Below are 67,610 nucleotides of genomic sequence, written 5' to 3' on the forward strand. Positions count from 1 at the left end.
TGCCAAGAGGAAATTGGACTATCCACAATGGAGGTAAGGAAGAATATGTGTGGAATACAGGAGATCCCTTAGACATCTCTTAGTATTACTGTGTCCTATGATTAAGGTCAATAGAAAAGTACAATCCAACCCAGGCATGACTACTAATGGTGCAGACCCTTCAGAAATGAAGGTTTGGTCATCCTACAAGTAAAGAATGATGATGACCACCTCAGGTGCTTGTTGAAGGCAAAGGGAATACAGAATGGGTAGCGGGAGAAAGTAGTTATAAATACCAGCCACATGGCCAGTTAGAAAAATGAGGATTGTAACTGTCATGGAGGATTTCCTCCTTATTTTGTTATGATTGTGTGGGAGTATCTTTGTCTTCTTTCCTCTCTTATTTCCTTATCATGCAACATAAGATGTATTGACTTTAAATCATAATATTTAAGTATTGTTAATTCTACATCATACTGTTTAAGTTAGAGGGTTAACAAGGAGAGGAAACATCACTCAAGGACTTTACCTCCCTTCTGAGGAAGGGGCTAGTGCATTTTCAGTTGTATGGACAGTTGTGTTGTGTCAGGTGGAATTAAGCCTTTGTGGTTTTTTTGGTTTTTTTGCGGTACGCGGGCCTCTCACTGCTGTGGCCTCTCCCGTTGCGGAGCACGGGCTCCGGACGCGCAGGCTCAGCGGCCATGGCTCACGGGCCCAGCCTCTCCGCGGCATGTGGGATCTTCCCGGACCGGGGCACGAACCCGCGTCCCCTGCAGCGGCAGGCGGACTCTCAACCACTGCGCCACCAGGGAAGCCCAACCTTTGTTATTCTTTACTTGGAGATTAGTATGGTTTAAGGAGATTTGTATGAGTGTCAACTTGACAGGGGGTGGACTTGTGATGGTTAATTTTATGTGTCAACTTGACTGGGCAACAGGGGTGCCCAGATAACTGGCTAAAAATTATCTCTGGGTGTGCCTGTAGGTGTTCCAAGAAGAGATTAGCATTTGAATTAGTGGACTGAGTAAAGAAGACAGCCCTCCCCAGCGTGGGTGGACCTATCAAATCCATTGAGAGCTGAATAGAACAAAAAGGTGGAGGAAGGCTGAGTCCACTCTCTACCTGACAACTTGAGTTTGGACATCAATCTTTTACTCTCAGCACTCCTGGTTCTCAGGCCTCAGACTCAGCCTAGAATCTACACCATCAGCTTCCGGGTCCCCTTGGCTCTGTTTCTCTGGAAGACACTGACTAATACACCCTCTTTAACAGCTCTCATGGAGAGTCTATGTGAAAGTAAAACCAACACAAAATACAAATTAAGAGATGGAAATAGATTTCTCGTGATGATCCATGAGTGCCTGGACCCAACTTGCCTGAGGTATTACACGCCCTGACTTTCTAGTACTATGAATCAGTACAATCCTTTTCTTTCTCTTCAGCCACTTTTAGTTCAGTTTTCATCACTTGCACAGACAAATTGCAATACAATGAGAACATACCATTCTGAACCTATGTATTTCACTTAATGTATCGTTATCATATTTTCATATTATTAAAACTATTTTCCAACATTATTTTGTTTGGTATTATAGTTTATTTTTATCAAGCCCATAGTGGTGAACAGATACATTGTTATTCATTTTTCAATATTATAGATAACATTGATATTAATATCCTCATAGCTAAATGTTTGTGCCTATCATGATTGTTTCCTGAAAATAAATTTTTAAAATTTATTTTGGCCCTGGAACTTCTGGGCCAAAAGTTATGGAGGATATTAAGACTTTGTTACATATAGTAAAAGTGACCCCTTGAAAGGTGATGCCAATTTATTCTCACACCAGAAACATATGGGAATGCCTATTTCCTCCATCCACTGCCTACAGTGGGTAGGATCTTTCTTAAAATCTCTGCTAAGTTAATCACATACACACAAAAGTGATATCTCATTTTACTCTGCATTTCTTTACTGAGTTGCCTGCCTTGTATAGACTTTTCAATATTGTGCTAGATTCAGTTTGTTAACATTTAGGAATCCTGCATCTATATTCTGAAATTGGTTCTTCTGGTATTCTATTTTCTCAGGCTTATCAGGCTTTTTTCTAGCTTTATAAAATAAGAAATACAGAGGTTTGAAGACGGACAAACCTGAGATGGAGTCTAAATTCCATGATTAGATGTATAACTTTGGGCAATTTAATCTTCCTAACCCTGAATAGGGGTGCCCACTGGGAAAGGAGCCAATTAAACCTCACAGAACTGGAAAGGCTCAGCCCTTGGAGATTCTAGGTACCACAAAAAGAGCAGGTGAGACATGAGGCTAAAATGAGGAGGTGCTTGGACATGTGTTACTGAGGGATCAGACCACTACCTTCCCTCATGTTCCATATTTGCAGGCTGGCACCTTCTGTACAAGAGAGGGGAAGTTTACCTTATGAAGAAATGAGATGCTCCAGATTTGGGGAGACCAGGTAGAGTAGAGGAAGTGGGGTGAGGGATGGGACTGAACATAGGGAGATTAAGTGAAACTTAACACTGAACGGTGGGGACCCCAGTCCTTCCCCAACCAGCTCCTCGAATTGTGAGCAGCTCATAACAAAGCAGGAGACGGGGCAGTTCTTTTCTGCAGAAGGAAACTGCTCCAGGGGAAAGCCCTCCCTGCTCTAACACTTAAGGGTATTCCCAATAACAGAGCCCTTTCACTTACCAGTTTCCCTGTGTGAGGTCCGTGCGTCCACAACCCTGCCCACGTACTCAGAGCTTCCAGTCAGAGTTATAATGCTGCACACCTGTGTGAAGAGATAGCCAAGAAACATAAGACATTTGAAGAGAAAACAAATACGAGAATTTTTACTTTTTATTATAACATTTTTATTATAACATCTTAATTATATATATTGTATATAATTATACAACATAAATGTATTACAACTCATTCTTTTAACTTTACTATAATTTATATTACGACACTATAACAAAAAGAAATAGTCAACTGAAATAATTTAGGGGGAGAGGAGATGCAGAATAAACCCTTTAAAACACCCCTCTTTATTTTTTAAATTAATTAATTAATTTTATTTATTTTTAGCTGCGTTGGGTCTTCGTTGCTGCGCGCGGGCTTTCTCTAGTTGCGGCAAGCGGGGGCCACTCTTCATCGCGGTGCGTGGGCCTCGCACTATCGCGGCCTCTCTTGTTGCAGAGCACAGGCTCCAGACGCGCAGGCTCAGTAGTTGTGGCGCACGGGCTTAGTTGCTCTGCGGCATGTGGGATCTTCCCAGACCAGGGCTCGAACCCGTGTCCCCTGCATTGACAGGCAGATTCTCAACCACTGCGCCACCAGGGAAGCCCCTAAAACACCCTTCTTGACAGAGGTGAACACTTGTCCCCTTCTCCTGATATTTCTTTGATGAGGAAGAAAGTTAATCCATGCAAAAATGACATATCTCATTGGTAATTATGGGAAGATTAAAAGGGAACCCTTGACTCAGCTCCACCATTTTTTTCTTCTTGGGAGCCAGTGGGCCTACAGGGACCATGAGTTCTCCATCACTGCCCTCCAAACTTTTAGTTGTACAGAGAAGGGTGGAAGACTCAGTTTAGGACTGTGTTCTGATTACTATTGCTTTATAACAAGTTAACCCAAGGGAACTATACTCAGTTTTGTTTTGTTTTTTTTTGGCCACACCACGTGGCTTGTGAGATCTTTGACCAGGGATAGAACCTGGGTCCTTGGCAGTGAGAGCACAGGGTCCTAAACACTGGACCGCCAGGGAGTTCCCTATACTCAATATCTTATAATAACTTACAATGAAAAAGAACCTGAAAAAATATATATATATATAACTGAATCACTTTGCTGTATACTTGAAACTAACACAGAATTGTAAATTTACTATACTTCAATAAAAATAAATAAATCGAATAAATATGAATATAAAGATGTGTATATGTATGTATGTATATATATAACAAGTTAACCCAAAACGTAAAGGCTTAAAACAAACATTTTCTTTTGCTCCCAGATTCTGTGGGTCAGAGATCCAGACGGGGCCAGCAGAAAAGGCCCGTTTCCGCTGCATGACCCCTGGGGCCTCAGCTGGGAAGGCTCCAGGGCTGGAAGGCCTGACTGCTGGAGGCTGGATTCACATGGAGGCGCCTTTACTTCCATGTCTGGTGTATAAGGCTGACTGTCTGCTGAGACCTCCGCTTGGAGCTATTGATCGTAGCACCTACACGTAACCTCTCACTATGGCCTGGGCTCAGACTTCTTACCTTACAGCTCAGGGCTCCAAAACCAAGTGTTTGGCAAACAAGGTAGAAGCTGCAAGCATTTATTCTTGGCCTCAGGATTCACACATTCGTCATTTCCATCACACTCTATTGATTACAAGGGAGTTACAAACCCGCCGAGGTTTGGGGCGAGGGAAAGACATAGACCCGCACCTTTCAAAGGATAGTCTCACAGAATTTCTGGGTATCTTCTAAAACTGCCTCAGGGCATAATCTTAAAGACCGTAACATCTGATGCAAGGGACAAAAACATTAAAGAAATAAATGAGGAGGGGCTTCCCTGGTGGCGCAGTGGTTAAGAATCGCCTACCAATACAGGGGACACGGGTTCGAGCCCTGGTCTGGGAAGATCCCACTTGCCGTGGAGCAACTAAGCCCATGCACCACAACTACTGAGCCTGCGCTCTAGAGCCCAAGAGCCACAACTACTGAGCCCGCGTGCCACAACTACTGAAGCCCGTGCGCCTACAGCCCGTGCTCCGCAACAAGAGAAACCACCGCAATGAAAAGCCCGCGCACCGCAACAAAGACCCAATGCAGCCAAAAATAAGTAAATAAATATTTTTAAAAAAGAAAGAGGGCTTCCCTGGTGACGCAGTGGTTGAGAGTCCGCCTGCCGATGCAGGGGACACGGGTTCGTGCCCCGGTCTGGGAAGATCCCACATGCCGTGGAGTGGCTGGGCCCATGAGCCATGGCCACTGAGCCTGCACGTCTGGAGCCTGTGCTCCGCAACGGGAGAGGCCACAGCAGTGAGAGGCCCGTGTACCGCAAAAAAAAAAAAAAAAAAGGACTTACTCCTTTATAAAATAAATCACTGAATATACATATAGTGTTGATGCTGTGGCCTGAGCAGGAGTTGTGACATTTTTGGAACATGAATCAGTGAAACCTTCATGATGTTACTGGCTTTACATGCCACTTTTTGATGTTGGGTGGAGACCACAAAACTGCTCATAGATTAGTGCTTTAGAGTGGATTTGTGTAAGAGAGATTTAGAAAACCGCACTCAAAATACACCTCCCAAAACATACTGGTTAACTATTGTCACTGCCCACAAAAATGTTTCCAGATGCCAGGAACTATGGGAAAGATAACAAATATTACTATGAAATTAACATAAACTAGTTGGCCAGTGGACAGGTGCTCTCTACCTAGTGATGAAAAGATTTGGAATATTATCTGTGAACAAATACAATTGGAATGGGAGAGGCCACATCCCAAAAAAGGAGACCTACTCTTTTTTTTATTGAAGTATGGTTGATTTACAATGTTGTGTTAATTTCTGCTGTACAGCAGTGATTCAGTTAAACATACATATATTCTTTTCCATTACGGTTTAATTACAGGATATTGAATATAGTTCCCTGTGCTATGCAGTAGGGCCTTGTTGTTTATCCATCCTATATATACTAGTTTGCATCTGTTAACCCCAAACTCCTAATCCTTCTCTCCCCCACGCCCCCTCCCCCTTGGCAACCACAAGTCTGTTCTCTATGTCTGTAGTCTATTTCTGTTTCATAGATATGTTCATTTGTAAGAAGACCTACTTTAAAGTAGTTCCTCTAGGACAGCTGGTGGACAGAACTGCCTTGCCACCCCTCCTAAGCTTAGCAGGCAGGCACCAGGGCAAAACCTCACCACCGCCACGCCCCCTCCAAAACCAAAAAACAAACAAACAAAAAACCCACCACAGTTGTCCAGAAAAAAAAAAAAAAAAAAAACAGAAAATTTCTACTTCCAGTTATATATAAGGGGGAAAAAAGAAATATTAAATAGTGAGCCAAAGTGAAAATATAAGGCCAGTCACTGGGCAGTCTTCCCATACCCAAATGCAGTGGCTTTTAAACTAACAGACTCACCCAGAGAGGTTCCAGAAATAGGGAAAAAGCCAGGAGATGCCAGGCTCCCGCCCCTGAGAGGAGAAGGTCCCAGCAATTAAGAAAAGAGTACCATCTGGAAAAGGACCCTAGGAAGATAGTGAGAAATCCACATCCAGACTCACACAGATCCTGGGCTGCCTGGAGAGAACACCGCTCACAGGCTGGCACATTGTTTTAAGTCACTATCTCTTAGACCCAGATCACAGGCGCCCAGGTGCTCCAGCCTACAGACTGTGTCACTGTCTTACCCCTTGCATTTTCCAGGATTCTTTATATTCATGTAACAGAAAGTCAGTTCAAAGTGGTTTTTAAAAAAGAAAAATCTCTTTGTGACTTCCCTGGTGGCACAGTGGTTAAGAATCCGCCTGCCAGTGCAGGGGACACAGGTTCAAGCCCTGGTCCGAGAAGATCCCACATGCCACGGAGCAACTAAGCCCATGCGCCACAACTACTGAAGCCCACGCCCTAGAGCCCATGCACCACAACAAAGAGTAGCCAGCCCCCAGTTGCCACAAGTAGAGAAAGCCCGCGTGCAGCAACAAAGACCCAATGCAGACAAAAAAAAGGAAATGACAGGACTTCCCTGGCGGTCCAGTGTTTAGGACTCCATGCTTCCACTGCAGGGGGCATGGGTTTGATCCATGGTCGGGGAACTAAGATCCCGCATGCTGCGTGGTGCGGCCAAAAAGATAAAAAAGGAAAAGACATTGATGACATTGATTCGTTCCTGTAATTTGAAAAGTCAGGAGCAGTCATGTGGCTGGATCAAGGGGTTCAAACAGTATCATCAGGTCTCAGTCTCTCTCTCTCCCTCCACGACCCAGCTTTGCTTTCCTCTATGTTGGCTTTATTCTCTGTTAGGGTTTCTCTAAGTGGAGCGCACTGCAGTCAACAGGCCTATAGTCTACAAGCTTGGGAGCCACGGTGGAAACACAGAGGCTTCATTCTCTGTATTTCCATCCAAGTCCCAGAAGTAAGCATCTTTGGCTCTGATTGGCCCAGCTTGGGCCATGTGTCCACCTCTTAACCAATCACTGTCCAAGAGGATATGATACTCTCCTTGACTGGTGTTCAATGGGTCACTTATCAGTAGACAAGGATCAAAATCATTAGGCAACCTGAGATTCACCAGCAATCCATAGTTGATTAAGGGCAACAACAGTCAACACACACACACACACACACACACACACACACACACACACAAACACACACCCAGGAATCTCTGGCAGACTGAGCAGACTTTCAGATTTTGCTCTCCTCAAGATAATAATGACAAGTACTAACCCATTACACTTAAAAAGCTTCCCTGAGGAGTCTGGAGTTATTATGAGCTAATATATGTTAAAAAGCACTTAGAAGAATGACTGGCCCAAAGTAAATACTACAGAACTGTTAACTGTCATCGTGGAAGAAGGATCCTGGAGACGGAAAAACATCCTAATAGTCAGGGTGGAGGTAAATAATAGTTTAATCTAAATATTGAAAGGAGGGACTTCCGTGGTGGTCCAGTGGTTGAGACTCCACACTTCCACCACAGGGGGCACAGGTTCGATCCCTGGTCTGGGAATAGGATTCCCTGGTCCGGGAATAGGATCCTGCATGCCATGCAGTGGTGTGGCCAAAAAAAAAAAAAAAAAAAAAATTGAAAAGGGTGTAACCTAATTTTGTAACAAACTGGTAAAACAGGATATATTGGTTAAACTACTTTTTGCTTCTTTGATCAGAGTTTAAGAATCACAAGACTGTTTTAAAATACCTTTTTGGTCATCGCTACTGGGGGATTTGGTAGAGAATAAATACACAATACTGATTACAAGATGATGAACTGATAGATGCTGGAGTCCACCCTCCTACAGCAAACTTAACCCATAATGGAAATGAATCTGAAAAATACACACACACACCCCTGAATCACTTTGCTGTATACCTGAAACTAACACAACATTGTAAATCAACTATAGTCCAATTTTTTTAAATAAAGAATAAATAAAATAATGGATGATTAAGAAAAAATATCAAATGGCTCCAGGGTGTGCATGGGGCAATCAGCACAGATCCCCAGAAAGGCTCAGAAATTAGAGTACCAATGACCCCTGAAGACAGGGGTGTAGGTAAGACTGAACACAGTAAGACTGATTGAAAATCTGTATGAGAAGCAAGCAAACGGCCCCCATTAATCCTGGGTTGGGTATGAGGGTACTGGGGGTCAAGTTAGCCAGAGAGCAATTTCTGGTGGCAGAAACAATTGCAAAAATTTTCAGCAGACTTCCCTGTTGGCGCAATGGTTAAGAGTCCACCTGCCAATGCAGGGGACATGGGTTCGAGCCCTGGTCCGGGAAGATCCCACATGCCATGGAGCAACTAAGCCCGTGTGCCACAACTACTGAGCCTGCGCTCTAGAGCCCGTGAACCGCAACTACTGAAGCCCACGCCTAGAGCCTGTGCTCTGCAACAAGAGAAACCACCGCAATGAGAAGGCTGTGCACCGCAACAAAGAGTAGCCCCCGCTCGCCGCAACTAGAGAAAGCTGGTGCTCAGCAACAAAGACCCATCGCAGCCAAAAATAATAAATAAATTTATTAAAAAAATTTTTTCAGAATATATGTAGATGCCTAATATTAAGTCTTACAACTGATCCTGTCTTTTTTAATATTTTGTTGATTGTGGATTTTTTGCATTAATTTTTATTTTTTCAAATATTTCATTAAAATACTATTTACCTTGATTACCGGGTTTTGGAGTGCACCTTAAATGCTGCACCCAAGGTACGTGCCTCACTCACCTCACCCTAGTCCCTGCCCTGGCTACTGCCTTTTCAAACCCTCAGTACAAATCTGTTACATGGAACAGCTTTGGGTTAGTGATCACTTTATTTATTTGTGTGTTTATGTATTTGGCTGCGCCGTGTCTTAATTGCGGCATGCAGGATCTTTTAGTTAGGGCACGTGGGATCTATTCCCTGACCAGGTATGGTACCCAGGCCCCCTGCACTGGGAGCGCAGAGTCTTAAGCACTGGACCACCGGGGAAGTCCCTAGTGATCGCTTTTTTTTTTTTTTTTTTTTTTTTTGCGGTACGCGGGCCTCTCACTGTTGTGGCCTCTCCCGTTGCGGTGCGGAGCACAGGCTCCGGACGCGTAGGCTCAGCGGCCATGGCTCACGGGCCCAGCTGTTCCGCAGCATGTGGGATCTTCCCGGACCGGGGCACAAACCCGTGTCCCCTGCATCGGCAGGCGGACTCTCAACCACTGCACCACCAGGGAAGCCCGTGATTGCTTTTAAATATGGTTCAACACAGGGTAGAGCAAAGAGCTTCATCAGCAGTAGATAAGACATGAAAATTATCTGGAAATCAGTGTGATTAAGAGATCTGAATACTACAGGATTATAAGGTAAACGTTAGAACAAAGAGTTTAGGCTGGTTTAGGGATGTTGGCAGGGATCCCACAGAAGGAGTAGAATTTGTGTATCCTTGTACCCTCTGATGAACCCCACAACTCATTTGTCCCTTAACCTTTGTTTCTCTAAGATGGAGTGAGAAGTCCGAGACTCCATGGGTCTGGCCTTGCAGTTCAGTCCTGAAAAGAGAGGCCAGGGGTTGGAGATTGGATCCCTGAGAAACAGAGATTAGCAGTGGGGTCTGCAGGAAGGCCCAGGATTAACCTCTCAACCTCTTTACAGAAATGCTGAGAAGAGCCAGCTTCAGAACAAGTAAATCCAAGTAGTTTCAAGATGTCAATCTCATGGAAAGGGAATCTAGGAGGCCTTTCTTAACACCATGTTTACGTAATATGCTAACTGGTAACATACAAGTGTGGGTCCATACCTGTTCTACCACTGATGTTGGGGAGATAAGAACGAGGGAGGGGCTCACGTCAGCCTCTGCCAGACGGAGCCTCAGAATAATGTTCTGGATGATTCCAACCTTTGATTTGTCTTGTATCAGCAACCAAGCAGAGTACTGCTAGGGAAATCACACCCCAAGTCATGTCTCTCTACCTTTTTTTCTATGATTGCCCCTTTACAAAGCCTTTAAGACACCTTTATTTCCTGATTGCTTTCTGCCCCTACTACATGAGATTTTAATACCTTGGTGTATCTGTTTGTGTATGTGGCCCTTCGAAGGGCCACACACCATTGTAATGTCTACAGTGTTGTGGCCCCACCCCCTGTGAGCATCCATGATCTGCAGCCAGTTCCTCCCCACGTTTTCTGGATTTTATTTCTTCCCTCGGGGTCTTCCCCTCAACACTTAACAATCCCATTCTCCGGCATCTCAACTTCTACCTCTCATGGTGCCTACTGGTCACCCATCTCCAGCCATGGCCCCCTCTCTGTTCCCTTCCCAGCCTTATTTCTCGAAGGGCATACCACACTCTGATCTGCATTCTGCCTCTGTCTCTCTACCGAACCTGTTCTCCATAATATCATAAATGAACTCTGCGCCCCTCCCACACACATACTCTTCCACCCAGCAATCCCATGTAAAAGAAATCTTACCAGCACCTGCCTAGGAAATACCAAAACTGAATGCTGTGTTTCACCACAACTCTTTCTAACCAGCCGAAGATTTTAAATGGTTATGAATATTGAGTAACACTGCTATGCCCAATCCTTAGTGAACCTAACTTAAGACTCTCTTGGAATGATGGGACTTGTCTTCACCAACCGTGTACAAACCTGTGGACTCTCTCCGGTCTCTCCAGGGTACAAGCTTGCAACTTTTAATCAGCATAAACATTATCAACAGCCCCTTTCTAGCAGTTAGAAATCCCTGACTTATGCCCCTCCATGAAAGAGTCAGTCAGTGTCTCCCCTGGTGGGTTCTTCTGCCTGACAAGAAAAGACACTCGGCTCTGTGGACTGCTTTTATCTATTCGTTTTATTTTGTTGTTTTTGTTTTTTTTTATTTGGTGGTGTTTTATCCTTTGTACCTTTTCTTGGACTCAAACCCATAGAAATAAAACCACCAAGTACATAAGGATATAAATACAAACATGAGGGCTTCCCTGGTGGCGCAGTTGTTGAGAGTCCACCTGCCGATGCAGGGGACACGGGTTTGTGCCCCGGTCCGGGAAGATCCCACATGCCGCGGAGGGGCTAGGCCCGTGAGCCATGGCCGCTGAGCCTGTGCGTCCAGAGCCTGTGCTCCGCAACAGGAGAGCCACAACAGTGAGAGGCCCGCGTACCGCAAAAAAAAAAAAAAAAAAAAAAAAAAAAAAATACAAACATGCCCTCTGTAGCATGTATCATATGTCAGAAAAAGTGGAAACTGAAAGGTCATCAGCAGAGGAGTGGTTAAAACCACTGTGGAGCACCATGCAGCTGTTAAAAGAACGAGTCCAAGGAATTCCCTCCCTGGGGGTCCAGTAGTTAGGACTCCGAGCTTCCACTGCAGCGTCACAGGTTTGATCCCTGGTCGGGGAACTAAGATCCCACGTGCTGCAGAGCACAGCAAAAAAAAAAAAAAAAGAAAAAAAACAGAATGAGTCCAAGGTATAACTACTGAACTATAGAAATGTCCATGAAACAGATCTCTTAAGTGAGAAATGCAAGCTGCAGGGCAAAGTGTACAGTATGGCACAGATTTTTTAAACAACCAGAGCCAGCCACTCCTAGAAGTGTATTCATGATTGAAGATGATTCCATGAACCCACAGAAACCTGAGAAGACTCTTTGGGCTTGACTTGGGATCGGGGTGGCAGAGGTGGGAGGAAGAGTGGGACAGGCAGCAAGGGGGCAAGGATCTGCCAGTTTTCTTCTCTCTGTAGGTACATAGCTCCCTGGGAGCAAACTTTCTTTGACTCTCCTCTGAGCCTTAAGTGTCCCCTCTCCAGCACCCTTTGAGGTCCCACAAAGGCTCTCTCCTTCCCATCACACCCTCCCCATCTCCCACCCCTACCCCAATACTCCCTTGGTCGGCAGAGCTGGTGGATGAGGAGGACGGGGCAAATGGACCTCAAGGGCCCAAGACACTACCTGGTAGGAAAGAGAGTGAGACTGGAATTCTTTTTCACACTGTTTAATATTAAGTAAGTTATCTCTGAGAGACTGAGAAGGTTCTAACAGAGATCCAACAGGAGGAAAGAACCCTAAAGTTCCCGAAAGGGAAGCCTCTGTGAGCAAAGTCATCTGGTCAAATGGTCAGGCTCAATACCAGTGCCTAAAGGTTTAAGGGGCTGAGGCTGGACATGGCCCTGACCCAGGCCCTTGGCACCATAGTCACACTGGAGGACCCTGCCCAAACCTGTGTGAACTAAGACACGGGTCCCCAACTCCCGGGCCACGGACCGGTACCTGTCCGTGGCCTGTTAGGAACCAGGCCGCACAGCAGGAGGTGAGTGGTGGCTGGGCAAGCGAGTAAAGCTTCATCTCTACTTACAGCCACTCCCCATCGCTCGCATTATCGGCTGAGCTCCGTCTCCTGTCAGATCAGCAGCGGCGTTAGATTCTCATAGGAGAGCAAACCCTACTGTGAACTGTGCATGCGAGGGATCTAGGTTGTGTGCTCCTTATGAGAATGTAATGCCTGATGACTGACGTGGAGCTGAGGCGGTGATGCTGGCGCTGGGGAGCAGCTGCAAATACAGATTACCCTTAGCAGAGAGGTCTGACTGCACAGAGACCATAATAAATCAATTGCTTGCAGACTCACTTCAAAACCCTATCAGTAGGGACTTCCCTGGTGGCGCAGATGGTTAAGAATCCGCCTGCCAATGCAGGGGACACGGGTTCGAGCCCTGGTCTGGGAAGATCCCACATGCCGCAGAGCAACTAAGCCTGTGCGCCACAACTACTGAGCCTGCGCTCTAGAGCCCGTGAGCCACAACTACTGAAGCCCGCCTGCCACAACTACTGAGCCTGCGCTCTGGAGCCTGCAAGCCACAACTACTGAAGCCCACACACTGCAACGAAGGGTAGACCCCGCTCGCCGCAACTAGAGAAAGCCCGTGTGCAGCAACGAAGACCCAACGCAGCCAAAAATAAATAAATTTTAAGAAAACAAAAAAAACCCTATCAGTGAGTAGCAAGTGAAAACAAGCTCAGGGCTCCCACTGATTCTGCATTATGGTGAGTTGTATAATGATTTCATTACATATTACAATGTAATAATAATAGAAATAAAATGCACAATAAACGTAACGTGCTTGAATCATCCCGAAACCATCTCCCCACCCCGCCACCCCGGTCCGTGGAAAAACTGTCTTCCAGGCTTCCCTGGTGGCGCAGTGGTTAAGAGTCCGCCTTCCAATTCAGGGGACACGGGTTCGTGCCCCGGTCCGGGAAGATCCCACGTGCCGCGGAGCGGCTGGGCCCGTGAGCCATGGCCGCTGAGCCTGCGCATCCGGAGCCTGTGCTCCGCAACGGGAGAGGCCACAACAGTGAGAGGCCTGCGTACCACAAAAAAAAATGAAAAAAGAAAAACTGTCTTCCACAAAACCGGTCCCTGGTGCCAAAAAGCTTGGGGACCGCTGAACTAAGAGTTGGGAAGCCCGAGTGTGCATCACTGTTGTGGCCTAGGCAGTGGTCCCCGTGGCACTAGAAAATGACCCATCAGATTGTGTAGGAACAATGTTTCCCTAGTTCAACCAGTGAACAAGAACAGAAGCAAGTTACAGCACTCAGAGCGGGGTCGGGGTGGGGAGTGCTGGGCTTCCTGCACATAGGGGCAGGGGGTACTCAAATTACTAAGTGGAAAAACATGTGATATGTCTACCCTGAAATCAGAGCCTATGTTTAGTTTAAAGTTACACAGTTTATAAAGCCGTGTTTGTATGTCCAATTTGTCCTCAAGGAACAAACACAAATTTCTCTAGCCCCGTGCCAAATATGGGCTCCAAACACTCATATAGCGGGGACAGTGGAGTTATCCTCCAGCCGACCTAAGTCTGAGCCACACTGGCACAGGAGAAAGGAAGGGGGTGAAATCATTCTTGTGTTTAGAACACTTTAACAAGACTTTTCGGCTATGAAATGCAAGGTCCATCCCCCTCACCCACAGACCCTGGGGTATAACCTAGTGAGATAAGCTTTTTTTTTTTTTTTTTTGCGGTACACGGGCCTCTCACTGTTGTGGCCTCTCCCGTTGCGGAGCACAGGCTCCAGACGTGCTCAGCGGCCATGGCTCACAGGCCTAGCCGCTCCACGGCATGTGGGATCTTCCCAGACCGGGGCACGAACCTGTGTCCCCTGTATCGGCAGGCAGACTCTCAACCACTGCACCACCAGGGAAGCCCAACCTAGTGAGAGAAACTTTGATCAAGAAGTTGAATCTGGGGCTTCCCTGGTGGTCCAGTGGTTAAGACTCCATGCTTCCACTGTAGGGGGCACAGGTTCAATCCCTGGTTGGGGAACTAAGATCCTGCATACTGCAGGGCACGGCCAGAAAAAAAAAAAAAAAAAGCTATTAAATTATTCTGCAAAGAGAGGTCATGGGAATGTGGGATGAAAAACAGGGCCCTGGAAGTATAGAAGAAGAGGAGAGTCTAGCTTTGGGGTGTACACGTGGGCTTCCCTACTGCGAAGGGCCCAGCAAAACCCCACCCCTGGTCCTTCCTGTGGTAAACAGAAGAACAAAATGGTAATTGTACAGACCAATAAACATTTTAAAATAAGAGGCTTAATTCTCCCTGTTGAAAATAAGAGACTTCTCCCTCCACCCCTTTCTTAGAGCACTAACTTTGGAAAACTTGTAAGCTCTTTCTCTGCCTCTTTGAAATGTCTGTTAAGTCTTTTTAGAAGCTAAATCAGCCTCGTGCAGCTTTAGGATCCAGGGATGTCTCTCCCAAGGCCCTGGGAGCCATCTCTTCGAAATGGAAATATTAGGAGAGAGAGCACCCCTATCTCCCAGTTCCTATGGGAGTGTAGGATCCTAACTGAGGTGGGCTCCTTGCTCCAAGTTGCAAAACTACCTCCTGTCATAAAGATACTTTGTTTTTCCTGCAATTAAGCCTATTAATAACACAAAGGATCACCAATTACCGTAAAGTTAGGATGAACGTGTGTGACAAATGGTGCTCTCAAGCCTCTTACTTGAGGACTAGTTACTGTTTATCTTGAGAACATGCGTGTAATGGCTGTATCTGTTTGGCTCTATAACAGGGTGGGATACTTTATCTCTACAATCTCTTAGCAGATGGCCTGTGATGCACATCACCTTCTGGTAATGCTTATTCAAATATAAAACTGTTTTCTTTCCTCCACTACCTTTGTGGAGAGGTTTTCCTGGGTTGGGAAATTTTGTTTTTAATTATATTCCCCAACATAATGCATGTGCTTAAAAAGGAAAAATAAAAGTGGGAAGGTCTTGAGATGTAAGACCCCTAAATGGGACGGACATGGAAAACCAGTGGGGAGAGACAGAGGAATTTCTAAGCGTGATGCTGACATTCAACTGAAAATTGTTTCCAAAATGTAAATAATAGCATAATAGCAGCATATACATACAGAGACTACTGTCAGGCATCGTTCTAAGTGTTTTACACATTAACTTAATTAGCTATGTAGTAGTTTGGATTACTGTTCTTAATTATTCACCCCCCACCCTGCCTCTGAGAACTCTCCAGTGGGCAGAAAAGGTATCACAGAACAGCAGAGAAGCAGGCTGAAGTTTGGACTGGTTTTGGAAGTAGGTATGACGCAAACTCTCTTTTCTAGCTAAAAGTGACCCTTGAAGGGCGTGTGTGGAAAGGCCAGATTCAGCTACTCCATAAGATGGGAATGTGAGCCACTCTATTTGGATATTACAGGATATCCCAAAATGGAGGACATTGGGGGCCAGCATATGGCAGACACCAGCCCTGAACACTGAGGATGTAGTAAGCAGGAGTGGGCCCAGAAGATAAGAAGGGGAAGGGCACTCAGTAAGGATCAGACACTTCCGTAAGGTTTGCAGGCTGGGAGGCAGGACTGGAATCCCTCATTCCCACCAATGATCAACATGTCAAGTCATTTTTGAGGGTCTGGCTCAAGAAAGCAGAATTACCTTGCCCTGGCCTAGCCCAGCTGCCAAACACATCCACTGTGAGCCAGATGCTTAGAATGACTTGGGTCAAGAAGACCTGGAGAGGGACCTGCAAGAGGCTTCCTGGGTGGGTGGTAAAGCCTGAGCCCTGAATCATCCTTCTGACATTTACAAAGTCCTTAACCAGCACTGGCCCCACCGCTGCTCCCTGGTTTCCTGCCCTGAGTGCCACAAAGGACCAGGAAATAGTGGGGGGGAGGGGGGGGCAGTGAGCAGTACAAAGACAAGAGGGAAGACGAAAGAAGTAGAACTTCATGACTAATAAAATCTTTACACCTAATTTTTTTAGAAGGAAATTGAATTCTGGTGGGGAAAGCAGGCACCACGGTCAGTGAGGCCGGAATAAAAATTTACCTGGAACCTACAGAAGGGAAAGAGGCTGCATTCATTTGGAAGGGACAAAGTCCATGGTAACTGCCCACAGATGCTGGGTCCCCTAAGTGACTCCATACTGCAGCCTAACACCTGGTCCCTAACATTCTCAGCAGCCACTATGAAGGCTGGACAAAAGGAGGCTTTCACTGCCCTGCCTCAGTTGGGCCTCCCTCAGTATCTGGTGTGCCCAGGGTCCTAATCCAGCCATGTTTGATATGAGGTTGGGGGTGGAGGTGAGGGGGCAAGTCTTTCAGCTGTTACTTTTCCAGGTTTTAGGCAGCCTGGGGCACCTCTGGTCATTTAATGAAGGACTGGGCTCAAATGAGGTATAAATCAGGAACTGAAGACTTACTGGGCTGCACTGGGTCCAGAGCAGGACATTCCGCATGGGCCCAGCACAGCCTAGCAGGCCAGCCTTCCAGGGCTCAGCCCATGGTCTTTCCCGGGTCCCAGCCCAGAAAAGCGGAGGCTTTCTCCTGCGTTTGGAAGACTGACTCACCCCCTCTTCCTCCTAGCTCTCCTAAAGGCCGGGAGACCTCAGGAAGTGTCCTCATCCTGCTGCCTTCAACCCCGAGGCGCCTGGCCCCAGGCCTCCCCCGGAGGTCCAGAGAAACCCCGAGCGCCTCCATGCTCTCGGCCTCACCCAGGCGGAGGCCCCTTCATCGCCCCACAGCTCCACTCGGCCCGGGAGGGACGGCCCTTCCCCGCAACCGGCTCAGCGGCTCGCAGGTTCGGGCTAGTCTGGGGCGGGGACTGGGAGCGTCTGAAAGTGGTGAGGAGGGCGGGGACACGGGCCCCTCTTTAAAGGCCCGGGACCTGAGGCGCCTCGATACCGGCCGGCGACCCCGAGAAGCGCGCTCCATCCGGCTCCCTTCGCCTAAGCCGCCGGGGCTGCCATGGGCCGCTACCGCATCCGCGTGGCCACCGGGGCCGCACTCTTAGCCGGGTCGCACAACCGCGTGCAGCTGTGGCTGGTCGGGGCGCGCGGGGAGACGGAGCTGGAGCTGCAGCTGTTGCCGGCGCGGGGCCAGGTCAGCGGGCGGAGCGGGGACAGACCCCGGCCGGGACGCGGGAGGCCGGCGAGGGGCGGGATCCGAGGGCGAAACGACTGCGGAACCGTGCCTGCTGGGACTTCCAGGTGTTGGGACGCCCGGGCGGCTGGGCCAGGAGAGGATCGGGAACCAGGACCCGGGCTGAGCGCATACCCCTTCTCCCTTCCCGCCGGCCCTGATCCTCGCAGCCTCCAACTCCTCCAAATCACCCCAGGCCAGTGTCAATATAGGATCAGAAGTCAAGTGGGACGCTCCTAGGAATGAGGGGGCGGGGAGAGCTCAGTTAAAGGACCGATGAAGGTGCTGATACTCAGACATCAATTCAAGACACTGCGGGCCACGCGCCACGCTCCCTCTTCCTACGGGTGCGATGGGGCGTCGGACACACCGCGCAGATGTCCGGAGGAGGGAACGAGGGAGGCTGTCTTTGGAGGCCTTGTCAACGGAGGCTCCACAAAGGTCCCTCCAATCCTGTCCCCACCGCACCTCTGACCCCCAACCCCACCCCCGGCAGGCAAAACGGCCTCTCCTGGGACCCTGCTACTAAGTCTCCAGGTTCTGGTCCCACAGGAGGAGGAGTTTGAGCATGACATTCCCGAGGACTTGGGACCACTGCAGTTCGTGAAGCTGCGCAAACACCACTCCCTGGTGGACAACGCATGGTTCTGCGACCACATCACGGTGCAGGGCCCTGAAGCCTTCCAGGAGGCCACCTTCCCGTGCTACAGCTGGGTGCAGGCCGACAGCGTGCTGTGCCTGCCCGAGGGCACCGGTGAGGGACAGTGTCGGGAGAGGGGATGCAGGGCCTGGGGAACTGCTGGGGAAGGGGTGGGGGAGGGCTGCGGAGGGTCAGAGGGCCTTGATGAAAGTGAGTGTTCAGCAGGTTAAGTGTGGAGAAGACAGGACATTGGACAAAAGTTATAAAGTACCAAATTTATACACAGAATAAAAAAGGCTGCAAGTGGGGCTGGACAGGGACATAAGTGATGTGCAGATCCCACCCTCCAAGAAGATGAGGACACGGGATGGGAGCCGCCGCAATGATGGGAAACAGGAACAAGTTAGGGCAGGGACAAGTTAGGGCAGGGCAGGTAAGGGTAGCACATGGAGTAGGGGATGGGGGTGACCCCTAAGAGGAGGCAGCTAAGGGAAACAATAAGCAATATGGAGAGCTGATTTGGTTGGGAAAACATGGAAGAAAACCACGAGGGAGAGGGTGCACACTGACAGGTGGGTAGGAATGAATGAGGACAGCAAATACATAATTTGTTACCGTGGGAAATACGTAAGAAAGATGATTACAGAGGCAAATGAGGGCAAGGGCAATTAAGGATGGAAACACGAAATACATCACTTTGAGACAGGTGAGTATAAATGCGGATAAGAACAGGAACAAGTTGATAATATAGACTCTGATGGTAAATCTCAGAAGAGTGAAGTCAGGGAAAGAAAGCAAACAGCTGTTCCTACAGCCTTTTGAGGACAGTTGAGGTGTGGTAGGTGAGGGTCAGGAGATGAGAAATTAACCAAAGCAATATATAGTAGAAAATAGGTATGGGCATATGAGTGATTGAGATTTTATCACTTTTTTTTTTTGGCCATGCCGCATGGCTCGTGGGATCTTAGTTCCCTGACCAGGGATTGAACCTGTGCCCCCCCCCCGCCCCCCCGCCCCCCCGCCCCCCCCCCGGCACAGTGGAAGCACAGAGTCTTAACCACTGGACCACCAGGGAATTCCCAAGATTTTATCACCTTACTTAAGGTGATTTTTTCCAACCATAGATACTGATGAAATAGGATCAGGTGGGGAAAGACGAGTTAAGGGACAAGAAAGGGTGTCAAACATGAGACTGTTGTCTCAAGACAAGAGACGAGGGTTGAGATTAGCAAAACCCAGAGTGCAAAGTTGGCAATGATAAGATAAATGTGTCTCAGGAATCGATGGAGTGAGGCAAGGCCAGAGATAAAAGCAACAGAGCTTGACTGAACACATGGCCTATGATGGCGGAAAGGAAGATGAGGACGAGCAGAGGAGAGCACAGGACCACACAAACCGTGGCCAATTGTCTTAATGTCTCCCCAGCCCGCCTGGCAGGAGACGACGCATTGGACGTGTTCCAGAAACATCGAGAGAAGGAACTGAAAGAAAGACGTCAGATATACTGGTGACCACCCACCTACAGGGCCTCTCAGTGGTACCCCCCGTCACTGACCTGGACACCCTCCCTGAAGCCTTGTCCCCATCTCCTAGCTGGGCCACACAGAAGGAAGGGTTACCCCTGACAATAGCTGCGGGCTGTGAGGACGATCTACCTGCCAATATGAGATTCCACGAGGAAAAGAGGCTGGACTTTGAGTGGACACTGAAGGCAGGGTGAGAACGGGCCTGGAGCTCAGAGTGGGGAAAGGGCTGGGAGATCCAAAAACGGTGGTCAATGGTGAGCGGCTGAGGGACTGGCAAATGGGTTCATGGCTCGATTCCTGTCCTAGGGCTCTGGAGATGGTCCTCAAACATGTTTACACCCTCCTGAGCTCCTGGAACCGCTTTGAGGATTTTGATCACATCTTCTGGGGCCAGAAGAATACCCTGGCTGGTCAGTGGTTCCCCAGGTCTCTATAACCCCTTGATGGCCCCTTTTGATGACCCGACCTTCACACTCCACAGCCCCTCACGAGACCTCCCAGATGAGAATATATTGTGCTGGGTCATTTCTCAGAGGCCCCAGATGAAAAGGCAGGGGCTGGATGTGGGATGGTCACGTGCCTGGATCACTGGGGTAGGGCCTGGAGGAGGGACATCCCGGCTGTGTAAACATCCTCCTCCTACACTCCACCCCGACCCCACAGAGAAGGTTCGCCAGCGTTGGCAGGACGATGAATTGTTTGGCTACCAGTTCCTCAATGGCACCAATCCCATGCTGTTGAGACGCTGCACCTCTCTGCCCTCCCGGCTAGTGCTGCCCTCGGGGATGGAGGAGCTACGGACCCAGCTGGAGAAAGAACTCCAGGTACCCCTCCCACCCTGTGTTGTTCTCTCCTTGGCGGTGTGGCCAGAAGTAGTGAAGGGCAGGGACCAAAGATGAGTCAAGGAAGGGAGGCTGTGGTAACCTACAGACCCTTGGTCCAGACTCCAGTGCTAGAAAAACCTAGAGGTGATAAAGTATGTAGGGAAAATTATGAGAGGCTCCCGGTGTAGAGGGGAAACAGGGTAGATTCCCAGGGTGCAGATGGGGCCAGAGGTGTCAGCAGGGACAATGACATTCCCTGGCTGACGTCAGTGCTCTGGACAGCAGTGTTCATGGGCAGGGAGAAGGGTAGAAAATGTGCCATCAGATGGGGAGAACTGCGGGGGTTACTTGGGTTTGGAAGAGGTGAGCTACATGTGAGGAGGACGAGCGAGGCAGGATGTGAGCATGCCGTGTGCATGTGTGCACGTGTGCACGTGTGCGCTGGACTCTGCAGCAGGGCTGGGCAGGGGAGCCTCTGTGGATTACTTGGCAGAGAAGGTGAGTTTTAGGGAGTGAAAGAGCATTTGCTGAGCTGGTGACAGCTAAACACAAGGTGTTCAGATCATCGAGGGATAGTGGGGAAGAGACCTGGCCATCTCGACAAGGGGACAGCTTGCACACGGGACTGAGCAGGCCTGGTTCTAAAATCAGATCTGCCACCGCACATCCCTGGGCAAGATGTCTACCCTCACTAGGCTGTTTCTTCACTTAAGATGAGAGGAATCGGGCCAGATGCTCTGGTTCTGCCGATAGGACTCTGCAACCGACATAGGATGATGGCAAGAATTCAGATAAAGGTCTTGAATGTCTTCCCCCTTTGCCCTGGCCCTCTCGGGTTAGACTTCGAACTCTAACGATGGAGACATTCCTCCTTTTCCCAGAACAGTTCCCTGTTTGAGGCTGATTTCATTCTCCTGGATGGAATTCCAGCCAATGTGATCCGAGGAGAGAAGCAGTACCTGGCTGCCCCCCTCGTCATGCTGAAGATGGACACCAGTGGGAAGCTGCTACCCATGGTCATCCAGGTGGGGCGCCCTCAGCATCCGCCTCCCAACACTGCTTTCTGTTCACCTCCGCCTCTGCTCCCAAGGAACCAGCCCCCTGGCTCTTGACTCCCAAACTCCATCCTCACACAGTGAGACATGTTCTCGTGTCACTCCGCTTAAAGCCTGGTTTCTCCTGACTCACCCAACTGGCAGGACTTGTTCAAGAGTCATAATGGCCTTTTGGAGTTCTCGTCCTATACCCGATGGTTCTCTAACTTTAGTGTGTATCAGAATCACCTAGACAGCTTGTTAAAACACAGCTTGCTGGGTCCCAGCATGAGACTTTCCAATTCAGTAGGTCTGGGATGGGGACTGAGAATTTGCAGTTCTAACAAGTTCCAAAGCGATGCGGATGCCGCTAGCTTGGGAACATACTCTGAGAATCGCTATTTAATCTCTCAGTCCCCTCTCTTTTCTCCCACTGGTCTCAATAGTTAGTTAACAAATACTGTCAATTATCTCCCACACCCAGCTTCCCCTTCCATCCCCCACCATAACTCAGACCCCCATCACGTTTCTCCCAGACCACTGCCAGGATCTCCTCCCTGGACTCCCTGCTTCAGACTCCCCTGCATTCAACCCGACGACCATGGTGCTCGCACAGTGCCACAGCTAGTGAGAGGCAGGGTGGGAGAGGCCTCATTCCTCCTCCTAGATTATACCTCCTGGACGCGATAATCGTACTTACTCATCTGTTTCCCCAAGACTGCTGGCCATAATGTCACACATAAAGTGGGAGTTCAATGAGGGTTTAATTTCTCTTTTTCTCCCAGATCCAGCCTCCCAGCCCCAGCTCTCCGACCCCACCACTGTTCCTGCCCTCAGATCCGCCACTTGCCTGGCTCCTGGCAAAGTGCTGGGTCCGAAATTCAGATTTCCAACTGCACCAGCTCCAATATCATCTGCTGAACACCCACCTGCTGGCTGAGGTCATTGCTGTGGCCACCATGAGGTGCCTCCCGGGGCTGCACCCGGTCTTCAAGGTACAACCTCTACCCTCCATGTCCCCCTTCACTCAGACCCCAGAGGAAGGAAACAGCCCAGTATCAAGTGATACTGCAGCAGCAAAACAGAATTTTTATCACTCTGTGAAAGAAAGAGGTGAGAACAGAAGGAAGACTGCATCAATATTTTGAGACTTGTGGTTTAATTAAGTCAAGTCACTTAAGGTTTCTTCAGGACATATTACTAAGGAAACCCTCTGAAATTCTCAGAGATCTGACAATCTAGCAATGGGCCTAGAGTACAGCTGGAATATTGCTAGTAAAACAAAAGCCTTGATCCTGCCTTAGGAGATTTACGATTTAGCCAGAATGACAAGTGGTGCCCATAAGAACTACCCAGAGAACAACAGCTGGATCTAGAATCTGAAACCACAAGAGACAGCGATAAACACTAGAGTACTGATGGAGTATGTTCCACCCCAACTGAGTGTGCTAAGTAGGAGCAGGTCAAGAGGCAAGGAGAGCGGCACAGCAGAATCAGAATTGGGGAAGGGAGGGAATAGTAGCTGCGGCAAGCCTGGATATCAGACCGGAGACAGAAAGGTCAGAGGTCTAAGCGCCTGCAACACCCAGAAGCCCAAGGGTGGGTATTGCAGACTGACCTAGAAATCCTGTCATTTTATGAAAGAGTGAGCTCAGCATCTATTGCTCGGCAGAAGGCAGTGACATAAGGCTTGTGCTTGAGTAAAAATGTCCTCAAAATCTTGATGACACTTTAGATATAGGGAACGAGACAGAGAAGGGATGAACCTGATACAAGCTTATGAACCAGAGCAATTGTCAGAAACAGGGAAGCCAGGAGAGAAGCCAGTTGGGAAGCAAAAATGAGGTTCAGTTTGAGGTACAGGGAGTCATAAATGTTGGTAGGACATGCAGGTGAGCACCTGGCAAGGAGAACGACTGAACTGTGTTTCAGCCGGGGGCCCCGCCTGACCCCCAAGCCTGGCCAACAGTAGCTGTGGCCTCTCCGAGTCTGGGGTGACACAGACAAGATGGAGACCCCTGTGATGAGCAGCATCTTGGATTTTACTGATCTCACGGTGCTCCTGCACCTCCGTCTCCTGCTCACCCTGAAGAGGCTAAGCCTCTAGGCACACTGAAAACCCCCCTTTACGAGTTCAGCCCTCTGCCCAACTATCTCCATTCCCACAGCGGCGTCACGGCAAACAGCTGCATCGTTATCAGTACACTCAGGAGAGCCAGGCCAGCAATGTCCCAGAGGTGACCTGCACAGGCTCTGGATTCGGACTGCCGGGGTCTGAAGCCTGAATCCTGACCTCTGTGCTTCCCAGACGTGAGCTCAGTGTCCTCAGGTCTAAATGGGGATGACAGGAGGCCCATCGTGGGGTTGCTGAAGGCTGAAACGACCTAATAGTGTGACACAGGCTAAAAGCTAGAAAAAATTAGTTCTTGCAATGATTTGTTAAGAGTTTGTCCCAAGGTATCTCTGCTCCTCATGTGGACTTTGGGCTTTCCATGACACACTCAGCACCTTTCATGAACTTTGTGAAAAGTTTCAGTCCAATGTGAGCTGCTTTGACCTCCTGGCACCAGAGTTATCTCTGCCTCACATCCTGTGTCCAGCAACAGCTCAGATAAATACCAATGCTACGTGAAACCTGTACATAAACTGGGTGTAAATGAAGACAAAATAGTCCGAGATAAAAAGAAATACATGTGAGGATGAGATGGCCATTTTTAATAGCTAAGGAAAAGCCATTTCTTGAAAAGCTATAAAGTATAGACGGGACCTCACTGCCTAATTGGGGGTGGGGGGAGATTTGACGACAGCCGCTCTGCTCCTTACATACGTGGCTCAGTATGGCTCCTCTACCTCCCTAAGGGAACCCACCCCCCAAAAAACCAACAGTGAAGCGACCAGGGGGTGGAGGTGTGGCTTTGGTAACGAGTAGAGAGGCTAATTTAAGCTGTGAGGTTGTAAGTGACAGAGTATAAAAGCAAATTAAAAGGGGCTGATTCTCAAAGGCCACCTACACCCCAGGTGGAAATCATAAAGATAAGCGATAACAGCTAGTATCTAAGGGCTTCTGTGTGGACTAAAAACTCTTCATACATCACTCCCATAAGCATCACCGCAGCCTCCTGAGACAAAAGACCCTATTATCACCCGCTGTTGACAGACGAGGGGCTAGACAGGAGATAGACAGGTCAGCACTTAGAAGGTCTGGTACCTTGGATGAGTATCAAAGTGAGCGCTGAAGTGTAGAGTGAAACCCAGGTCAGTCTGGCTCCAGAGCCTGACTCACAGGAGCGAAAAGATCACGAGAGTGAGTGATCACAGAAGCAGGAAGAGAGGAGCCTGTCAAGGGAGGAAAGCATCAAGAGTAGGCACCATGCTGCCTACAAGGAAGGACCCAAGCATGTCCTCCATAAACCCCCCCCTCTAATCTCCCCCATCCCAGCTCCTGATCCCACACATCCGCTACACGATGGAAATCAACACCCGGGCACGGACCCAACTCCTCTCAGACGGAGGTGTATTTGATAAGGTAAGGAGGGGATGGGGCACGGGGCTGCCTCACCGTCTGACTCTCTACGATTTCCTGCCACTTTCAAGATCCCAGACCAACCTGGGTGAATGTCCTGACCCTTAAACCCATGAGCCTGTCCCTTTATATCTATGTCTCTAAATGTGAAAATGCCACACCTGAACCCCTTATATACTGCGTGCTGGCTTCCTCCTCAAGGCCTCGCATCTCTCTTGTCCCAGGCAGTGAGCACCGGTGGAGGGGGCCACGTGCACTTGCTCCGCCGGGCCCTGGCTCAGCTGACCTACTGCTCCCTCTGTCCTCCCAACAATCTGGCTGACCGCGGCCTGCTGGGAACCCCGGGTGCTCTCTATGCCTGCGATGCTTTACGGCTCTGGGAGATCACTGCCCGGTGGGTGAGACGGGGAGCCGAGAAATGCGGCAGGGGAGAGGGCGAGTGGGGCTCTGGCCTGAGGTCAGCATGGGGCAAAAGGAACCTGAAAACAAGAAGGTCCAGACAAGAGGAGCAAAGGACTGGATCCTGGGGAGAGATGAGGAAGCGTGAGTCAGTGCGTACGGCCTGAGAAGGAGAAGGCTGGGGACAGAGAACCTACGTTGGGAAAGCTGTGGACTGGGAGGCGAAGGGATCTGGAAAAATCAGGGGTTTTGTCAGGGAGAATGGCTGTCAACCATGTATAGGGATTCCTAGAACTAATGACCCACGTGTCCTTCCTCTCTAGTTTGTAGAAAGAGTTGGGAATGACCCAAAAGGCAGGTCTTGAAGAATCTATACTCAGACATATTGAGAGTCAGCTGGGCAGAGACCATGGAAAAGTGCAGGGTCAAAGGCCGAAGCTTTCTCCTCTCAAGGAACTCACCTCCCTTCTCCCCTGGGCAGCTACGTGGAGGGGATCATCCACCTTTTCTACCACGGGGATGACATCGTGAGAGGGGACCCTGAGCTGCAGGCCTGGTGTCGGGAGATCACTGAGGTGGGGCTGTGCCAGGCCCAGAACCGAGGTGAGAGCCCTCCCCAGGGACAGGAGCTCCTTGGACACTCTGCCCAAGCAGAGTCTGGGTTCAGGACCCCAACCCCTCATGCCACCCCCTCTCCCTCCACACGTCAAACATCTGAATCCCATTCCCACCTCCTAAGACTCAGGACAATTCTAGATACCCCGGGATCATCCTCTGCAGAGACCCTGGCCATCAACCTTTACTTCCACCCCATCCCCTAACCTGCCACATCATGTGACGCCACAGGGCCAGAACCTGAGCCAGCAAGGGTTCTGCCCAGGCCCTGCTGGGGCTCACGTTCTCTCCTCATGCTTGTCTATTCCTACTTGAGGATATAAATGGGAAGATTCTTCCACCAAAGCCCGTAATGACCCCTCCTGTTCTCCCTCTTCTCCTCCTGCTTGCTACTGTCCAGCACACGCATAGAAAGTCCAGGCCTACTGCACACTGACCACAGTGCAAGGTCATTTCTAGATGCAAACACAGTGCTCTGCGCGTTTTGGCTCAACCCTGAACTCGGTGCCCTGCCCCTTGGGGCTCACATTTCTTTGGCCAATCCAGCCACCGTCTTTAGCACCCCAACTGCATTCTAACCTCTGGGGAAGAAACAGCCTTTCTTGAGCTCTTCCTAGATTCCTCCTCCTCTTTCTCTCACACGTGGGCCAGCCTGGACTCTGCTCCAAATTGTCCTTGCGTCCCCGCCCCTCATACTTTGCACCAACATCTCTGCCTCTGTGGGACAACTACAAACATTTGCTGGGGAGCCACTATGGCCGGCCTCTGAGGGTGCCGTGAGCAGTAACACAACACCCGCCCTCTGGAGGGAGCGTCTCCCTAGGGAATCTGTGTCTGCACCACCCCCCTTCCAGGACCAAACTTTCTCTAGTACATCTCGGTATGTCCCTTGGGCTTCATGTGCTACCAGGAGACCCCTCCTCTCCCTGGCCATCTTTTCCCCAACCAGTATCTACCTTTGGAAGATGAAAATAAACATCCACATGTGAACTTTAACCTCCACTAAGTGCCTCTCATTCTCTCTTCCTCCACTGTCCTTCAGTTCTCATAGCTCACCTTCGCCTCACTTTCCCAACAGACTCTTTGGAGAAAGTGTGCTAAAAACGGCCTGAGATTAGCAGTCAGGAACCCGAGTTCAAGATCAGCCTCTGCCTTCTCCCAATTATGCAGTCCTGACAAGCAGTTTAATCTCTCTGGTCTTTGGTTTTTCTTTTTTTTTTTAATCTACAAAAGGGAAGTGATTATATTTGTTCCACTTACCTGACAGGATTTCTGGGTCTCTGAACCCCCCACCTCCACTGTGAATTGAATGGCCTGACATACTCTTTGCGGAAAGCCTCTCTTGGCTATGACCCTATAAATCTATGACTTCGCTTATCCTTCACATTATAATTCAGACACTTGTAATTCCCTACCTGGGAATAGGAGGAACCATCCCTAAATTCTCAACCACTTTTTGAGGCAGAGGATTTTTGATCACTCAGAACTTTTCAGCCCCCAACCCTTCCAAAATAACAATACTTATTATTTATTGAGAACTTGTTCCACACCAGGTGATTATCTCATTTATGAAATAGGTATCATCTACACTTTACAGGTCAAGAGGTTGAGGCTCAGAGAGATTAAGTAATTGGCCTAAGGTAACCCAACTATATTACTTGAATCTGAATTGAAATCCATGTCTGATGCAAATATATTTGAATAAATGAACTAAACAAACAACAATCAATTCCAAAATGTAGACATCCCAAGTCTTCGGCTTTTATTTCTCTCTTCTCAGACTGTAGCCTTTAAATCCTGTTTCTTTCCTGCCCAGGTTTCCCCATCTCCTTCCAGTCCCAGAATCAACTCTGCCATTTCCTTACCATGTGTGTCTTCACATGCACTGCTCAGCATGGGGCCATCAACCAGGGCCAGGTATGGAGAGCTGAAAGCCCAGGTCCTTGAAGACAAGTGTCTGGACCTTGGGATGCCCAAGGGAGAGATGGGGGTTCAAACCCTAAGTACCAGGATCTTAGGGTTGCAGTTTCTTCCCCCAGCTGGACTGGTATGCCTGGGTCCCTAATGCCCCATGCACAATGCGGATGCCCCCACCTACCACCAAGGAAGATGTGACAATGGCCACGGTGATGGGCTCACTACCTGATGTCCGACAGGCCTGTCTTCAAATGGTCGTCACATGGCATCTGGCGCGCCGCCAGCCAGACATGGTAAGAGAGGACCCTGGGGAAAGGGAGAAATGACAGTTGGAAGGGAAATAGAAGAGTGAAGGGCTAGGCTCTAGGTGTGTCTGACTCAAAACTGACTGATCCTTTGTTCTTTCTTAGGTGCCTCTGGGGCATCACAAAGAAAAGTATTTCTCAGACCCCAAGGCCAAGTCTATACTAAACCAATTCCAAACAGATCTGGAAAACTTGGAAAGGGAGATTACAGCCCGGAATGAGCAACTTGACCTGCCCTATGAATACCTAAAGCCCAGCCTCATCGAGAACAGCATCACTATCTGAGCTCTGGGACACCCCCACCGGGCAGACTGCAGATCAGCTCTGGGACTGACAGTTCCATATTGAGTTTCATGGTTTCCTAGTCTCTGCTGCAGAGGCTCTATTTCCTCCCCCAATTAAACCCCCTGCATCTGCATCCCATGAGCCCAAGGGCCTTTACTTTACTTTTCTGTAAAGGGCCTGATAATATGTTAGGCTTTGTAGGCCACACAGTCTGTCACAGTAACTCAACTCTCCTATTGTAGCATGGAAGCAGCCACAGGCACCGTGTAAATGAATGCTGTGTTCCAATAAAACTTTATTTACAGAGAGTGAAATATGAACTTCCTGTGTCATAAAACATCCTCCTTTTGGTCTAGTCAACCATTTTAAAATGCAAAAACACACAACAAAACCCTGTGCTTCGCTACAGGGATGTGCACAGGCTGCAGGCTGGATTTGGCCCTGGATTTGGGGCAGTACCTGCACAACGGTACCCTGCCGTAGCCTGAGGCACTGACCTTACTTGCAAAACATCCAGAGAATGGCGGGGTGGGTGGAGAGGGTGAGGAAGATTTCTTGGAGAAATCGACTACCTCAACTAATTCTCCTTTCCCAGGAGCTTGGCTTCATGCCTGGCCAACTTAAAAATTCCTGACTCTTCTTTGGCAACTTTCTCTCCACCCCTGTGTCTCCTATTCACACACCTACCCCAAAAGTCCCTGAATGAGAATGGTGCCCCTAAGGCAAAATAAAAACTTTCACCCCCAAATGGCTTCCTTCCAAACAGTCTCAAACAAAAGAGACACGAGGGCTTCCCTGGAGGCGCAGTGGTTGAGAGTCCGCCTGCCGATGTAGGGGACGCGGGCTCGTGCCCCGGTCCGGGAAGATCCCACATGCCGCGGAGCGGCTGGGCCCGTGAGCCATGATGGCCGCTGAGCCTGCGCGTCCGGAGCCTGTGCTCCGCAACGGGAGAGGCCGCAACAGTGAGAGGCCCGCGTGCCGCAAAAAAAAAAAAAAGGGACACGAGATAATGTCTCAAGGCCACTATCCCAGGCTCTTCAGTACTCTGGGGTCTCTAAGTGTTTCCCAGGTTCCAAGTTCTCTTTCACGACCCTTTTAAGTACAATCTGCACAAAATAAATGGAAAAATACCACAAAGCTATGCTAACCACTGACAGTATTTGTCTGGTTCTGGGGTCTTGGGATCAAAGTGACCCCTCTCAATTACGCCATGACCACTGTCCTCACTAGAATGGGTACAACATACTCAGTGCAAAACTGTGTTCTTCAAACACCACTATTTCCCTGAATAATTATTACAAATCTGTTTTTCACCAGTGAGGTATACAAACTTTTTTTTTGGACGGTATGATCCATTCATATTTTTAAAATCTTGTACTCTACCTTGTTCAAAGGACCTATGATCAGTTTCCTTGGTTTACGGTAGGGAAGAAGACTGACATTTGTGTGTACTTATTCCTTTCTCCAGCACATTTGGCAGGGCCACTCACCTTAACAGCTTGTTCATTGAATCTGCTTTCCTTGGACTTTCCCTAACGCCCATATTTTTCCTGGATTTGGCAACCACAACTCTTCACAACTCTTCGTGTTTGGTAACAAAACGTTACTTAAGTATATCCAATGCCAAGAACCCTCAGCAATTTTAAAGCGTTCTAGCCAGAACAGCACGCTTGGGCTCGGGAAGGGGCTCTATGTCTTCTTTTACTGTGTCAGAGTGTCTATTTTAAAGGGTAGGGATGAGTAGAGAGGAGATAGAGGCGTTCTCTCTCGGTGTAAATCTCTATGTCTCACTTACCACGTCTCCATCACAGGATACCACCCGAGACTAAGGTATCTGAGAGAAAAATGACATAATTTCAATCCTCGGCTGCTGAGAGCGCATCGCCAAGGTTACCAGGAGCTCCGCCAGAGATAAAAGCTTTCCTGAGGCCGGGCTACCAGTTCTTCCTCGTCACGTGACTTGCCAGACTTGGTCACATGATATACTGGCTCCTCCCATTCCAAACTGGAGAGGGGGTAAATCCAAGAAACCGGAGAACTTTGCTCCTGCAATATTCGCACCCCAGCTATATATGGGTCAATAAGGGATTCCCGAGGGGCCGCTACGATTTCAGAAACACCGCCCTTTCCCGCCGAAGTCCGAGAGGACCCGGAGGCGCCAGCGTTCGCCTGGCGCCCGCCAGCCCGATGGTTGGGCCCGGAAGCCACGCCCCCTCAGTCGCTCTCCCTGCTCTCGGTCCTCCGCGAGCCCCCAAGTCCAGCTCTCTTCCTTCCCCCCCCGCTCATCGGGGCTTCCTCTCACCGCCTTCCTATCTGGCCCACATCTAGGCGATCCCCGACTCCCTTCTTCATGGCGTCGCTTCTGTGCTGTGGGCCCAAGCTGGCCGCCTGCGGCATCGTCCTCAGCGCCTGGGGAGTGATCATGTTGGTGAGGGGACTGCCCTGCGACAACCGGAGAGGAGAGGGCCTGAGGGGCCCGGGTGTTGGAGGGCTGGAAGGCTAGGAGACACCAGGCGTTTGAAAGCAGCAGACAGGCCGGAGGGGGTGGTTGATTAGCCGCTGGAGAACGAGACAGAACTGAATTGAGAAATGGGGAATTGGAAGGGAGAGGGGGAGCTGAAGCTTGGAATGGGCCCCGGGGCTGGTCAATTTGGAGTACCCTCAAGGTAAGAGGAAGAAGAGCTACGTTCTTGAGAGATCCTTGAGCTGAATGGAGGGCAGTGGGGAAAGGGAGAACTTGTTCCCGAAATGGATAGCTGGGCCTTGTTTCCCGAGGACTCTACCCGACCCACTTCAGGAAGAAGTAATATGGAGAAGTGCCGATTCCCTTTGACCCCCTCCTCCCTGTCCCGTGATAATGACGCCTCCGGAGAGGATGATAATCTGGTTCCTGGTTGCTCATTATTCCTAACCCTTGCCCCAGCCAAGTCTTCTCTATGTCACCATTCATGCCCTGTTCCGGATGACTGGAGTCCAAATCCGGCAACAGCCATCCCTAATCCCAGCTCATTCTGGTAATTCCCATACCCAGATGTTGTGGCAACATTCGAAGTGGGAGGAGTTCAGGCAGTGACCAGGTCAGGTGCCTGAGTTCAACAACCTACCCTTTCCCTTTTTGCAGATAATGCTCGGAATCTTTTTCAATGTCCATTCCGCTGTGCTAATTGAAGACGTTCCCTTAACGGAGAAAGATTTTGAGTAAGTGGAGAGGCGGGGGAAGTGGTCAGAATCATGGGCGGGGAATTGCAGGAGGCTGGATGCTTGGGGCCCAGAGGCTAGGGAACTGGCTGCTCTGTTTAGCGCACACGAGCAGTCTTGGGAGTCAGACCTCAGCGGCCATCCTAAACCCACCGCTTTAGGTGTGGCTTCTTTAGATACTTTCCTTGATTTCTCTGTGCCTCCTCCACCTATGCAAAGTGTATGCGATAACAGAACTCACCCCATAGGGTTATGAAGATTAAGATAATACACGTAAAAGCGTTTAGAACGGTTACCCGGCACACAGTAAGTGCTCTGTAAATGTTGGCTGCTGTTAATAATGTTTCCGATATTTCTCTGCCTAATCCCCACCCCTAGGAATGGCCCCCAGAACATATACAACCTTTACGAGCAAGTCAGCTACAACTGTTTCATCGCCGCGGGCCTTTACCTCCTCCTCGGAGGCTTCTCTTTCTGCCAAGTTCGGCTCAATAAGCGCAAGGAATACATGGTGCGCTAGAGCACCGTCGCGTTCCCCCTCTCCAGCCCCCTCCTCTATTTAAAGACTCTCCCCACCCAGTCACACCCGCCCCACCCCCAGTCTGGCGCCCTCTGCGGACTGGGTTTCCCTGGCGATAGACTGAATCCCTTGTTCTTCAACCTCTGGCGCCCGGCTCCAGTGGCGGGAGGTCGGGGCTGGCCGTTCCCTGTCCCTCCGGCCCCCTCGCCTTGTCTCGTTACACAATAAAGAGAAACTGCTCGCTCAAGCCTCGTGTGTGTGCATGCGTTGAGGGGCAGGCAACCGGGCTGGAGATCGGACTCCAAATAGGGAGTCCCGACCCCTCGACGGAAGTGGAGTGAAGCCGGGCCGGAAGCGAGGCGGTGTCTTCCACTCTCCTTCCCGCGCGCCGAGGCGGTGAGGCGGTGAGCGGCCGAGCTGGAGCCAATCAGCTGCGGGAAGGGGCGGGACTTCCTGCGCGGGGGCCGGAGCCGTTCGATCGCCCTGCTCTCCGTGGTCCCGGCTCCGAGGTAGCGGCGGCGGCAACGTCTCCGTGAGGAGGCGCGCGGGGCCATGACGTCAGCGTCTACAAAGGTTCGACCTCCCTCGCGGACAGCGCTCCCTGGCGGCCACGGGAGGGCGGGGCCCCCAAGTTGGCTCCCGGCTCTTCCATCCCGGGCGAGGGGCGGGCGGGAGTCCAGCCTGGGGTGGGGCTAGGGGCTCCGGGCGGTCCGGCGCGGCACTGTGCGCCGGCCCCCCGTAATGCTGCCCCGCCCCCCAGGTCGGAGAGATCTTCTCCGCGGCGGGCGCCGCCTTCACGAAGCTCGGGGAGCTGACCATGCAGCTGCATCCCGTGGCCGACTCTTCCCCCGCGGGGTACGTGAGCCCGGGCTGGGAGATGGACGCTGAGAGCGGACGCTGGGTCTCGATCACAGACAACGACACTCTCTAGGGCGGGGACAGATGTTAGTTTCCCTTTGTGCCTGGCACAGCGCAGAGTAGGTGTTAATAAATGATTGTTGAATGAATGAATGACAGATAAACCACAGACCGAGGCTCATAATCCGGACTCATTTCACAGCTCTACCCTGCTGCGAACTGGTAGACCATAGACCGCCACCACTACCCACACCACCCCACCCCCCAAATCATGTGGAATTCTGTCAGACTGCAGCAGACTGTGTTTAGAGGCTGTGTCTGTAAGACCCCCACTTGTTGGATGGGTTTCAGTGGGCTGTTTACATAAGCAGCTGTTTCACGTTGATGGGGGAGAAGTTTTCTTCTAAGGTGGCGGTTGTTACAATATCGTGTGGTTGGGGGTCCGCAGGGTTCCCACGGCGCCTTAACAATTTTTTTTTTTTGCTTTTGTTTTTGTTTTTTTAAGGAGGACCTCTTTATGCAAGGGGCCCCAGGCATCGCGGGGAGGAGGCTGGTTGCTGTGGAATGCGTAGCCTGTGGGCTGGCTCCACACCCCTCTTCCTCCCACTTTCGCTATTCCCTTCTCCCCTTCTGACAGTGCCAAGTGGACGGAGACGGAGATAGAGATGCTGAGGGCTGCTGTGAAGCGATTTGGGGACGATCTTAATCACATCAGCTGTGTCATCAAGGAACGGACAGTGTGAGGGAGGGTTGGCTGGCAGAGAAAGGGCGGGTGGGCAGCTTTCTTCCTCCATACCCATTGTTCCATCTTCCTCAAACTCCCTTCCAGCTCAACATCTTTCCTACTTTGTTGCTAGTTTTGTTAGCAACAAAGTCCCTGGAGAACTGAAAGAATAAAAGAATTGTCACAATTGGTCAGAAGTCACTAAAATGCTGTGGTAATCAGGACCTTACAAGAATTTGATTTTAGGTTTCCAGAGACACCCAATACTTGAATTTGGTAATAGGAAGTCCCTGGTTATTTATACAGATCTTTTGAGACTCTACTGTGGTGTTTCCAGGGATATTATGATTCTGAGCTAGTGGATCAGGATCTATTAATAAGTCTCAATCTCCCGGTAGGTCACCCAGGCTTACCTGGTAGCCTTCCACATTCATACATCTCTCCCAGAAGAGAATTAGAAGACGGGCCTTTCCCACTCTCAGTTGGACTCCACTCTTCAGGCTCCATTTGCCCTAAGTGGCTGCAAGGCTTCAGGAAAACGAGGACCCTAGCAAAGAGTCGGGGCCCTCACCTGGATTCTTATGAAGCGGCTCCCCAGTGTTCTTTCGGAGTGGCCCATTGCCCCTGTCCTCACCTCCCTGCTTCCCCTAGCCTCTCTGATGACTCCCTTCCTAGCTTGCTCTCTCTTCTCTTCAGGGCTCAGATAAAGGCCACTGTGAAACGCAAGGTATATGAAGACTCCGGCATCCCCCTTCCAGCTGATTCACCCAAGAAAGGGCCCAAGAAGGTGGCATCTGGTGTTTTGTCACCTCCTCCAGCTGCCCCTCCACCAAGCAGCTCCAGTGCCCCTGAGGCCGGCGGTCCCCCCATAAAGAAACAGAAGGCTGGTAAGGGCTGTGGAGTTTCTGCCTGGGGATTAAAGGTCCCATCTGAGGTTCAGTGAGAGAGTTGGGCTTGGGTCAAAGGACAGATCTCTTTTCCTCTCACAGTGAAGGTTCCCAGAGGGTGGCTGGGGTAGGGGAGGGAGGGAGGGAGGGAGGGAGAGCGGGAGAGCTTGAAACTTGGGGAAGTGGGCGGGTGGGGGGGGGACCATCAGGGAACCTAGAACCTAGGTTGTGCCCCTCTCCCAGATGTGACACTCAGTGCTCTGAACGACTCGGACGCCAACAGTGACCTGGTGGATATCGAAGGGCTAGGAGAAACTCCTCCAGCCAAGAAACTCAACTTCGACCAGGGTAGGAGTCCTCCTCCTCCCACAACGGCTGAAGGGGTGGGGGAGGGTCTCAGCAGGATCCCCCTCCCAGGGGCTGTGGAAGAGAAGGTTCCCTCCTGTGCATGCAGGGGATTGGGTCTGCAAAGAGCTGGTGCTCTAGGGAGGTGGGAGTCATACTTGGGGCTCGCCCCATCTCGGCCCATTTTACTTCCTGTTCCAGACAGCCTGACCCTGGATTCTGGCCTTCTCTTGACCTCCGCTGATCCTCCTCTGCTCTCTTGCTGAGCCTTCCACCTCTCACCCCTCTCACTGTTCACCCTGGACCTGTGGACCGGTTGGGACTCTGAGCAAGACCTGCATGAGAGAGGGTGGAAAGGCTGCCGGGTGGCCCACCTTGCTGTTGCTGTATGAGCATCTTCCTTCAACCCCTATGACCCCCAACCTGATGGACATTTTTATACGGAAAACAGTAAAGATCTCCCTCTCAGCTTGGTGCCTTCAGCCTGACATTACTGGAATGCAAGGGACACCTCCCTCTCTCCTTAGACCCCGGGGCTCAGCCCCTCCTCAGCGGCTCTCACCACCCTGCCTGGAGCAGCACAGCCAATATTGGCAGGCTTTCTTCCCAGTGCCAATATTTCTGTGCTGCTAGAGCCAGGGGAGCTGGGTGTGGGCAACAAAGGCTCCACTTTGCTCTCTGAAGGCAGCACTTACTCCGGGGTCTCTGGCAGGCAGTACTCCTGAGACTACCCTGGGGATTTCAGAAGGGTAGCTTCCAATGATTTCACACCTCCATTTCCACCCTCATCCCCCACCCCCGCCACCTCACCAGAAGGCCCCAGATGTTTTTTGTGTCGCTTCTCCAGGGTGGCCTCCCCGGCCAAGCCTCAGCGGTGCCTCCCCCACCCTCGCTCTAACACCACAGTGTGGTTTGGACGTGGCCACAGTGCCGTACAAACCACAGTGTGCTGCTGGGGCGGGAGCAGGACTGGGGTGGGTTGAGAAGAAGGGAGCACGAGGCAGTGCTGTGAAGACCCCTACCACCAAGGGTGGGAAGGCTTAAAAGGCAAACATGGCCCCAAGAAGCGTTGGGGAAAACAAGAAACCAGAGCTAGAAGCTGAGCAGGCAACTGGAGGGAGAGGGGCCTAAGGGGTGAGCTCGCAGTGTAATAAGACTGGAACCATCTTCCTTGTAGGAACTCTGCTCAGGGGATCCCTAGGGTGGGGTCAGAGGCAGAGGAAGCAGGGAATGACTGGGGGGGACCAACAGACTGCCTCTCGACTCAGCAAGGGCAAGGACCCAAGGCTTCCTGTGTCCGTTCCTCCCCTCCCTGGGTCAGAACCCAAGAGAAAGCAAGGAGAGACAGAAGGCCAAGGACAGCAGGGTTGGGAGTTGGCAGTCCAGAGGTGGTGGGGCCGGAACATGGTCGGGAGAGGGGGGCCGGAAGTCGCCCTGGGCCCTGGGCCTGCCACAAGATGGAGGCCAAAGGCAGGAAATGGAGGCCAGGGGGAAAGGGGAGCAGCAGGGCACAGGAAGAGGGCCATCTGGACCTGGGGGCCAGGTAGTCCACCCCCAGCACTGTCCCCACTCCCCGCGGACCCCCAGGACCCAAGTCCCACCCCCCGCAACAACCCCCCCCAGCCCCTTCACCAGGCCCAGGAAGGCAGGCCCACCCCAGAAAGCCACGTTTAAGCTGAGACAAACATGCCTCTCCCCACCCCCACCCTAGGCCTTCCCTCAGCCTTTTTCTCCTGTCCAGGACTTGATTTTTAAAAAACACCCACCAGAAAGCAAAATCCAAGGGCTAAGATCCCTTCCACAAATCAAAATAATATCCCCTAAAACCCAAAAGTTATCCTCCTACCTCCCATCCCACCCTTTACCACCCCCACCTTCCGACACACCCCCCAAAACTCTTAGCAATCAAAAAGATCTAAGATGGTGGTGTAAACAGAGTTTTCAGGCCCCGGGGGTGCCGGACCCCTCGGTCGAGACCCCTATCTGTCCAGCATCAAATCCTGCCAAGGCCTTCTGCTCCTCACGCCACCCCCCGTAACCCCCAAACCGAACAGCTGCCCCCAACTCCCATCCTCGGCAGAGCCTTTGTGGGGATGAAACAGAAATCAAACACTATACTAACGGCTGGGGATGTTGGGGGGCCCTCTGGCCTGTCTTTGGTTTCCATCTGGGGGACTCCAGTTTCGGGGTGTAAGAGAAAGCCTCTCCAATCATCCCCCCAGTTTCAAGGCTGACAAAGCCCGACCCCACCCCAGCACGCACCTCCAAACCTCCCCCCCAACCGCCACGTCTCTCCTGAAAACAGGGGACACTTTCCTCCCCACTTACCTCAGCTACTCTCCCCTGAGATCCTGGTCCCCTATTTTGAAGGGAACAAAATTTGGGGTGCATCCCTCACATTTGGGGTGCAGGAGAAAGGAGCCGCCCCAGTCGCATCGCTGGCCTCCTTCCTCTCGGCTGGCTCAGGGAGTGGGGAGTGCCCTAGGGAGGGGGGACCCCCACAAGAGAGCACATGAGGGGGCTCCTCCACTCCCAGTCAGAATTGGGGACACCCCCCCCAAACCCGTCCCAGCCCATCCGTCTCCAACTCGGCGGGAGAGGCAGCTGCAATGCCCCAGTCAGATTCCCCCAACACTACATTCCTCACCCCATCTAGAGGGGTCCCGGGGGCCCCAAAAAATCCCAAAAAAATCTAGGATGTTGGCTGGACGGTTCTGGACTAGCTCCCCAAATTTGGGGTCCTCAGATCCCCCCGTTTTTTCAGGAAAATTCCGTCTTTCACCTGCCTCCCGCCAGCCCTGCTCTGTCCCGATGCCAATTTTGGAAGTCACTCCCTCCTTCCTCCTCCCCGTCTCTCCAGGCCCCCCCCCAACCCCCCCGCTCGGGGGCTAGGGTCCAGGACACCTGGCTTCCAGGCCGGGGGAGGGGGGCACTCCTCGAAGGGCTAGGGGCCAGGAGGTCAAGCTCATAGCCCCAGTCTTAGGGAAGCAGGAAAGCCCGATCCTCCCTTCCCCTCCCCCCTGGCTGGTCTCCGTGGTGGTTTAGGAAAGCCTGGAGGATTGGAATCTGCCATTGCTGTTGCACAGGCAGTTTTTTTCCTTGGGTTGGGGGGGTGGGCGGTGGGAGGGAGAGAGGGGAGGAGAGCCAAAGAGAGCAGGGACCGGGGTGTGCAGAGCTGGCCTGGATTACCCCCCAGCCCCTGCTGCCGTGGGGAACCCCCCCCCCGCATCTCACCCACACTCCCAGTCCTCTGTCTGCTTTCTGTTTGGGGCTCTTATCCTAGAAAATCAGGGTACAAGATTCCCCTCCTTGTACCTCACTACCACCTCTCCTTGCACAGTTCCAACAGACTGCCCTAGTCAGGGGTGTCCACTTTACCACAACACACTCCATTTCCCCCCCATCTGTCCCCAAACCAAGGTATGCGCCCTTAAGAAATTGGGGTTCAGAGTTCGAAACCACCTTTTCTCCCTCAGATCTATCCAGGCCCCATAGAAATAAGGGGAGATACACTCCCTTTCCAAATTTCATCCTTCAAATCCTGGGAATATTTGGAGGTTCACTAAAGAAAGAGACTTCTAGAATCTGGGGTGAGCGGGAGCTATAAGCAAAGGAGTCCCACAGCAGCATCGTGCTCCAAATTAAGTGAACCCTAAAATCAGTCTCACCTCACGATCCATCACTCAGTTACACCAAATGCACCCAAAGAGTGGCAAAACACCCCAAAATAAGGACACCCCAAAACTTCAGTCTCCTACCCTGGGCCCTCATCTTGTTTCTCCCCCTGGAAAAAGCCTCCTGGCTCTCAGTGCATACACAGAAATATCCCCCTCCTCAAAGTAAGTTTGCACAACATTCAAATATAAAGCTTTGCTCCCCGGCAAGGACCCACAACCACAGAAGGCCTTCAAACTTGCTCCCAGGTTCCTATTACGTTCCACCTCAAGCTAATAAAAACCCCAAATTGAATTTCATGTCCCCCCAAATATAATCTGAACCTCAAAACTTATCTGGCACCCCAAAACAGACTGCACCCCCAAACCAGCACAATTACTCCACTTGAAATCAGATTGTCCACATACACTGATGACTATGAATCCCCAGAACAAAACCCTCATCCACCTCTGAAAAACACCTAGCGGGTTCCCCTGATATTCCAAGATGACAAACTCCAAATTGTGGGTGTCAGAACCCCTAGAACTAACGTCGCTTCGAAATCAGCTCCATACCTCAGACTTACTACTGGCCCTCAACCCTGAATGCAGGCTTCAGGGCCCAGAACAAACTAACTCAACACCCCACAGTAAACATGCACCCCACAATTGACAAATTGACCAGACAACACAAAAGTAACTCCATCCTGATACCAAAGGGAGCCCCCAGTCTAACTCCCACCTCCAACTGGGCAGAGACCAAAGCAACCCTCATTTGCAAAAGCCACCTCACCACCGTGAATCCCCAGTGGTTCCCCATTCCCAGTTTCTCAGCAGTTCTTTCCTGCACCCAAATAAAGACACCCTCACATCTGAAGGGGAGGGCCCCAGGCCTCGATATGCAGCTCCACGGATAATGGTCAGTCATTACTGGGCAACGGTAGACTCTCCTGAGCCCAAATGCAAGTCCCGCTTTGCAGCTGAACTCAGCTCTTGCCCCACTTCTCCAAATGAACCTTGCCCCACCAACTCTCCCCAAACAAAATACGAGGGTGTGACTCGTGCTTATCTTCCAGATCAGGGACTTAAATTGGGGTTATCAGCCCCTCCTGCCCTCTCTCCCTTCTTTTACCCTGAGACCCTCCCTGTTTCCCCTCTGTCTGTTCACTGCACCCAACTTTCATATTAATGTTCACTAAAAAGTCACCTCTAAAGACGGATGATAGTATCTAGCTTAAAAGAATAGAAACCCTGGGCTCCCAGGACTCAGATCCCGCTCCTTGTCCCACTCATTTCCCTTGTTCCCAAAGCCCGCGGATTTCTCACCCGAGATAGGAAACCCATCCTCGGAGGAAAGTCCCCTCTGTCGCCTAACTCTCCCTCCCTCCGCCCAACCCTAGTCCCCTGGACAAAATAAACCAGAGCAAAGAAGGGGAGAACGAAGGTTTCAGCCGCTCAGACCTAATCGATCCTGCGCCCCCGTTTGAGTGGACCCCCAGCCGGGTGGAGAAGACGGGCGAGGCGAGGCTAGTGCTCGTCCGCCCCCTCGTGGAAGGAGCCAAACATTGCCGAGCTTTGCCTACTTGCCGCGCTGGACCCCGGCGTCCCGCCAGCCTCCAAGCGTAGCCGACGGGCGGATGCCCGAGGCCCTAAAGATCTGGGACTGGGGGAGGGCGAAAGGGCTTTGGGCGGGAGTCTGTCTCGCTGGATCCCTAAAAGGATTCAAAAGAGAGTTGGGAGCGAAAGACCGGACCCTAGGTCTCCTGAGCGTCGTCTCTCGGCCCCCACCAGGGGCTTTCCCCACCTCCTCGAGGGGAAGCAGCTGGCGGAGCCGTCCGGTCGCAGGACAATGGAAGGAAACGAACTAGAAATCATATCCGCCCCCTCCCTACCGCGCCCGGCCAGAGCCCCTCTTTTGCAGGCCCCGCTAGAGGAGCCTGTTGAATGACCACACCCTCCCTCTGTCTGAGACCCCACGGGAGCCCACTATCACCTCCCCAAACCTAGTTCCTATTTGGGCTCCCCTTTATCTCCCTTAATACCGTACACTGGAAGGGGGAGTTTTGCTGTATTCACTCTCCTGTAACAGGTTCCTTCCTAAAGCCAACACACCAATTGTCGCTGTCCCAGGCCCCCCGACGACCCAGGTCACCCATATTTCCAATCTCAATATCCCCAACCTCCTCCCCAATTCCAATGTCCCATCAGTTCCACTTTCAGTGGCCCAAGACCCCTTACGTTACGACCACCTAGTGTTTCTGAGGTCCCGCCCTGGAGCCGGAGACCCCGCCCCGGGTTCGCCATCTGGAGAGCGAGGGAGGAAGGAAGGATACAGACCCAGGCGTTCACCCCACCTCCACCCCCGCCCCCGACATCCCGGCCAGATAAAGGAGCCGAGGCCGAGAGGGGAGAGAGACCCCGCCCCCCTTGAGAAGAAAGCTGAAGCCCCTGCAGGACGGGGGTAAGAACCAGAGACTGAGGGAGCCAGACTCCTGGGTCCCGCTAAGAGGGTTGGGGCTTGTTGATGGTAAGAAGACAGAGGCCCAGAAATTGAGCTAAACTAGGGATCCGGGACTAGAGAATGGACTTTCGTGATTCGGGGAAGGGAGCTTCGATTGGGATTTGGAGGGGTGTGGACCACGGGTCATCTGGGGTCTCCAGGCAGGATCGGACTCCTGAGACCAGGCGCGCGGTGGGGCAGAGGGTAAATGGGGGTGCTGGAAGGGCACTGGGAGTCTAAGTAAGGGCGCTGCGGGCCGGATTCCTCACACTTGCCATCGACGCCGCGGTGTGGGAACCTTCAACTCGCTCCAAGCGCTGTGGAATCTAGAGGAGGAAAGCGAGCGATGCTGTGGTTGAGGGTAGAAAGAACAAGATGAATTAAGTGGGGCTGCGTGAGCCGGGGCCGGGGGCTTGGCTCTAGCTGCACCTCAGCAGGAAGAGGCAAACTGCGGAAGGGCAGGCGTCTTAGGACGGCCTGGATCCCTGAGCCCTCTCCTTGGCACCCGCAGGCCTGCGTCGCCATGGGCTCCACCGCTGCCCCGGAGGGAACGCTGGGCTACGTCCGCGAGTTCACTCGCCACTCCTCCGACGTGCTCGGCAACCTGAATGAGCTGCGCCTGCGCGGGATCCTCACTGACGTCACGCTGCTGGTTGGCGGGCAACCCCTTCGAGCTCACAAGGCAGTTCTTATCGCCTGCAGGTTCGAGGGGTGGCTCAGGGGTGGGGTGGGACCAAATGGAAAAGGGGCGGAGCCCGAAGGTCTTTGGGAGGGAACCCGAAGCCAAACCTTCCAGAAGCAGGAGGCGGGGCGTCCGCGAATTGGGGGCGGAGTGAGAGTGGGGGGCGGGGTGAGAGTGGGGGAGGCGGGGCTTTGTACAGGGGCGCGTGTCTCCCTTGGTTCCCCAGCCCCTAACATGACCTATCTTTCCTCTCTCCAGTGGCTTCTTCTATTCAATTTTCCGAGGCCGTGCAGGAGTGGGGGTAGACGTGCTCTCCCTGCCCGGGGGCCCCGAAGCCGGAGGCTTCGCTCCTCTTCTGGACTTCATGTACACTTCACGCCTACGCCTCTCTCCGGCCACTGCACCAGCCGTCCTTGCAGCCGCCACCTACTTGCAGATGGAACACGTGGTCCAGGCATGCCACCGCTTCATCCAGGCCAGGTGAGGGAGCCCCAACTCGGTGTTCCTCATGGGTGAAGTGGCATCCTAGGTGTCAAGGGCAAAGACCAAGATTAGGAAATAGCACTAATGTCCATCGCACTTTTCTCAGCTATGAACCTCTGGGCATCTCCCTGCGGCCCCTGGAGGCAGAACCCCCCACGCCCCCAACGGCCCCTCCGCCAGGCAGTCCCAGGCGCTCCGAAGGGCACCCAGACCCACCTACTGAGTCTCGCAGCTGCAGTCAAGGGCCCCCCAGTCCAGGCAGCCCAGACCCCAAGGCCTGCAACTGGAAAAAGTACAAGTTCATCGTGCTAAACTCTCAGGCCTCCCAAGCAGGGAGCCTGGCAGGGGAGAGGAGTTCTGGTCAACTTTGCTCCCAGGCCCGGCTCCCCAGTGGAGATGAGGCTTCCAGCAGCAGCAGCAGTGAAGAAGGACCCATTTCCGGTCCACAGAGCAGGTACAGAAACTGGAACCCCCCACAATTTGTAGAGGCAGCCTCAGCTCAGAGGCACAGCCATTGGGCCTTGGGTGGTCAGGAGCAGGGAGTGAAGGAGTGGGCTTCAGAGACAACAGCTCACCTTAGGGAGCTGGCCAGAGGTCAGGCTTACTCTGTAGGGTGGGACTTGAGCAGTGAAATTGGATATGGCACATTGGTCCATAGTGGCTCACCTCCAGAGGGTAGGCCTATGGCAACAAGTCTTCCAGGGGAGAACCCCACCACCGCTGCCGCCATATAATCTCTCCTAACCCTTTTCTCTGGGCCTTGACATCTGCCTAGGCTCTCTCCAACTGCTGCCACTGTACAGTTCAAATGTGGGGCTCCAGTCAATACCCCCCATCTCCTCACACCCCGGGCTCCAGAGACCACTGGGTCACACTCTGGGCGGGCTCATCCACCACCAGGTAAGAGCCCCTCCTTTTACCCCCTTCTTGGATTTTCTCCCATGGCTGCTCAAGGCCAGTTTAAAGGCCCAGTCCATTTCCTGCTGATTAGAATCACCTAGGGAGCTTTTAAAATTCCTATTGCCCAGGTCACACCCCGTAGATCAGAAAGTCTGCAAGTGGGAGCCTGGCATCAGTACTTTTTAAAGCTTCCAGTGAACAGCACTGTTTGGGAACTTCTGGCCTATTTCCATCCAGGCCTGAGTGGTCAGCCCAGGGCTTGGCAAGGCCTCTCTGGCAAACTGTCATCCAGAGTGGTGCAAGAGAGGAGAGAGAAACAGAAACTTCCACCCACGAGTAGGGGCCCCCACCTACCACCACCGCTATTGGAGTGATTAGCAGAGTACTCTGGAATCAGACAGACATGGAGTCAGATCTTGGCTTGTCCTCTCAATAACCATGTGACCCCAAGCAAGTCAAATGAGCCCCAGAAGCCTTAACAGTAAATTGGGAAAAAGAAAACCCGCTACCGTGTGGTTTGAGGATTCACTGGTATTGTCATTACCCACCACCCTTCCCAGGAAGTGAATTTTTCAGCTGCCAGAGCTGTGAGGCTGTGGCTGGGTGCTCATCGGGGCTGGACCCCTTGGCTCCTGGGGATGAGGATAAGCCCTACAAGTGTCAGCTCTGCCGGTCTGCCTTCCGCTATAAGGGCAACCTGGCCAGTCACCGCACGGTGCACACAGGTAGGGGAGGAGCAGGGAGAGGGCCCTGGCCTTGGTGCCCACAGCCGTCCCCTGGTAGAGTCCCTGACCTCCCTTCCTCCCTGCCTCCAGGGGAAAAGCCCTACCACTGCTCCGTCTGCGGAGCCCGCTTTAACCGGCCGGCTAACCTGAAAACGCATAGCCGCATCCATTCGGGAGAGAAGCCCTACAAGTGTGAGACGTGCGGCTCGCGCTTTGTACAGGTACGGCGCCAGTTTCAGAGACGGCTCGCAGGCAAATTTCCGAGAGGGCGAGGTGGGCCGAATGGGGAGGGTTCTGTCCCTCCCATTGGCGCTGTCTGAGGTCCCCTCCTCTCCCAGGTAGCGCATCTGCGCGCGCACGTGCTGATCCACACCGGGGAGAAGCCCTATCCTTGCCCCACCTGCGGGACTCGCTTCCGCCACCTACAGACCCTCAAGAGCCACGTTCGCATCCACACGGGAGAGAAGCCTTACCACGTGAGTAGCCGACCTGGCTTGACCCAAAGCCTTGGAATTACCTTCCGTTTACCGAGGGGCGGAGCTCTGAAAGGAGCCGGCCCAGCGGTTCTAGACCTCATCGAGGTGGGCGGTGTCCTTGTGAGTAAGGGGCGGGGGCCGAGGGTAGGCGTGGCAGGTATAGAAGTTAGGCTCCTGGACGGGGCGCTACCCTCCTGGAGAGGAGCTGACGGATGGAGAAAGATTTGCTGAAGAGGGCGGGGCGTAGCTCCTAGGCCTTCCCCTGAGGACTTGGGAGCAGGTAGGGACTAAAAAGCTTCTCTAAGATAGAGTGCTGGGCGGTTCTCCTTTGCTCAACACCTAAAAGGTGGTCGTGGTTGGGGAGGGACCTGACTCAGCTGTCCTTCGACAGTGCGACCCCTGCAGTCTGCATTTCCGGCACAAGAGTCAACTTCGGCTGCATCTGCGCCAGAAACACGGAGCTGCTACCAACACCAAAGTGCACTACCACATTCTGGGGGGGCCCTAGCTGAGCGCCTGCCCAGGCCCCACTCCCTTCCTGGAAGACAGGAAAGCTGCGGCTCACGCCTGGGTTCGCTGTCAGGCTTGGGCATAGGGGTGTGCAAGGCCCCTCGATGTCAGCGACTTGCCACCACCTTAATTTCTCACTGGGGAGAGCAGGGGTGGCAGATCCCAGCTTGATCTGCCTTTGTTTTGCTGGTCAAAACCTCTTCCCCACGATCACAATTGTTTCTGAGGAGAGAACAAGCTAGGAGCTGTAGGAGGGGAGAGACTGGAGGCCTGGTTTCCACCTGCAGCCCCCATCTCATTCGGTTTATCTGTAAATATAATTTATTGAGGCCTTTGGGTGGCACCAGGGCCTTCATTCTATTGCATTTCTCATGTCCCTCTTCCACAAGTGTGATCAAAAGTGACCTGAAACACAGAATGTGAGGTCATGGCTCTGCCGGCAGAGATTAGCACTGGCTGCCTCCTTTGGCGTGAGTGTTTTATATTATTATTGTCATAACTTTTATCTTTAGAGTTGTTCTTTTCCTATTTGCTTGTTGGTTTGTTTCAAATGGAGAAAGGGGTTCTCCGTGTCCTACCCCTCCAATTCTAGGTCTGGAAACGTTATTTGTTCTAGGGCAGCTCTGGGAACATGTGGGTTTATGGAATTGGGTCAGGAACCCTCTCTGGTATTCTGAACGTTGTAGGTTTTCTAGCAGGCCAGCACTGGATTAGACTTTTTCTGTTCTTCAAGGGTTACAGGAACCTATGGTGAGCCTGAAGTGGAGGTAGTAAGTACCTCCTAGAGGCAGTGGGTGTGGGGCCTTTGTCAGTCTTGGAACTGGGGGGATGATTACAGAGGCTTTCTCTTACGTTCCTAACTGCCCCATTCGTCTGATCACCTAGGTCTGGCTCCACTGTGTCTGTTTGACAGAACTCACCCAGGAGCTTGAGTTGGGCCTACAATCCTCCCACTAGGACCCATTCTTAGCACTGAGTTGATCCCTCCATGCAGGAGAGATCTGAAATTCCTCACCAGAGATGATGCAGTCTTTTCTGATTCTGCCCAGTCTCTAAGAATGTTATGACCTAGGGGAGAATTATGAAACCCTTTATCTTGACTAAACAGTAAAGAGTATGACTCATCCTTTACTGCAGAGGTGTCTGGGTTTGAATGTTCCTTGGGGTTCTACCTGAGATGAACCTCTTCTTCCTTTAGTAGGTTTTCGGACATCTTCTGGCAAGTGTCCAGATTCCAGAAACTTCTTTGCCTCTAGAAGTCACAGCTGCTTGGTAACTTTCTTACCTTAGAAAAGCTGGGTCTGTGACCTGGTCTTCCTGTCACTGCATTCCTGTCCGGAACCAGTGAAAGCACTAGAACCTTCCACAGGGAGAGAAAAGGGGTTGAGTTCCACTATGGATTTTCTGTAGTTTGGGATTATGATCGGAATTACTGTTGGGATTAGAGATTTAGAAGATTTAAAAGACTGACTGATGGACCCTCTAGTTGACCAAGTATCCAGGTAGGATTAAGAGGTTGGTTGAGGGGCAAAGTCTCTGGTGTAGGCCAAGTAGGTAGAAGGTTAGGAATGGGTTGCTTCTTAACTGTGTGGAATGTCTGGAATGTTAGATGATACTCTGAAGCCTTGATTTACAGTCCTGCCCCTGTTGCCCTGGGGGATTAGGGACATGGGGTGGAAGGTAAAAAGCACTTTGAATTTGCAGGGTGGAGGTTCCTCAAGACAGGTCAGTACTAGTGGCTGTCACTTGGGGACTGGTGAGAGAGCTACTCTTCTCCCTCTTTGCCTCTTACTCCCCACTGCAGAATTGAAGGAGGTAGGGAAAGCAGAGGAGAGAGCTGAGAAGGAACCATGATTTTTTTTTTTTTTTTTTTTTTTTTTACCAGATTGGATGGGCAGGTGGAGAGTGCCAAGGGGTGGAGATGTTAGATCTTGCAAGATCAGAATCATGGAATAAAGAAGCCTCTCTGTGCTGCCTGTTGTGTCCTGGGTTCTTGCCTGTGGGGATCTGGGGACTGAGGGTTCTGAAGCTGGGGAAAGAAGGTATCCTATCCTTCCTGGATACCATCTTGGATTCTGTGCCCATCCCACTGTCCCATCCCACCAGACATTTTAAGCGGCCCTTGTTCTCCCCTTCCCTGCCCTTGCCTTCCGGATCATTGTGTAGGAACCAGTGACTTCATGAAGTTTCTCCGGAGCCACCTGCATCCTACTGCTCTGAAGTCACTTCCTGCCTGAGGTGTGGAGGCAGCAGGGAGAAACCAGGAAGCCACTAATAATACCAACATGTTGGGGGATGCATCTGTGCAGGGGAACTTAATGCCTGGACACCCTCTACCACCACCACCACCACAGAAAATGGATAGGACTTGGGTGCCATAAGGATAATAGGAGCTGGAGGTGGCAGTGAGAAGGCTGTGTGGTTAGAGCCAGCGTGCCAGCTCTACCCCTCCCCCAGCAGCGGAATCCATCCAGTGCCTAGTACACACTTCTCTCCCACCCTTTCCCCTGTCCTGTGTGTGTCATGGGTGCACAGCCTTGTTCTACCCAGAGGTTAAGGGGTCACTAATTCTGATAAGTGGACTTAAATTTTGGACTTAAATTCCTTTTGGACTTAAATTCCTCATCCATGAAATAAGTCCATTAGCATGGAAGGAATAAGTTCCTTCCAACGTTTACAGTTTGTGGTTGTGCTTCTTAATCTTTTAAAACCCATGACCTGGGTTAGATTTTTTTTTTAAGCACAAAACAAAGAAACTAAACTAAAACCTTCCTTCCCCTCCCACTGCAGCTTATCCCCTGTTTAAAATAAGACCAGCTTAAAATAAAATAAGACCAGCTAATATTACTTAACTCCTACTACATGTCAGGCCCTAAACTAAACATTTTAGTGTATAGATTTTCTAATTCAACTCCCCTGACAACCCTAAAAGTAGGTACTATTATTAGCCCCAGTTTACAAGTGGGGAAACCAGCTGAGAGGTTCAATGTCTTGGCCAAGTTAAGAAGTGATGAAACCAGGATTGGAACTATGATTTGATTCTAAAGACTGCGCTCTTAACCACTCTGTTATACAGCCACACCAATTTCTACATCTTTGGTACAGTCCCCACCGGCCAAAGTTCTAACTCCACTTAAAAAAAAAAAAAAAGCTTCTTGGGTATGATTACTTTTATTTCCCACATATAAAAGTATACGGCTCAATATGCTTTTTTAAATTACACAGCCTCCCTCCCCACCCCAGCCCCACTTGTCTGGGTATGACCCCTTGAGTTCAAATTTCAAGGTCAGTGTCCTAAGGATATTGAAGCCAAGTCATTATAGTGCTCTATAAGGCTGGAGGAACTGAGTACTGGTTGGGTAGGAGGGGCTGATTGCGCCAGTGGTCATGGCTTGTCTCTAGTCTATCCCATCATGAGATCAAAAGCTGTGATTAGGAAGTGGTTGTTACTAGAGGGCAGAGGAAAATGTTCCAGCCCCACTGAAGACGAGGGCTGGTGGGGCTCTGAGTGAGCTCAGAGTTGCACTTCCTCTCCCCAGTTATTTTTGGTCTCTGTGACCCGTACGTTTCCTGTTAGTGGGAACAGAAGGGACAGGAACGAGTTCCCAATACAGAAATCAACGCCAAGAGTTCAAGAGCCCAGTCCCCTCTCTCTTTCCTTGGCCTTTGAACCCACTCAGGAATCCAGGCATCTAGATTCTAGTGGCCTCAGGCGCTTGGCCAGGTATTTTACCTTATCTCATAATCCCTCCGCACCACCCACCCCACCCCACCCCCGCCCAGCTTTTCAGCTCCCGGGCCCCTCATCAAGCAAGTATGTGTTTTCCTCTCCTGAACCAGTTTACCAACTACTAACGCCCAGGGACTCCTTACGTGCGCATCTCCGTGCTGAAATCTGGTCGAATTGGCCCGCTAGTTGGACAGGAGACCGAAGCTACCTCCTGGTTGGTTCCTGGGTCACCTAGGGGCCCGTCTATTTAGCCTGCTAAAGTCCCCTCCTCACGCCTGCGCCCCACTCACTGCCCCAGAACAGGTTCTAAAGCCCGCCCTGCCCTTATGGCTCCGCCCCCTTCTGAGGAGTCCCGCGTTCTCATTGGTGAGCTACAGACAGGGATGTTGGCCGGGCTGGCCAGGTGCAGACACTTCCAGTGATAAGATAGATAATCCACCCTGAGACCTCAGGGATGGGGCCCAAACTCAGTGCTGCCCCCTGGCTCCTAGACCGAAAGTCAGCCCTCTCCTCCGTCTGTCCCGCCCAGGCCTCGACTCTCGACTCACGGCCGGCGGAGCCACGCCCCCGGCGCTGAGCGCAGGGCTAAGCGCCAGCCTGGTCTCCCTACCTATATCGCCCCCGCTAGGGGAAAGGCGCAGGCGCCTCACGCAGCCTCTCTGCAGCTTTCAAGCCCTCGTTGGTACTTTCCTCTCTACCATCCTCTCTTCCCTGCTCGGCTGCGAGTGGTCCGGCTGGGTGGGTGGGCAGAGGTGGAACGTCCTGAGCCCTGCTCCGGAAGGGGCTTAAGGCGGCAGCCCTGTTACCTCCCAGATGGCACTTAGGGCCGAGCCCCCCGACGGGGGCTGGGGGTGGATGGTGGTGCTCTCAGCGTTCTTCCAGTCGGCGCTGGTGTTCGGAGTGCTCCGCTCCTTCGGCGTCTTCTTTGTGGAGTTTGTGGCTGCGTTTGAGGAGCCGGCAGCGCGAGTCTCCTGGATCGCCTCCATAGGAATCGCGGTGCAGCAGTTCGGGAGTGAGTGCTGCGCCTGGGTACAGAGTCCTGTGACCCTCGACCCTCGGAAGGGAGAGGAGATGCGGGGACGGTAAAGGAGATGGTGGGGGTGGGGTCAGTGCTGGAGAAGGACGCCTGAGATCTTCTCTCAGAACCCTTCCTCTTCTCCAGGCCCAGTGGGCAGTGCGCTGAGCACCAAGTTCGGGCCCAGGCCTGTGGTGATGGCTGGGGGCATCTTGGCTGCGTTGGGGATGCTGCTCGCCGCCTTTGCTACCTCCTTAACCCACCTGTACCTGAGTATTGGGCTGCTCTCAGGTGAGACCCTGGGCAAGGGCGGGTCAAAAGCCTGGGTCTTTTTGGCCTCTGGACTTTTACCTTCTTCCTGCTCCTTCCAAAGGGCTTAGGGAGACGCTGAGAGAAAGTTTTGGCTAGCACCTGTGCCCAGAAGGCAATTTTGTTTTTAATTGCATCGGTTTATTTATGGCTGCGTTGGGTCTTCGTTGCTGCGCGTGGGCTTTCTCTAGTTGCATCGAGTGGGGGCTACTCTTCGTTGCGGTGCGACGGGCTTCTCTTGGCGGTGACTTCTCTTGTTGCGGAGCACAGGCTCTAGGCGTGCGGGCTTCAGTGTTTGTGGCATGTGGGATTTATAGTTGTGGCTCGCGGGCTGTAGAGCGCAGGCTCAGTAGTTGGGGTGCACAGGCTCAGTTGCTCCGTGGCCCTTGCTCCTTCCCAGACCAAAAGCTCGAACCCGTGTCCCCTGCATTGGCAGGCGGATTCTTAACCACTGCGCCACCAGCGACGTCCCCCAGAAGGGAATTCTTAAGAGAGGTGACTAAAATGATAAACAGGTTAGGGGAAATCAGGAAATTCAAAGACACAAGCCCAGGGCTAGTGGGACTGGAGTGTAAAAGGAAGAATTACTGTAAAATTGTGTCAGATGTGAAAGCTGTGAAATAGATATCATTATCCTATTTACAGATGAGGAAAGGCTTTAAGCTTATGCAACTTGGCAAGTGAAGTTCACACAGCCAGAAATGGTAGAGCCCAGGTCTAACTCCAGAGTTCTATGGTAGTTAACTTTGCAAACATTCCAGAGTCCCATAAAGTATATTACCCCCATTTTGCAGATAAGTTTGAGGCTAGGAGATTAAGTAAATAGACAAGGTCATACAGCTAGAAAGTATCAAGCTAGGGTTGTAATTTACACCTGTGCTACATTCCGCTGCTGGGCAGTGTTGGGATGATTGTGTGCCCTGAGCTCCTTATGGGTCCCTCAACCCCCATTTCTTCCTTTTTGACAGGATCTGGCTGGGCCTTGACCTTCACTCCCACCCTGGCCTGCCTGTCCCGTTACTTCTCTCGTCGGCGATCCCTGGCCACCGGGCTAGCACTGACGGGCGTGGGCCTCTCCTCCTTTGCTTTTGCTCCACTCTTCCAATGGCTGCTCAGCCAGTACGCCTGGCGGGGGGCCCTGCTGCTGGTGTCTGCCCTCTCCCTCCACTTGGTGGCCTGTGGTGCTCTTCTCCGCCCACTCTCCCTGGCCGAGGACCCTGTCGTGGGTGGCCCTGGGGCCCAACTTGCCAACCTTCTCCATCATGGCCCCTTCCTCCGTTACACCGTTGCCCTCACCCTGATCAACACTGGCTACTTCATTCCCTACGTGCACCTGGTGGCCCATCTTCGGGACCTAGATTGGGACCCACTGCCTGCTGCCTTCCTACTCTCAGTGGCGGCTATTTCTGACCCTGTGGGGCGTGTGGCTTCTGGGTGGCTAGGGGATGCAGTCCCAGGGCCTGTGGCAAGACTCCTGATGCTCTGGACCACCCTGACTGGGGTGATACTGGCCCTGTACCCTGGGGCTCAGGCTCCCACAGCCCTGGTGGCTCTGACTGTGGCCTATGGCTTCACATCAGGGGCCCTGACCCCAGTGGCCTTCTCCGTGCTGCCTGAACTGGTGGGAACTGGAAAGATATACTGTGGCCTGGGACTGGTGCAGATGGTAGAAAGCATCGGGGGGCTGCTGGGGGCTCCTCTATCAGGTAAGGGGACTGGGATTTCCAGGTGGGTGCGGGCTGCCACGTCATACCATTCAGGGAGGTAATTGACATTATAGTGTATGTGAATACTGCCCTCTGGTATGGAACATACACAGCCTGCATGGACAATCACAGCAGCCCTGAAATGGGTCCAAGGTGGCAGGGTACCTACAGTTGGGGTTTTCAGAGGACCTGGTCAGACCCGGCCAGACATAACATGCCAGTGTCTGCCTTTTCCCTTGGCCCGCTGGGCCCCAGGCCAGGGGTCTGAGCCATCTGGTCAAACTTCTCCAGGCTCCTGAGGCCAGAACCTTCAGACCCTTAACATTTTCCTCTTAACTATTAACTGAAGGCATGGAAGGGAAGGCCACAGCTACTGGAAAGAAAGGCACAAGTGTGCCTGACTCCATCCGGATCCCCAAATCCCCACTGGCTGGTTCAGAGATCCTTTCTGAAAGCAGGAAGGTGGTTGAAATGGCCTTTTGAGGCCCCTAGGGAAGCCTGAGTTCTCGAGCTCCTCCAGTCCTACCTTGAGAGTTCTAATTCTTCCAAGATGATGGGTTAAGGATTATTTTCTTCCCTCCACCCCAAAATGTGTCTGAGTCCCAGGAAACAGATCACCCATGTGTATTTTCTCTCTTGAATCTAGGCTACCTCCGGGATGTGACAGGCACCTACACAGCTTCTTTTGTGGTGGCTGGGGCCTTCCTTCTTGCAGGGAGTGGAGTTCTCATCACTCTGCCCCACTTCTTCTGCTTGTCAGCTCCTACCTCCAAGCCCCAGGACCCTGTAACAGAGGCACTGGATACCAAAGTCCCCCTGCCCAGGGAGGGGCTGGGAGAGGACTGAACTACAGGAAGGGGGAGTCAGACCCAGAAACCCAGGGGTTGTTGGCTCCAGGTCTTCTGCCCCATCTTGGCACCCACAGAACCACAGTGCCTTAAGCATCGTTATCTGCCTCCTCCCCCCCAGAGCAGACCTGGGGCTCCTGCGATGTGTGTGCCAACCCTTTGTATTTTGTCTTATCTCTTCTTTGCTCGCACAACGTTTTCTGAAGGATCCAGGAGTTCAGCCTGCTCCACTGAGCTGTGAATCGACTGTGGAAACTCAAAGGCCAAGAGACTTATCATGTTTTACATGTGATCTCTAGTGTTGCCTCCCACATTTCTTCCCTGAAGACAGATCTTTGGGAAAGAGGGATGCCCCTTTGAGATAAAACTGAATAAGAAAACCGGACAATAATCAGAACCTCAAAAAGAATTGGGGCCCATATGCCTGGGTTGGCTGAATGGGGTCACGCTGGGGACTGGAGGGGAGGTATCCAGGAGCTCTGGTGACCCAGAGCATTTAACCCTGGACTCTGCTCTCTGGATCACAGTTCCTCCTACTTGCCCACTGACCTCCCTCTTTCCCACTATCCCCTGTAACTTAGGAAAGAAATTAAGAAAATGGTGAGGGACATGTGGGGGGTGCTAGCTGGGGAGGGGGAGATAAAGCTAAGAGAGCTGAAGTCTGGGTCTGGGATTCTTATGTTTTCATCAGGCCAGTAGAAGGAGACTGAAATGCAGGAGAGAGTTATCTGGGAAATGAGGATGGGGCAGCTAGCACCCATGAGCATCCCCCTCCTCCAACAAACTGAAGATGATAGGCAGACAGTTTCTCAAAGATTTCCTGTTATAATGGCAAGAACTTGGGCAAAGAGAAATGGACTGACTAGACAAACACCCTTCCTGCCTCGCACAGCTTAGGGGGATCCTGTTCCTATCAACCAGCCTTTTTGGATATTTTAAGTAGAATGTTTGCAGCATCCTAGATTGCCTAACAATTGGAGCTTGCAGGAAAAGCCGATAGAAAGTCTTTATTGGGGGCGAGGCTCAAACAAGAAAAGGGTCAACAAGTGCTGTGCAGAGTGGAGTGAGGGCCTCCTGGGGGGAGCAGGGCAACCTGAGGGTTGGGGAGCAGCTCCCCCCTCTCAGGGGGTGGGGTGCCTGGACGTGAGGCTGGACGGCAGGAGGGCAGCGCACTGGGCAGCCCCATGTAGATGAAGCTGCCAGAGAGGATGAAGGAGCTGCACACGAGGAAGGAGGCGGTGAAATCTCCTGTCTCATCCCTTAGGAAGCCTGAGAGGAGGGGGAAAGGAACTCAGAGGCCTCCGTGCCCAGGTGCAGAGGAGGGGTGCGAGCGGATCTGCTGGCTCATGCCCTTACCTGACAGGGGAGGGCCCAGAAGCCCCCCCAGGCTCATCAGCATCATCACCAGCCCGGTGGCCTGCACCACACCGCCGACGCCCACCAGCCCCGGGAGCACGCCGAAAACCAACGGGGCGTAACTTCCGGCGCTCAGCCCGTAGGCCCCAGCCGCGGCCAGCAGGGGGCCCCCCCAGCTCTCCTCGTTCCCCACCACCGGCACCAGACCCACCGCCAGCAGCCCTAACCCTGTCAGGGCCCCGAACATCGCCAGCAACCGCGGGAGGGGCACCCAACCCTGGTCCGCCAGCCAGCCGCAGAGCAGCCGGGCGCCCGCGTCCCCCACGGCAGCCACCGCCACCACCAGCACCGCCCCATACCCCCCCAGGCCCCGATCTAAAGCGTGAGGGGCCAGGTGCACGTAGGGGACGAAGTACCCGCCCCCCACCAAGGCCGTGCCTAGAGCAAAAACTAAGAAGGCCCGGCGTGTGAAGAGACCTAGGCCGAGGGCAGCTAGCGGGCTTCGGGGTGGGCCCAGGGGGTCTCCAGGGAGCGCCAGGGGTCGCAGCAGGGCGCCACAGGGGGTGAGGTGGAGGGTAATGGCGCCAAGGAGGAGCAGGGCGCCCCGCCAGCCGAAATTATCGAGGAGGAGCTGCAAGGCGGGCGCCAGAAGCAGCGAGGAGGCCCCGTTGCCCGTGAGTGCCAGCCCCACGGCCAAGACTCGACGGCGGGAGAAGTAACGGGAGAGGGTCCCGAGGGCAGGGGCGAACACCAGGGCCCAGCCGGAGCCTGCGAATGGATAGGACCGGGTGAGGACAGGAGCTGGGGATGCCTGCCCCCACCATCCCAGCTCGGCTGCTCGCAGGAGGCCCTCGCGCCCTCGGCCTCCAGCTCCCGACACGCTCTATCTCCACCATCACCCCTGAAGAACCCGGGAATCCCTCTCTCCTCACCAGCAAGGACGCCCAGGCCAAGGTAGAGGTGCAGCAGACTGCGGGCGAAAGCCGAGAAGACGAAGCCGAGCGAGGTGAGGACGCCCCCAACCATCACCACGGGGCGCGCCCCCCAGCGGGTGCTCAGGGCGCTGCCCACTGGGCCTGGAAGGAGGCGGAGTCAACGGAAGACACGCTCCTGGACCCCCAAACTCGCTCCAACACTTCTCATTAGCTGTTTGCCTGGCGTAAACTTCTCCCCCTGCCTAACAGCCCCTCCGCCTTGACCTCAAGACCCACTATATTCTAGAACTTAGGTACACTGGTCGACCTTTCTTACGTTGTCTGGTAATCAACCAGGTGTGTCCCCCACCACTGCACTCATGGCCCCTCCACCCCGGTTCCCGCCTCCCACCTCGGGGCCCCCCCTCACTGGCTGCCTGCTGCACGGCCAGGGCCAGGGCGCTGACCCACGCAGTGTCCTGAGCGCTTCGGTCAAAATGCTCCGCGAGGTCAGGGAGGGCGAGGCCCAGGGAGCGTAACAGTCCGTAGGAGAGCCCATTCACCGCGAAGGCTGCGGCCGCCACCACCCATCCCCAGCCCCCGTCCGGGGGGCCGGCTGGCTTGTGGGTCATCACCGCCTGGAGGAGGGGGACCACCTGTGAGAGAAGTCTCCAGGTCAGTGCCTCCTTTAGGGACCCGGGCATCCCTGAGATCCAGCTTCTGGCTCTTTGCCCAGGGTGGGCACGTCACCCTGAGCACGACAGGACGGAGACGGAGGAGCCTAGGGACAGAACTCCCGGGTTCGCGCGATCCCGGGACGGGATGACAGCCGGATCCCCCAGGCCTGAGACTCCCCCTCCCACACCCCAGTCTCCCTTACCCGACCTCTCCGGGCGGTGCGGGGAGAGGAAGGGCTCGGCCCGCTTTTCTCCCTGCTTCCGGGGCGGGCGGGGCCCCAGAGGGAGCAAATATAGAGATGGAGCCCAACTTGGACGGGCTCTCAAGGTAAACAGAGAGCTCCACAGGGGGGCTGAGCCACCTGGGACGGGGGGAGGGGTACGGAGGGCGGGGGCGAGCTGAGACAGCCAATCCGCCGAGCCGCGGGTGAGGCCAGACGCCGAGTCCTACGGGGATTGAATTATCCACTTACACCCCCAACCCCGGGGAAGGGAGGGGTGAGGAATGAATGCCGCCACGCCCACGCCCACGCCCACGCACCTGCCGCCGGCTGTGCACCCGGGAGACGCGTGGATTGCAATCTCCAGCCTGCCCAACGTCGGTAGGCAACGCACGGAAATAGGGGTAGTCCTCCCAAAGCCTGAGTGGATGAGTACTTTCGTTCTCAGGGAACGTTGCTGGAGAACCTGGTAAAAGCTCTCGGATGTTAAATCACCTCCACGGAGTGTATGTTGCGTGCTTAACAATAATATGCCCTCAAGGACGGAGGAGAAGGAAGAGGACTTCCTTATGATGGGCCAGGGACATGTACACATGTCATCTTTCATCTTCACAATCACCCTGTGAAAAAGGTGTTCTTCCCATTTTACAGATGAGGTAACTGAAACTTAGGGAGGTTAGGTGACTTGCCCAAACCACTCAGCTTAAAAAAAAAAAAAATGGTGGAAATATTTGAATTTGGGTCTGTCCAACTGCGGAACCATACAAGAACAGACCTAGGACTGAAATAGAATCCGCCACCATGGAGGGAAATGGCCTGGAGACAGTTTGATGCCAAACTGACCTGGAAATGGTAGAGCCTTTGCAGAGCCAGAGAGTTTATGATTCTGAGATAGGGGTTACTGGGAATACAAAGGATTCTTGAGGTCAGAATCGCTGAAGATTTAGATTAGAATTTTAAAAACAAAGTTAAGAAATCCGATAATTGAACCCAGGTATTGGTTTCATTGGTTTTTTTTTTTTTAATAAATTTATTTACTTATTTATTTATTTATCTTTGGCTGCATTGGGTATTCATTGCTGAGTGTGGGCTTTCTCTAGTTGTGGCGAGCAGGGGCTACTCTTCCTTGTGGTGTGTGGACTTCTCATTGCGGTGGCTTCTTTCATTGTGGAGCACAGGCTCTAGGCGCGCAGGCTTCAGTAGTTGTGGCATGTGGGCTCAGTAGTTGTGGCTCACGGGCTCTAGAGCGCAGGCTCAGTAGCCGTGGTGCACGGGCTTAGTTGCTCCGCAGCATGTGGGATCCTCCCGGACCAGGGCTCAAACCCGTGTCCCCTGCACTGGAAGACGGATTCCTCAACCACTGTGCCACCAGGGAAGTCCAGGTATTGGTTTCTTGAAAAAATTTTCCTTTTTACATTGGGATTAAGTTTACCATTAATTTACTTCAGCTGTTTGATCAAGGGATGTGTTCTTTGATTTAATTTTCCAACAGTGTCAGAGAAATTGGCAGTTTACAGTTTGGCGTATGCAACATCCGAAAGCCACATGGTGGCAGTGTCTCCTAATGGTTGAGAACGTTTCTACAAATAAAGAAAAGAAAAACAGCTTCTTAATCAGTGAAACTGTAAACCTAACAACATGATCTTCGAGGGCTCTCCACTGCCTATAGGAGGTAAAAAAAAAAAAAAAAACAAAATTCTCTACTTTGGGCATAAGGCCTTTCACAATCAAAGGTAGACTATCTGTCCATCCCATCTCCTCCCCTCTCTCCTACACCCTTCCATCAGCCGCCTGTATGGACATTCCTAGCTTTTTCTCACTCCTCAAGTTTTGAATATGTCATGCCCTTTGCTTGAGATGGCCTGGATGGGGTACAGGAGCCCTGACACACACACCCTAGGAAGGTGGTCTCACCAGCTTCCCTAGCTGGGTGTGCTGTTGCGAAAGGCACCTGGGAGACAGAGGCAGCATATCCTCAGCCAAGGGGAAGGCACGGAGCCCACTTCCCGACACGGCCGGTGAGGACTCTGCTCCAAGCTCAATGAGGCCAAGTGAAACAAATCACTCCCTCTCCATGGTGAAGCAGAAATGCAGGGCAGTCAGAGAGGAGACTGGGTCCTCAGGGTCTGGGAGTGGCACTGAGCACCTTTACTGGATACTTATGAACCAACAGGGCATCCCAGAGCCTGGGGCTAGGGTGATTGGCTGCGAAAGGGCACATTCATCTTCTACCTCATGTTCCCTGTATTCTTAGCCAAACTTACTATCACTGAACACATCTTCTGCTCATGCAGCTGTGAAGGAAAAATATTGCCTGCCATAGAGTAAACAAAGGATATTGCAGCCATCAAGCCATCACATTACAGCCACCCCAACAGTGAGCCCTGAGGGAACTCACGATGGAAACAGGATGCCCCCAATCAAACCATCAGACACTGCAGCCCTCCACCCCCAACAGTGCACCCTGAGGAGACTGGGGATGAGAAAGCCCAGGATACTGGCCCCAGATGGCTGAGGTGCGTATCAAAGGAATGATTTCAGTGAGCCCAGACCCTTGCATCTTCCCATACATGGAAAAGTGCTGAATTCCTTAAGATATCTGGTTTTCTTTAATTGACATTAATCTTTTGATGTTCCGACTACCTGGTCTTTGTTGCAAAAACTCCTGGATATCCTGGCTCCGCCCCTTGCCTCTTCGGAGCAATCTCTGAGTTATCTGCCATACTGTGTCCCGGGCTTAAGTCCTCAGTTTCGTCTGCTGAATAAAACATAACTCTCAACTTTTAGGTTGTGCGTTTTTCTCAGTCAACGAGCAAATATAGCAGTGAGGTTGGGAGAATGAATTCCCAAGCTAGACTTCGTGGGTTTGAAGCCCATCTTTGCCACTTATTAGCTGTATTACTGTAAGCAAGTTATTCAACCTCTCTGTGCCTCGATTTCTTCATCTCTAAAATGGGGATAATAATAGTAGCTACCTGATAGGATTGCTATGGGAATAAAATGAGACACTGTGTATACATGTATGAATAAGGGACTTAGAACAGTGCCTGGAACATGATATATGTCAGCCCCTCTTGCACCCCTGCCCCTTCCCCACTGGCTACACCTACTGATGCCGCAAGGTTAAAGAACCACATTGGTCTGGTGAGTTCTCAGTAGAACTACACAGCTTTATAAGACGTGAATGGCTACAAAGAGAGGTTAAATGGTGAGTGGTTTTCTTAGCATTTTCCAAAGTTTAGGAGAAAATGCTGGTCTCCCTATCTCAACTCTAAAAACAAATGAGAAGAAAAGGAGTAAAAATAAGTTTTGTTCATTCACTTCCTCATACAAAATATTTATAGACACCTACCATGCCAGATGCTCTGCTTAGGGCTAGGGATACAACTATGAATGCTACAGTCTCTCCCCTCCAAGCCCCCACAATCAAATTAAGAGAAAAAGTGAAATAAAGCCATCTCAACACAATGAAAGGGACGCAGACACCATAGAGTGGTGCATGGGAGGAATTGACTCATTCTGCTTGGGCCTGCTGGGAAGGCTTCACAGAAGAGGAGCTCTTTGAGCTGGGTCTTGAAGGATGAGTAGGAGTTTGCCAGATGGCTGTGTGGGCAGGGGCATTCCAGGCAAAGGGAACTGCCTGTGGAAAATCACAAAGGCATGAACCAGCTTGGCACATTGTTTATTGTTTGGGGAGCTGTAAATAGCTGCTGTGTGGAGAACAGGGAGTGTGTAGGAGAATAATGTAGGACGAAGCTGCTGGGGCAGAGGGTCCCATCATGAAAGGCCAGGCCAAGGAATTTAGATGTTTTCCCGGGGACTGATTCTTCTCAAAGTTACCCCTGATGCAGCAGTCACTAATATCCACTAATACTGGAAGCTGATCACAGAGGGGAGAGGACTCATACCAGAATCAGAAGGGTCAGGAGAGTCTGGGGTGTAGACCTTTTGTGCAGGGGACGTTTCTTTGAACTATCTTGTTTTACGTTGAAAATTTTGCATCCTTCTTCATAATCATTGATGCATATCTTCATAGGAAAGTTATGCTTTAAATGACTAGATAAATTATTTAAGTTTTTCTTCCCAAGTCCTCCTCTGGGCAGAAGCCACCTCTGGGAAGTCATCCCGACCACTGATCTGCGTTAGGTGCCTCCCCCTCTGCCTACTCACCCCATCTGAGCACTTTTCAGCCTGCAGTGACATCATCCTTTTTGCCCTCCACCCCTACATTGCCCCTACACCCTGAGGCCCAGGAGGTGGGACCTTGCATTATTGATCTCTGGATCTTTAACACCCAAAGGTACCAAGGTGAATACAACTCACTGCATGAGAGAAACACTGAACACGGGACCCACTGAATGTGTAGACTCAGGGCCTCGTGCTCCATCAGATGTGGCGAGATCACAAGTGGCTGCTGATGGGCCAAACTGGCAATGTCCACCCACGTAGAGAAAGCTCCAGAAGCAGACGCTGATCCAGGTTGGGTCTCGGGAGATCAGACAAGAGGGGCAAGGTCTGTCCATAATTTGCTTTGGGGACCACGAGATCAGGGAGTGTGTCTGTGTCTGTGAACTCTAAAACTGCTCTGGGACTTTCTCCTGGGAGCCCCTGTGAGAGGTTCTTAGGTCCTCTGGGGCCTGCAACCTCTGGGTATCCCTGAGCTGAGCCCAGCCATTGCCTAAGGACACCCACTGGTGGCTCCCTCTGCAGAATATGGATGGGAAGGCAGGGGCGGACAAGGATGCAGGGCATCACCCATAGGAAACATGGCTCTATTTGAGGTACACAAAAATATGAGGCTTTCCCGTGTTTGGCCCAGCTGATCTTGGGCTTCTAAGTGCCTAATACAGCTGCCTCTCACCCCTCGCCTCCCAGAATCTTCTCCTATCCCAGCTCACCCAAGACCAAGCCATGGGAAGTCAGCATAGACCTCAAAGTAGAAGAAGACCATGACCCAGGAAGGGGCCAAGGACACAAAGGTCAGGGCTTGTGGTTCAGGCCAGGGGAGCACATCTGCTGAGACACTCTGTAATGGGGGTGGGTCATGAAACAGGAAGATGAAAGCGCCCACTCAGAGGGGCTTAGGATGTGCAGAGAACAAATTTGCTCGGATGACCACGCCTGAATGGGGAACTGAACCAGGTCCCCTGAACCTTCTGCTTGGGCTGGGGCTGGGTAAGTGGTTGCTGAGTCTGAGGCCAGGGGAGGCTGGTAGTGGGCTTGAAGTTGGCACAGATGAGACAGAGCTGAGGCTGGAGCTAGGTTGGGGCCAAGACCTAGGATGGGACGGGAGTTCCAACCCCACGTTACTCCTCTCTGAGCCCCTCTACCAAGTTTGTCTCTGGTGCTTCTTCAATCCAGTCCCCAATCCCTTCCCTCTGTCACCCTCCCGCCCCCCACCTCCCCAGCCCCACCACCTGCTGAAGATCTGGAGCGTCTGGCTTTTGCATCTCTCTGGACAGCCCAGCCTCCAGGACAGGAGATCAGGATGGCGGAGGAGCACCTAGCTAAAGTCTTTGCGCCTGGTCTGTTTAAAGATCCAAATATGTCTTATTCCAGCATTTTCTGCTTCTGGGACTTTGCCCAACATGTGTGTCAAAGTCCTTAGTTGTAAGCCACAGGCACCAACTCTGACTTACCTAAGGAGAGAAACGATTGATTACAGGATAGTGGGTAACACTCAGAATTACCAAGAAGACTACAGAACTAGGTTTGGCAGGAACACAGACCGGCCACACGTCTAAACGAGGGGCCAAGGCCACTGCTGTCGCCATCGGACACTAGATGTCGCTGCCGGTCTTTTGCAGCCACTGGACCTAGAAACCGCTGCTGCTGCTCAGAAACATCCTGTTTGTTTGTTTGTTTGTTTTGAGAATTATCTTTTATTTTGGTGGATAAACTGAGGACTTAAGTCCAGGAGACAGCCCCTCAGATCGCTCTGAGGGACTGTTCCAAAGAGGTAAGGGAGGAACCAGGATACCCAGGAGTTTTTGCAACAAAAACCAGGTGATCAGTACTTCAAAAATTACTGCTAACTAAAGAAAAAAAAGACATCTCAAGTCAATGAGTTTAGCACTTTTCTGTGTATGGGAAGATGCAAGAGTCTGGGCTCACTGAAATCATTCTTTTGATATGCTCCTTAACTTTCTAGGACTGGTATTCTGTTTTCTTCCATCCTGTATCCCCTGAGGGTGCACAGTCCAGGCAGCTGTCGTGGCTGATGGCTTGATGGCCTTACTTGATGGTCAACAGTTGAAAATATCTTCTCTGCCTCATTCACCTCTAGCTCCAAACTCAAGTCCAGGGTCGTGCTTCTGACCACCTGAGCCTCGGTCATGTGCTCTTATCACAGCTGGAAGGGACACCAGGAGAGTGAGTACCTGGTGTTTTCAGTGTTGACAGGTACATGGGTTCTGCTTCCCATCCAAAATAATAAGGTGGAACATGTCAATCATACCTCAGTAAAGCGGAATCATCATCATCATCACAGGAATTTCTCGAACAAAGGAAGGGTTTTAGATGCGAGACAGCCCAAAATGTCCACTAAAAACTGGTCATCAGGATGGGAATGGGATTCAGATTGAGGCAGCAGGGTGTGTGCATCCTGCAAAAACAACTTGGACACGGTGAATTGTGAAAAACATGGTTCTTGATTCCCAAATCCAACGTTTTCTAGGTATCTATTAAAAGGTGGTAATACTTCAAAGCATTGTTGGCGAGACTTCAAAGAAATAAAGCTTGGAAGGGACCAGCACAACCGCAGGCAGGCACATGGTAGGCATTATACAAATGCAGGTTCCCATCCATTTCATTTCCTCCCATTTTCTGGCCACAGACAGTCACCCCTTCACCTCTACTCTCGTCTAATCTCTATTCTAGTTCCCTGTGCTCCCATGTCTTGATCTGAGAGGGGGAGTCACACCAGAAGGGGCCAGTGATGACATATGTCTTTTCCCCTCTGTGGTACTATATATATATACCTGTACATCTGTACACATACATATGTGTGTTTCAGGATCCCCACCACAAGTCTAATTACCATCCATCACCATACAGTTGACCCCCTGCACCCACCCCCTAACCCCCTTTTCCTCTGATAACTGCTAATCTTGTTCTCTGTATCTATGAACTTGTTTCTCTTTTTTCATTTAGTTTATTCATTTGCTTTGCTTTACTTTTATTTCTACTTATGGCTGCGTTGGGTCTTCTTTGCTGCATGTGGCGTTCTCTACTTGTGGAGAGCAGGGGCTACTCTTCATTATGGTGCACAGGCTTCTCATTGCAGTGGCTTCTGTTGTTGCGGAGCACGGGCTCTAGGCACGCGGTCTTCAGTAGTTGTGGCTTGCGGGCTCTAGAGTGCAGCCTCAGTAGTTGTGGCGCACGGGCTTAGTTGCTCTGCAGCATGTGGGATCTTCCCCGACCAGGGATGGAACCCGTGTCCCCTGCATTGGCAGGCGGATTCTTAAGCACTGCCACCAGGGGAGTCATGCTTTGCTTTTTTAGATTACACATATGATATCATATGGTATTTGTCTTTCTCAGTCTTATTTCACTTCCATGTTGTCCCAAATGGCAAGATATCATTCTTTTTTTATGGCTGAGTAATATTCTGTTGTGCGTATACCACATGTTCTTTATGCATTCATCCATCGATGGACACAGGTTGTTTCCACATCTTGGCCATTGTAAATAACGCTACAGTGAACATAGGGGTGCATATATCTTTTTGAATTAGTGTTTTCGTGTTCTTCAGATAAATACCAGAAGTGGAATAGCTGGATCATATGGTAGTTCTATACTTAATTTTTTGAGGAATCTCCATACTATTTTCTATAGTAGTTGCACCAATTTACAGTCCCACCAATAATGTATGAGGGTTCCCTTTTCTCCATATCCTCGCCAACACTTATTTTTTCTTGTCTTTTTGATAACAGCCATTCTAACAGTGTGAGGTGATGTCTCACTGTGGTTCTGATTTGCATTTCCCTAATAATTAGTGATGTTGAACATCTTTTCATGTGACTGTTGGCCATCTGCATGTCTATTCAGATCCTCTGCCCATTTTTTAATTGGGTTGTTTGTTTTGTTGTTGAGTGTATGAGTTATTTATATATTTGGGGTATTAACCCTTTATTGGATATATGATTTGCAAATACTTTTTCCCATTCAGTAGGTTGCCTTTTCATTTTGATGATGGTTTCCTTTGCTGGGCAGGAACTTTTTAGTTTGATGTAGTCCCATTTGCTTATTTTTGCTATTGTTTCCCTTGCCTTTGGAGTCAGATCCCCAAAAACACTGCTAAGACTGATGTCAGTAGGTTACTGCCTATGTGTTCTTCTAGGAATTTTATGGTTTCATGTTTTACATTCAAGTCTTTAATCCATTTTGAGTTAATTTTTGTGCATGGTGTAAGATAGTAGTCTAGTTTTATTCTTTTGCATGTGGCTATCCAGTTTTCCTAATGCCATTTATTGTCCTGTCCTTTCTCCGTTGTATGATCTTTGTTCCTTCGAGGGTTTGTGAACTAAAGAGGCTGTGACTGGCTCCTGTTACCACAGACCTCTTCTTGTCTGTGCACAGGGTGGGTCTTTTGCCTTTCAGTTCCCTTGCTTTTGAACAGAGTTCTGCTTGTCTGCCTTGAATCTCCTTTGCCCCTGCCTGCACTTCAATGTCATTTCCTCTGCAAAGCCTTCTCCCCTACTTTCAAAGCATTTTAAATCATGCTTAAAGGCTACATGCTAGGTAGCCTTTCTTCCTAAGGGTTCCTTTCCTCTAACTCATTCAGACAAATAGCTTTACCCAGCTTTACCCACCTTTGTCTCAAACTCTGATCATATCTCTTTCTTGATTCACAACCAGGAGTCTCTCACAGTGGGACTGATCCTGGTTTAAAGCAAGTCTGTGAGTCTGATGCCTACTGTGTAGTTTGAAGAGTGTGGTGGCAGGGTCTGGCCTGGAGGGAAGTCACATCTGAGTAGGCCTAAAGAAAGGTGAGGGCAGCTGGTTGACCAGCTGCCTTGCAGGAGCATCTTTTTTTCTTTTTTTTTTTGTGGTACGCGGGCCTCTCACTGTTGTGGCCTCTCCCGTTGCGGAGCACAGGCTCCGGACGCACAGGCTCAGTGGCCATGGCTCACGGGCCCAGCCGCTCCGCAGCATGTGGGATCTTCCCAGACCGGGGCACGAACCCATGTCCCCTGCATCGGCAGGCGGACTCTCAACCCCTGCGCCACCAGGGAAGCCTGAGGAGTGTCTTTTTAAAAATTTATTTTATTTATTAATTTATTTTTGGCTGCGTTGGGTCTTTGTTACTGAGCGCAGGCTTTCTCTAGTTGCAGCGAGCGGGGGCTACTCTGTTGCGGTGCGCGGGCTTCTCATTGCAGGGGCTTCTCTTGCGGGGCATGGGCTCTAGGCACGTGGGCTTCAGTAGTTGTGGCTCGCGGGCTCTAGAGCACAGGCTCAGTAGTTGTGGCGCACGGGCTTAGTTGCTCCGCGGCATGTGGGATCTTCCCCCACCAGGGCTCGAACCCGTGTCTCCTGCATTGGCAGGCAGATTCTTAACCACTGCGCCACCGGAGAGGCCCTGCAGGAGAGCTTTTGATCCCTGAGGGTTTGCTTAAGTCTTTAGGAAAGTTCCATGCCAGTTCACCCGGGCTGGTGAACCAAAGGAGAGTGTTGTGTGCAGCCTTAGGCCACAACAATGAGAGGAACCACGTACACCTGGGCTTTCAGGATGGAGGCAGAGCTAAAAGAGCCCCAAGGAGAAGGGAAAACTTGGACCAGAGAATTGCTGCCTAGTTTTAGTGCTTCTCCTACCTGGGCTAATCCATGGAGTTTCGAACTTGGTTTTATTAAGGAAGCTGTCTTCCTAGTCCCTCCCGAAGCTAATTATCCATTCGGGCACTGACTTGCTGGACCCTTGAGCAGCCTGTGCCTCCGCTGACCATCCCTACCCTACACAATACATACACCTCCTTGACACTCTGTTACCCCTCCAGTCTCTGATGGTCTCTCTCACTTTCACCTTCGGCTTTGTCTCCAGTTAGGGGTCCAACTCCCATAATGCCATTTGGTATTGGGGATGCTGATGAGAAGTGGCAGTGCCAAGAAAGCTCAGTGGATAGCAGTTCCTGGTAGTACTGTAACGGAGAAGAGCTAAATCGGATTCCATGTTGGATCTGTTTCTTTGACTTTAACCTTTGCTTCCCGTTGCTTTTGTTATTATAATCATACATAACCGCCTGCCTCAGGGAACCCTGCCCACCTGCGAATATGGCTGCAAGAAAAAAAGAAACTAACACATACACTCACCGAGGCTGGTCATTCTAGGAGATGTTTTGCAAGACTGATGGCCCTTTTACTTTACTTCTTCACCGCCTCTCCCTCTCTGATTCTATAAAAGAAACTGGCATGCAGACCCCGGTAAGACGGTTTTTCAGAGACACTAGTCTGCCGTCTTCTCGGTCTGCAGGCTTTCCGAATAAAGTCGTCTTCCTTGCCTCAACACTTGTCTCTGATTCATTGGCCTGTCATGCGGCGAGCAGAGTGAGCTTGGGCTTGCTAACAGTACCAGCCCCAGAGGGAAGGGAAGATCATTGCTGGCTGCGCGTCATAAGCCCTTCTGGAGAGCATATGCAGTGTGCTCACCGGCAGCACAAACCATCTCTGTTAGTTATGTTTCTGGCCACAAGTAACAAGAGTTCAACTCAACTTGGCTTGAATAATAACGAAGTATATTATCTCATGTATCAATAAAACTAGAGGTAGGAATACCCAAAGCTAGCTAATCATCATCGAGGAATCAGATTCTTCCTATGTTTTCAGTCTGTCACCTTCAGGGTTTTAGTTTTTTCCTCTTAAGGTTGCAACATGGCTTCACCAGTTTTAGATATGGCATCCAGCCATGACCATATTGCAGAGAAAAATGAGCACAACTCTTCCAGTGTGTCCCCCTTAGTAGTAAAGAAATCTTTCCCTACAGCCCCCAGCAGATAGCCCCTCATCTGTGGCCAGATTTGTATCCCATGCCCATGATTAAACCAGCCATTGGCAAGGGGGATAGGACCACCACAACTGACTTATTCTCATCCTGGAGCTGGATTCACCTGAAGCACATGACTGTATGCTGTAGGGTGGATTCCCAAACACCATTTAGGGTCAGTGAGGAAGGAGAAAAAAGAATCATTGTTGCATAAGAAACCAAGAGTGTTGGCTAAACCATCTATGAACTCCCTGTTGGTGCCTGACGGGACTTGGGGAGGCTGGAAAGCCAAAGATTACTCTGGAGGGGCTATTCTGGAGGAGTAATTCCTATTACTATTCCTGGGACTCTAATGGGGATTTTTTGTTTGTTATTATTAATGTGATTTGTTCCCTCTGATGATTACCACAAACTCCTCCCTCCACCACACATATACACAAGGAGCAGGAAGAAACACCTATACTCTGTGTAAAGGATCTAACATAACGTCTGTCATGAAGTGGGCATCGTCTCGCCTCCCCCAGTCTCAATGATGGAACCCACATCCTAACTGGTCTTCCAGCCACCAACAATTCATTCTCTTCACTGCAGCAGTGATTTTTTTTCAAAATTCAAATCTGATCTACCCACAAAGGCTCCTACTGCCCTCAGGACAAACTCAAGACTCCTTAGCCAAGAGCACAAGGGCCATTATCATTTGAATC

At 51.4% G+C, this 67,610-nt stretch overlaps 6 protein-coding genes across 12 annotated transcripts; 5 read left to right on the plus strand and 1 right to left on the minus strand.

Annotated features, from left to right (window-relative positions):
• The first annotated feature begins 17,416 nt into the window (after positions 1–17,416).
• On the plus strand, positions 17,417–28,765 carry ALOX12 (arachidonate 12-lipoxygenase, 12S type). Its single transcript, XM_065897859.1, has 14 exons — positions 17,417–17,584; positions 18,176–18,377; positions 19,689–19,770; positions 19,857–19,979; positions 20,096–20,199; positions 20,453–20,613; positions 21,495–21,638; positions 22,433–22,642; positions 25,087–25,173; positions 25,395–25,564; positions 26,051–26,172; positions 28,001–28,101; positions 28,224–28,394; positions 28,512–28,765. Exons 1-14 carry the CDS (start codon positions 17,450–17,452, stop codon positions 28,689–28,691), a joined length of 1,992 nt encoding a protein of 663 aa, XP_065753931.1. The 5' UTR covers positions 17,417–17,449; the 3' UTR covers positions 28,692–28,765.
• Positions 28,766–30,914: 2,149 nt separating this feature from the next.
• Positions 30,915–32,653, plus strand: RNASEK (ribonuclease K). Its single transcript, XM_065897148.1, has 3 exons — positions 30,915–31,119; positions 31,813–31,889; positions 32,268–32,653. The coding sequence occupies exons 1-3, from the start codon at positions 31,042–31,044 to the stop codon at positions 32,407–32,409; spliced, it is 297 nt and encodes a 98-aa protein (XP_065753220.1). The 5' UTR covers positions 30,915–31,041; the 3' UTR covers positions 32,410–32,653.
• A 112-nt stretch (positions 32,654–32,765) lies between these two features.
• C19H17orf49 (chromosome 19 C17orf49 homolog) lies at positions 32,766–35,693 on the plus strand. 3 transcript variants are annotated; one of them, XM_065897482.1, is made up of 6 exons: positions 32,766–32,982; positions 33,170–33,264; positions 33,905–34,006; positions 34,688–34,878; positions 35,122–35,226; positions 35,425–35,693. In XM_065897482.1, exons 1-6 carry the CDS (start codon positions 32,962–32,964, stop codon positions 35,487–35,489), a joined length of 579 nt encoding a protein of 192 aa, XP_065753554.1. In that variant the 5' UTR covers positions 32,766–32,961; the 3' UTR covers positions 35,490–35,693. The 3 variants fall into 3 exon arrangements, with proteins under 3 accessions (XP_065753554.1, XP_065753556.1, XP_065753555.1); XM_065897483.1 differs by having other exon boundaries at positions 32,901–32,982; positions 35,429–35,693; XM_065897484.1 differs by lacking the exon at positions 33,905–34,006 and having other exon boundaries at positions 32,859–32,982; positions 35,429–35,693.
• A 5,595-nt stretch (positions 35,694–41,288) lies between these two features.
• Positions 41,289–45,150, plus strand: BCL6B (BCL6B transcription repressor). The gene is made up of 9 exons (XM_065897558.1): positions 41,289–41,337; positions 41,888–42,078; positions 42,317–42,538; positions 42,648–42,995; positions 43,317–43,441; positions 44,002–44,166; positions 44,257–44,387; positions 44,505–44,642; positions 45,034–45,150. The coding sequence occupies exons 2-9, from the start codon at positions 41,900–41,902 to the stop codon at positions 45,148–45,150; spliced, it is 1,425 nt and encodes a 474-aa protein (XP_065753630.1). The 5' UTR covers positions 41,289–41,337; positions 41,888–41,899.
• A 4,360-nt stretch (positions 45,151–49,510) lies between these two features.
• On the plus strand, positions 49,511–53,419 carry SLC16A13 (solute carrier family 16 member 13). The gene is made up of 4 exons (XM_065896686.1): positions 49,511–49,894; positions 50,045–50,188; positions 51,175–51,912; positions 52,559–53,419. Exons 1-4 carry the CDS (start codon positions 49,696–49,698, stop codon positions 52,756–52,758), a joined length of 1,281 nt encoding a protein of 426 aa, XP_065752758.1. The 5' UTR covers positions 49,511–49,695; the 3' UTR covers positions 52,759–53,419.
• A 322-nt stretch (positions 53,420–53,741) lies between these two features.
• Positions 53,742–56,043, minus strand: SLC16A11 (solute carrier family 16 member 11). 5 transcript variants are annotated; one of them, XM_065896687.1, is made up of 5 exons: positions 55,911–56,043; positions 55,461–55,668; positions 55,049–55,192; positions 54,117–54,884; positions 53,742–54,029 (listed from the first exon to the last, which is right to left on the minus strand). In XM_065896687.1, the coding sequence occupies exons 2-5, from the start codon at positions 55,660–55,662 to the stop codon at positions 53,800–53,802; spliced, it is 1,344 nt and encodes a 447-aa protein (XP_065752759.1). In that variant the 5' UTR covers positions 55,663–55,668; positions 55,911–56,043; the 3' UTR covers positions 53,742–53,799. The 5 variants fall into 5 exon arrangements, with proteins under 5 accessions (XP_065752759.1, XP_065752761.1, XP_065752762.1 ...); XM_065896689.1 differs by having other exon boundaries at positions 55,498–55,668; positions 55,911–56,041; XM_065896690.1 differs by having other exon boundaries at positions 55,498–55,668; positions 55,916–56,040.
• Positions 56,044–67,610: the final 11,567 nt, after the last annotated feature.

Source organism: Phocoena phocoena, chromosome 19, assembly GCF_963924675.1.
Source record: "Phocoena phocoena chromosome 19, mPhoPho1.1, whole genome shotgun sequence".
Lineage (NCBI taxonomy): Eukaryota > Metazoa > Chordata > Mammalia > Artiodactyla > Phocoenidae > Phocoena > Phocoena phocoena.

Bases quoted from the DNA above. Each gene is read 5' to 3' on its own strand.
- ALOX12 (XM_065897859.1), top strand. From the start codon at position 17,450: ATGGGCCGCTACCGCATCCGCGTGGCCACCGGGGCCGCACTCTTAGCC. The intron at 20,200-20,452 runs GTCAGTGGTTCC...CCGACCCCACAG, and splicing joins CCAGAAGAATACCCTGGCTG to AGAAGGTTCGCCAGCGTTGG. The intron at 25,565-26,050 runs GTGGGTGAGACG...TCCCCTGGGCAG, and splicing joins CTCTGGGAGATCACTGCCCG to CTACGTGGAGGGGATCATCC.
- RNASEK (XM_065897148.1), top strand. From the start codon at position 31,042: ATGGCGTCGCTTCTGTGCTGTGGGCCCAAGCTGGCCGCCTGCGGCATC. The intron at 31,120-31,812 runs GTGAGGGGACTG...CCCTTTTTGCAG, and splicing joins CCTGGGGAGTGATCATGTTG to ATAATGCTCGGAATCTTTTT. The intron at 31,890-32,267 runs GTAAGTGGAGAG...CCCCACCCCTAG, and splicing joins TTAACGGAGAAAGATTTTGA to GAATGGCCCCCAGAACATAT.
- C19H17orf49 (XM_065897482.1), top strand. From the start codon at position 32,962: ATGACGTCAGCGTCTACAAAG. The intron at 33,265-33,904 runs GTACGTGAGCCC...CCCTTCTGACAG, and splicing joins GCCGACTCTTCCCCCGCGGG to TGCCAAGTGGACGGAGACGG. The intron at 35,227-35,424 runs GTAGGAGTCCTC...TTCCTGTTCCAG, and splicing joins GAAACTCAACTTCGACCAGG to ACAGCCTGACCCTGGATTCT.
- BCL6B (XM_065897558.1), top strand. From the start codon at position 41,900: ATGGGCTCCACCGCTGCCCCGGAGGGAACGCTGGGCTACGTCCGCGAG. The intron at 42,539-42,647 runs GTGAGGGAGCCC...CACTTTTCTCAG, and splicing joins CACCGCTTCATCCAGGCCAG to CTATGAACCTCTGGGCATCT. The intron at 42,996-43,316 runs GTACAGAAACTG...ACATCTGCCTAG, and splicing joins ATTTCCGGTCCACAGAGCAG to GCTCTCTCCAACTGCTGCCA.
- SLC16A13 (XM_065896686.1), top strand. From the start codon at position 49,696: ATGGCACTTAGGGCCGAGCCCCCCGACGGGGGCTGGGGGTGGATGGTG. The intron at 50,189-51,174 runs GTGAGACCCTGG...CCTTTTTGACAG, and splicing joins GAGTATTGGGCTGCTCTCAG to GATCTGGCTGGGCCTTGACC. The intron at 51,913-52,558 runs GTAAGGGGACTG...TCTTGAATCTAG, and splicing joins GCTGGGGGCTCCTCTATCAG to GCTACCTCCGGGATGTGACA.
- SLC16A11 (XM_065896687.1), bottom strand. From the start codon at position 55,662: ATGACCCACAAGCCAGCCGGCCCCCCGGACGGGGGCTGGGGATGGGTG. The intron at 54,885-55,048 runs GTGAGGAGAGAG...ATCCATTCGCAG, and splicing joins TGGCCTGGGCGTCCTTGCTG to GCTCCGGCTGGGCCCTGGTG. The intron at 54,030-54,116 runs GTAAGGGCATGA...CCCTCCTCTCAG, and splicing joins TCTGGGCCCTCCCCTGTCAG to GCTTCCTAAGGGATGAGACA.